The 72089-nt window shown below is 34.5% G+C and overlaps 4 protein-coding genes, 1 long non-coding RNA gene and 1 pseudogene across 7 annotated transcripts; 5 read left to right on the forward strand and 1 right to left on the reverse strand.

The window, feature by feature from the left end:
- Positions 1–7345: 7345 nt before the first annotated feature.
- Positions 7346–7974, reverse strand: LOC122294877. The gene is made up of 2 exons (XR_006237783.1): positions 7736–7974; positions 7346–7515 (listed from the first exon to the last, which is right to left on the reverse strand). It is a non-coding gene; the product is annotated as an uncharacterized LOC122294877 (long non-coding RNA).
- Positions 7975–10129: 2155 nt separating this feature from the next.
- LOC122294074 (PH, RCC1 and FYVE domains-containing protein 1-like) lies at positions 10130–24792 on the forward strand. 2 transcript variants are annotated; one of them, XM_043102529.1, is made up of 9 exons: positions 10146–10871; positions 14258–14344; positions 15777–15866; positions 17492–17572; positions 17811–18005; positions 18084–20222; positions 21885–22031; positions 23437–23819; positions 24243–24792. In XM_043102529.1, exons 1-9 carry the CDS (start codon positions 10803–10805, stop codon positions 24373–24375), a joined length of 3324 nt encoding a protein of 1107 aa, XP_042958463.1. In that variant the 5' UTR covers positions 10146–10802; the 3' UTR covers positions 24376–24792. The 2 variants fall into 2 exon arrangements, with proteins under 2 accessions (XP_042958464.1, XP_042958463.1); XM_043102530.1 differs by lacking the exons at positions 21885–22031; positions 23437–23819; positions 24243–24792 and adding an exon at positions 21309–21870 and having other exon boundaries at positions 10130–10871.
- A 4161-nt stretch (positions 24793–28953) lies between these two features.
- On the forward strand, positions 28954–32606 carry LOC122295083 (reactive oxygen species modulator 1). Its single transcript, XM_043104115.1, has 3 exons — positions 28954–29287; positions 30282–30319; positions 32325–32606. Exons 1-3 carry the CDS (start codon positions 29215–29217, stop codon positions 32436–32438), a joined length of 225 nt encoding a protein of 74 aa, XP_042960049.1. The 5' UTR covers positions 28954–29214; the 3' UTR covers positions 32439–32606.
- Positions 32607–34595: 1989 nt separating this feature from the next.
- Positions 34596–37038, forward strand: LOC122293329 (mitochondrial fission 1 protein A-like). 2 transcript variants are annotated; one of them, XM_043101876.1, is made up of 5 exons: positions 34596–34755; positions 35887–36025; positions 36221–36342; positions 36524–36587; positions 36686–37038. In XM_043101876.1, exons 1-5 carry the CDS (start codon positions 34663–34665, stop codon positions 36769–36771), a joined length of 504 nt encoding a protein of 167 aa, XP_042957810.1. In that variant the 5' UTR covers positions 34596–34662; the 3' UTR covers positions 36772–37038. The 2 variants fall into 2 exon arrangements, with proteins under 2 accessions (XP_042957810.1, XP_042957811.1); XM_043101877.1 differs by having other exon boundaries at positions 34660–34755; positions 35837–36025.
- Positions 37039–45569: 8531 nt separating this feature from the next.
- LOC122293786 lies at positions 45570–46744 on the forward strand (annotated as a pseudogene).
- A 19789-nt stretch (positions 46745–66533) lies between these two features.
- Positions 66534–68072, forward strand: LOC122295161 (mitochondrial fission 1 protein A-like). Its single transcript, XM_043104237.1, has 5 exons — positions 66534–66702; positions 66896–67034; positions 67227–67348; positions 67537–67597; positions 67695–68072. The coding sequence occupies exons 1-5, from the start codon at positions 66622–66624 to the stop codon at positions 67802–67804; spliced, it is 513 nt and encodes a 170-aa protein (XP_042960171.1). The 5' UTR covers positions 66534–66621; the 3' UTR covers positions 67805–68072.
- Positions 68073–72089: the final 4017 nt, after the last annotated feature.

Consider the following 72089-nt stretch of genomic DNA (forward strand, 5'->3'; position numbering starts at 1 on the left):
TAAACAAATGGGCTAGTTGTCTAGGCTAATCTAGACTTGTCTGTGGATAGGTCCTCCTCATCTGAATATCCTCCATCACCATAAGCATCTCCTGAACTAGAAGCAATCATGCCATTATCAATAAAGTCTGCTACATTTATGTTTTGACCTTCCGGACTAGTCTCTTCTCGTGCATCAATAACCAGAGGTTCTACATCGTTTAGATTTAATGGAGTTGACATTGGACGTACATCACAGTGCCTTATTTTCTTGATAGGCATCATCATCACTTGATGATCCATCAATATCTCCTAACACTCTCGGCACTGGTGGAATGTCATATGCATTTCTATTCGTGTACTTTTGTACCACAAACCATCTCCCTTTCGCCCTTATATCTCTAATGTAGAAACACTAGGAAGCCTGCATGCCAACACAAATGGTTCATCCTTATACTAAGTCCTATCCATGTTGATACTGATTATATGGTTATCAACTCGTACCCCTCGTCTTGTATCACTAACGTCAAACCAATCACACATGAACAAGTACACCTGATGCCAACCCATGTAATGTAACTCCACGATATCATTAATAACACCGTAGAAGTTAACATTATTAGTACTTTTGTCCCCAGTTACCAACACCCTTGAATTTTGTGTATGCCACCGAAATTCAAGTTGTTACGTATGGAACCTTTTGTCATTTATAATGCACGCAGCAAAAGATGCAACCCACCATTCAGGCCCGTAAGCTAACGCATACAAATCAGCAGTCACATCAAGTGGGTTGGTTTTATGCTGGTCCTGAACCTACAACAATATTGTAGAGAAGTCATTACTTATATTTTCTTCAACAAAGTAAAAAAGGCTTGAGTTCATCTAACTAGAGAGGGAGCAAGCTAACTTACACGTTTCTTCAACTAAGTTAGAAACTCAGTTTGATGTGTTTGATTGATACAATTTGGGTTATGCACTTTACATTTTTCATAGTGCTTCTTGCATTTGGCGTATGCAAAATCATGTAGCAATATACGTAAGATACTTCCTAGGGACATACAACATAAATGGGTTGCTCCCATAAAACCATAAAAGAAAGAGTTTGAACTTGAGAGATAATGGATGCTTACTCTAAGTAGGGTCCAATCTCAACGTAATTGTTAAGGACATACTAGGTTGCTTCCGCTAGGAGTTTATCTGATAATTGAAAGGTGGAAGCTATACCCATGGGACGAACTTTCTGGTTAAAAATTTTAAATACATCTATATTCTCGGCATCTCCACCATCAACGTTGCAGTCCGTTCGAGTAAACTTCGTCCCAATATGTTGGAGATACATTGAGCAAAAAGTTAGACATTAGATGTAAATGTAAGCTTTGCCTATTGAGCCTTCTGGGCGGGCTTTATTCTTAACATACCACTTGAACTTGCCGAGATACCTCTCAAATGGATACATCCACCTGTATTGTATTGGACCCCCAAGTATGGCCTCACGAGTAAGTGGACAGCTAGGTAGACCATAACATCGAAAAAATATGGAGAAAATATCATCTTCAATTTGCATAGAATTATGACAATATCAGTTTAGAGTTGGGATAGTCGGTTAACATCTAGGGTTTGGGCACACAACTCCTTGAAGAATGTGCTCAGTTCAGTTAAGGCTAAGGCAATATCAGTTTGTAAGAACCCTCAACGGCAATAGGAATTAGTATTTGCATGAAAACATGACAGTCATGGCTTTTCAACTTTGAAATTTTGCAATCATATACTGAAACACAATACGAGATGTTCGAAGCAAATCCATCTGGGAATTTCACATCGGCCAACCATTCACAAAATTTCTTCTTTTCATCACCGTGTAATGTGTACAGTGCATGTGGCATTATAACACGTTCACTTTCATGCTTCAAACGTAATTCTTTTCTGAAATCAAAAATCTCTAGGTCACGTTGAAAATTGATATTATCCTTAGTTTTACCAGGGATGTTTATTAAAGTACACAATATGTTATCGAATATATTCTTTTCAATATGCATGACATCTAGATTATGTCAAAAATGTAGGGTTACCCAATACGGTAGCTTGAAGAAAATGTTATACTTTGTTCATTTTAACTCTTCAGTAGTGAGCTTTCTCTTTCGACTAGATTTACCAAATTGCACATCCCCAAGCATCTGTAGTTAAGCTAGAATATCAGCTTCTTCTAAAACCCTTGGTGGTATGCGGTGATCTTCTTTACTATTGAACAAATGTTTTCTCAGTCTTCACATGTAATCTGGTGGCAAGAAACGACGATGTCCCATATAACAATATTTTCAGTCATACGTCAACCAATTGGAGTCTATGCCTTTGTTACAAGATGGACATGCCAATTTTTCTTTTGTTGACCAGCCAAAAAGACTCTCATATGCTGAAAAGTTATTGATTGTCCACGTTAAAGTAGCGTGCAACATGAATGTTTCCTTTGTGGATGCATCTTACGTAGATACCCCATATTCCCAAAATTCAAGCAGTTCATCAACTAACGGCTGCAAGTAAACATCAATATCATTACCTGCAGATTTTGGCCCTGGAATAATGAGGGTTGTTATGAAGAATTGGTCCTTCATGTACAACCACGATAGCAAGTTATACGAAACCAAGACTATTGGCCAAATGCTATATGGTTTAGCCATATTGTTGAAGGGATTGAAACCGTTACTTGTCATTCCAAGTCTTACATTGCGAGCATCCTGAGCGAACCAACTATGTTTGTCATCAAATCTCTTCCAAGGCTCTGAGTCTGCAGGATGTCTCATACTAGCCTCATCGGTTGGTCGATGCTCTTTATGCCATCTCATATCACCTGCTATCTGTGCAGACATGAAGAAAAGTTGCAATCTTGGCTTTAAGGAAAATGCCGCAACACCTTTTTAGGTATAAGACTTGCCTTGTGTGTATTAGGCATTTACCTTGAAGTCTTACAAATAAGACATTCATTAAGATTAGGATTTTCCTTTCAGAATAAGATGCAGTCATTGGGACATGCATGAATTTTGTAGTAATTGAAATCCAAACCCCTAACCAATGACCTTGACTCCTCATATGAATTATGCAAAAATCTATTCATATTTTATCATTTTCTTATCATTCTATAATGTATCATTAGATGATAGATTCATAATTAGTGAAATATAATAAATATTATCTAATCATCTAATGCCATATTATGTGATGATAAAAGAATGATCTAAATTAGGATGATGAGTACGTAGTATTACTCTTAAATTATATTTTCTATTGTACTTTTTCAAGTATGATCATATAATTTTTTTTTCCAAAATTTATGAAATATTTAGAAGAATGGTTGGTTAAAAGTCATTTTTATTTAAGGAAATCTAGAAATTTGGAAAAATATTAAGAAAATTTATTTAATCTGTTCAAGTTTATAAGTTATTAAAAGATATTGTTGATGGCGTGTTTCGTACGCCTCAAGGCCGAGTTCTCAGTGGGCTAGGTCACCAGTTTCTTGAGCCTACAATAACAAAGAGAGAGAGAGTAGGAAAGGGTGGCCCTAGGATGGCTTGGGAAGCCTACGATGCCTAAGTTAGCGATAGTTCTTTGGTGTTTTGAAAAGTAGGAAATTTAGTAAGTAAAAATGTTTAGTAGGGAGAATTCGATTACAGAAAAAGGCCAATCTCTTTACCTGAGAGTCAAGGGACTTTATATACTCAACCCCAAGGGCCAGGAGGCCATACCTTGCATCCTGGAGGAAGAAAAGTTCTCTTGGAGCTCATTCTATCATACTGCTTTTAATGCAGCGTGGCTCTTTGGGTTCAGTTATTAATACAGCGTGATTGTCTAGTGAACCTGTTTAATGCAGTGTGATCTTCTCGTGCTGCTTTGGAGTCTCGTTCTCTCTCTCTCTCTCTCTCTCTCTCTCTCTCTCTCTCTCTCTCTCTCTCTCTCTCTCTCTCTCTCTCTCGTGTGCTTCCTTCCCTTTCCTCTGGTTTGGTTTCATGCGCTCTTTGTGTAACTTCTCATCCTAACCTGGATAGGCACGCTCAACTTCTGTGGGTCGTGGGTCCCATTCGGGTCGTTGGGAGAACTTGCAAGCTTGAGCTAGGTTCCTCGGGTCTGCCTGATGTCTAGTCTGGGCTAATCCTCATGGGCCTGGGGCCCTGAGGAAAATCTCCCCAACGGATATGCTAAAAGGATATTTTCCTTAGTACTGATATTTCTTGTATGTAACTCCAACATTTTAAACGTTAACGAGTAATTTTAATTTTCAAAATCAAAGATATGGATAAACAAAAAAGAGAGAGAGAGAGAGAGAGAGAGAGAGAGAGAGAGAGAGAGATAAGAGTTTATAAAGATATTCCTATGAGTAATAGTAAATAAAGTTATAGGGTGTGCACGCATACTCATTTTAAAAAAATAAAAATTTTATGTGCAGTCAATTTTAAATATTATTATTAAAAAAATAAAAATTTTCAGATAAATATCAAATTTACCAACTCTTATTAAATGGAGTATATGAGGTTTTCGCAGGACAAGATTATAAATATAATTTCTCTACCAAAATTGGGTTGGATCCTTCAAAGTCAATGGTTCATGAACTGGGCCATGCACAAGCGAAGCAGAAGCTAAGCTAAGGAAAGATAGGCCCACTAAGGATTAGGCAATATGCCGCAGCAAGACCCAAAAATCACCCTCCAATGCCTTCATGGGCTAAGGTAAACCGGACCCAAATTCAAAACAATATTACCATCCCCGCCCTTTGCAAACATGAGTAGCAACGAGTTGTGTTCAAATAAACAGTAAGTTGAAAATTTTTCATTTCAATACTTGTTGAGCTTGAACTATCACAAGTTATATTTTATTTTCACGAATAAATAATTTATTTCATACCCAAATTTGAATTGTTCACTAGTTATTTCATTTTACCCAATTTTTTCAAAAATTATTTATATTATTTCTTAAAACTTTAGAGTTTTTCTATTCAGCAGCCCTATATCATATACTTGTTAAAATAAAAAGATAAAAATTGTTGACTTTTATATATAAATTTTGATAAATAAATTGTTGACTTTTATAAACATTTTTATATAGTTGAAATATACCTATATTATATTAAAAACTTATTTTCTTGAGTTTGATTGTTATTGTTGTAGGTCTCATCTGTCAAATTCACCAATTTTAAACAAACCCATCATTTTCTTTTAGTTTGAGAGACATGTGGTGGAGTGGTTAGAGTCTCACGTCAATGAAAAGTGAACAAAAAAAGGGCAAAGATAAGGTACATTGTTGGACTTATATAGTCTAATAATTTAAAAGATTTTTGGATAGGGATTCTTTTCCAACACACATAAACATACGGAAAAATATAGATACAAGCACAATTATGTACTAATCTATATATTAATATGATGTGATTAGTCTAAAAGTAGATTTTATTGAAAACAGTATTAATTTAAATTTTAAATATGAATAAATCAGTATTGATACACAAATTAGTGAACAACTATGTTTATATATAGCAAAATTCTAAACACACATATATTTTTATATTTATATTTATATATGAGTTTTGATATACGTAAATAGGTGTGTTAAACACCACTTGTGGTAGGACCCATTATAACTTCAGAAAAACTATAACATCAATAATTTTTTAACATATTGTGTCGGGTACTTAAAAAACAAGGTTTATAGATAAATTTAAATAATATATAAATATATATTTATATATTTATTGAGTATCTTATGTTGGGTTTCATCTTAGAATGTTCTCTCAACAAAGTGATTGCTGTGAGCTAAGCTTATATGCTTAACATTAGATAGATAGATGGTGGCATTGGCAGGTTCAGATAAAGTTTCTATGTATATTTTTGTATCAATTTTTTTTTTTTTTTTTTTTCTCAGCAAGTTAAGCTTTGCATAAATAAACTAAACGGTTACGAGGGCAATAATACAAGATTGTGAGTATCCAGCAATCATTCCAAAATAAGTAAAACTAGCACCTATAATAAAAATAAAAAAGTGGGTTATTAAGCCAAAAGATTGACTCTAACCCGTTCTCACAGGGGGAAACCGCTTTAAAACGGTTTTAACATAGTCTGATAAACAGACTATTAACATAGTTTGTATCAATTATTTGTTTATCTTTCGTTTCCATCCATGGGTAATTTCTATACTTAGGGCTTGTTTAGGATTGTAGTTAGAGGTCTAAAAAGTGCGATAATATGATCTAAAGTACTTAAGTGACAAAATTTGCATGTTTGGTAGTTTTACATCAAATTACTTCTAAACTAAGAAAAAACAGAAAACCACATTTCAATAAAAGCATCAAGGTGAAGCTTTTTGTTAGAAGCACTTTAGAAAAAATGATTCCTATTTTACTATGTTATGTAATGTACAAAATGACCTCATCATTTTAACATAATGATAATTTTGCTCATCGGTATTTTTCATTATTCTCATATCATGTACTGAAGATTTTGCCGATCAATATATTTCATTTCTTTTTTGTATCATCTTCTCTTTAGTATTGCAAGAAGTTCTCTTCTCGTATAATTGAAGAGATTTTCTTTTTCATTATAATTATTGAAAAGCCTATTAGACTATTTTCGTTATTATTTGATTATAATATTTAATTTCTATATAGGATATGTCATTTTATGTCATTTCATGTCATTTCTACCTTAAAAAAATATATTTTTTAATTTATTTATTTTCAAACAAATTTAATATGTTTGAAAGTATTTTAAATATACAGATACCAAACGGTATATAGGTTTTTAATAATAGAGTTTATTACGTTAAACTCAAAAATATAAGAGTAATATTTTCCACCCGAACCCCAAATATGCACTTAGTTGGCAATCAATGCTACACGTACGTGAAAGGCCTACATAATTAAGAAATGTAAAACAATACATATGAGAGTGAAATTATCAACCAAACCTAGTGTTACCGGCATCAACATTGAATTCCTATTTAATCCCTATTTAATGAACTCGGTAGAGTTCATAATACGCCGAATTTTACTACTTATAATAAAGGGATATTATGATTATTTGCATGTAGTTAATAAATATTATAAGATTTATTTTAGAATCCAAAGAGGAGGGGTCTCAATTAGAATGATATTAAAAATACAAATACTATCGATAATGTTGGTTGTGGACCTTAGGGGTGCACACCGACCAACCCGGCCTGTGCCTGGGCCCGATCCGCAGTGACCCGGCTTCCATTGTAGCAAAAACTGATCCGATCCGACATGAGTCGGGTCAACCCGTAATCTCCTGTACCTGAGCGCCCATTTCTCGGCAACCAAACATAAACTAGCGTGGAAAATCACAGCGTGAAAGAAAATAACAAGCCAATTGAACATCGAATCAACTATTTTTTATATCTGTTTGATGCCGTGACTGAAACAAAAGAACAAGCCAACGGAAAAATCACAGCGTCAAAAAGAAATTGACCAAGCCTCAGCTTCGTTTCACCTTTTGCATTCACTGTTCTCGAGGCTTCACATCATTCTCTCTCAAAAGGGCTACAGAACCAAACAAAAGTGAAAAGAAAGTAAGACTCGCATTGATATTTGAGAGAGAAGGATGGGATTGGAAAGAAGTTTCCTGGATTAACAAAATTAATTGCAGCTAGGATCCCGGTGAGGTTTGAGATAAGCCGGTTCTAGCATTAAGCACCCATGTAAGAGAAAACAAAGGAAAATAAAAGCATCCCATAAAGAAAAATAAGAGCATTACGAGTACCTATGCCTTTCAAACCTCCTGAATCGAGAAATGGGGGAATCGAGAAATGGGTAGAAGAAGAGAGAAATATCAGCAAGAAGGATCTGCTCCTTTTAAGACTTTCAAGTCTTTGCTTTGGGGGAATCAAGCATCCTGAATCCGTGAATGCCTTTCAAGACTTTCAAGTCTTTGCTTTAGTAGTGTCCCAAATCTAAGCTTTCATGAAGGGGAACGGACTTAACAAAGGCAATGGCTAGGTTTCATCTGCAAGGCATAAAACGTGGGATTGTTTTTAAGAGACAGGTTATCAGCGGGTTGTACGGGTCATATGGGTCGAATCCGTGAATCAATCCAAACCGTGTTTTTTGGGTCGGGTCGGGTTATGGTTCACGGACGGGTCGGATCAAACAGTTTCCTGCACAGGCCTAGTGGACCTTTTGATTGATACTATCCAAAAAGTTAGACATTGTGATTGGACCATATTTGAAGAAATTTCTATTACTTTCTGTTTTAAACATAATTGTAAAAAAGGAATTATTTTATTTTTAAATCGGTGTATAGAACACATTATTTATATCACTTAAATATTAAGATTTGATTTGTAAAATTCATATTTTAAAATTTATTTTCTAAATTAAATTATGCTATGTAAGCAATATATTGTATAAAAGATTTTGAATAGAATAACACTACATACAATCGTGAAGTATGTAAACGTCGTGCAATAGCTTGAAAAATGGTAAGATCCACTATTAAAAACTTAATTTTCATTTTATAGGGCCTATATTTATTTAATTTTTTAAAAGTGATCGTGCGACTTTTGTATATTTATAAATGTCAGGCTGATTTCTCTTTGGGGATAACAGTACTCTTTAAATATAACAAAATAACAAATACAATTTTATTATATTTAAAGCCGACTTTCGACCAAGAGTTTATTTCGAAACTTGAGTTGTTTAGTGAAATGGGCCCTTGGAGTTGCTTTATTTAAGAGCCTCCAAAGTTAGTAGCCACAAAACCAATGGCATTAGACATTTAAATAATGCTTGCCGGCATATGCTTGGCTCAAAGTTGGATCTTATGGTTAACTTCTTTTGCCGGTTTCAATTTTTGTCTCATTTTACTTTTTTTTTCTTGAGAAAATGTGTTTCCCTTTTGACAATCCTTTTTCTAAGTAAACGTGTTTTTTTACAAATTAAATTATGTCATGTGGATGGTATATAGTATAAATATTTTCAAATAGTATTACATTTTTTTTTTTCATTTGTTTTCTTTGGTTATGTTGATGCGATTTTCTTATGGCCGGATTGATAAGAAGTTCTTCTTACAAAATATAGAAAGAACTATTGGAGTCTATAGAATTAAACCCATTTCAAAACGTAGCAAAATGGTTTAAATAAAGAAGATTCATGGACTCTTCCTCAAGATAGATCGAGTTATAACTCGATCGCAACCTCACAAATGAAATAGGGGAAGATGTCGATGAACAGATAGATATAGTAAACCAAACAAGCAAACATGGTAGGCAGCTAGTGTTGATGGGCAGGGGAATGTGCTCCTTGAATTGCCAAGGATAGACACATGGGATTAGAGGTAGTTTGGTTGGGTTTGCATTGGTAGATGAAGGGTTAACTTCAATTTGATCTGTGACAGTGATTTTGTGGAGATTAAAGATTTTGGGTTGAGGCTTGGCCTCTCTCTCATGTGGTGGGGGGGCTAGAGGCTGTCGAGCTTCTATTGACAAGCAAAACACATCACCCCCACTAAGTGATTATCAAAAAGTATTAGGACCACTTGGGACAAAAAAAGGGTCCAGAATTCTGACTTGTGGCTAACCCACTGTTGTATAAAGTGCACCAGCATGGTGTTGGTCTCAATCAACAACGCGTGGATTGACAAGTGCCCTTGCTAAGGGCATCATGGACCTATCTTGTGGACTCCAGCCATTTCCATATGCTTTCTTACCTTTCTCGCCATTCATTTTTCTTCTGCCAATTACAAGAAAAAATGATGGATCTAAAAAGAATATTACTGAAAAATTAATTATAAATTAGGGATTTGCTCAAACGGTAAATTTATTGATTTTGATAATATGTTTTTTTAAGTCTAAGATTCGAATCTTTTTACTTCTCAAAGTGTATTAATAGAAAACTCTGCACCTCTAAGATTAGTATTATTATTATTTTAATTAGTAATATTATTTTATCCAATGTAATTTATGATTAATCTGTTGTTAATTTTTGAGAAAAATATTTTTGTATTATATATATATTTTTAATTACAGTCGTTTGATTATTGAGAGCATTTAACCCAAAGAAACACTTTAATAGTACATATATTTTTTCCATCCAACTCTTTCTTTCACATTTTCATACAATCCAAACATGGAAATAAAGATATTTTTTTTAAAAAAGGAACGATTTTCCGAGAAAAAGGGAAGTGTCAAGTTAGAAAATTTAGATCGGTATGATGGGCAGTATCCTAAGCACCTCCACTGTTCCCATTATCTTTTTCTTTCTTCTTCTGTTGCCACCAAAGCATTTTCCTAACTTCATAATTCCTCTCTCTCTCTTTCTCTCTTCGCAGTTAAAGCTCTCTCTCTCTCTCTTCTGCACCAGAGAGAATCAATCAGATCATAGTTTCCTAGATTTTCCCACTCTTTCCAGCACTCTCCGATTTTCTCTCTCTCAGAGACAAACACACACGCAGACGCACTTCGAGCTCTCGGACCTATCGGATCACCAGGTTCTTCGATCGATTTTCTTTCCACAATCTAGCCGCTACTCTTCTCGCACACTCCATTTTATTTCGCAGCCCTCCCTGCACGAACCGTACTCAGTTCGAAGTAGCGGTACGGTTAGTGCAGCTGGTTACGGAGACCTGACAGAACGAACTGGAGCGGAACTGAGTGTTTATGAATGCTTGATTCGAGGCTTGATGAAGTTTTAGGGCTGAGTGAGTGTGTGAATTTGGGGGGGAGTGGGGGAGGGAAGGTGCGGTTGGATGAAATTGATGAATGGAAAGCTTTGGTTTTGAGAATGGGTGAGTTAAAGACTGGCAGCGGTGTTTAGTTTTCGTTTTTAGGGTGATGTCGCAGACGGATAGGATGGCTTCGGATCTTAGCAGGACTGGTCCCGTCGAAAGGGACATCGAGCAGGTATTCATTTTCCTACGTTTCTTGGATGTTTTAGCTTACTCTTTTAGTCCAATTATTCAAATTCAAGAATTGGTTGATTTTTAGCCCATAGGGGCAGACATAAAAAGCACTGTGAGTTCTATTTTTTTTTTTTTTTTTTTTTTGTGTTTACTGTTAATTTACTCACTTTTATGTGTTCAAGTGGGTTTGTAATAATGATAGTGCAATTAATTGTAGAATTTGGTTATTAATGTTGAATCCTTTTAGGGGTGGGTTTTGATTAAGTTGTTTGAACATCCTTAACGGACTTCTTACCAATGAATTTTCAAGTTGTTGTAGTGAACTGAAAGATGAATGACTGACTTTCTACCTTGAATAGTTGGCAAACAATGTTCTTTTTCACCATTGGGGCCAACACCTAATGTTGGGATTGCGTTTGCCCTTTGTGATATGTATCTGAGATAGCGGAGGACTAGAGGAGATTTAAAAATAAATAAATAAGGCCCCAGGGACCTATGAGCTGCATGTTGGTTGGTTGACCTCTCTCATCCTTTTAGCTCTGCATTCCTTGATGTAGGTGGTATTTGATCCTAGGCCTCTTGGGTTACACCAAGAGACTTTAGTAATTAAGCTAGCATCAACTAGGAGATGAAACACTTGCTGCTGTTAGTTTAGGGCTAACCAAATTTTTTTGGAAATTTACTTAGAAGTCACATTTAACTTTTACTTTGAAAAATATGTCTAAAACTCTAAGTACATTGCATGAGGCAAGTCTCTTGGTATACTTAAATATATCTTGTTAAATGGCTAAGCCAGAGTATTGGTGAAGGTGAGAACAGATATTAACCCCTAGGGGTTGGCTTTAGTGGTAAAGGCCTTGGGCTTGGAGGTATGCTCTCCTAGGTCTAAGGTTCAAATTCCCTTGGGTGCAAACAATCTCTAGGGGCCATCGGATTGAGAGATTTTCCCCTTGAATTACCCGAGGTGCAGTTGCGGGAAACTCCTTACCGAGAGCCTATGCACCCATGGGATTAGTCGGGATGCTGTTCTTGGATATCCTGTCCCAATAAAAAAAAGAGAGGTGAGAACAGATATTGAAGGTTTCTAAACACAGTTGGCTTTAGAATTGTGTTGAACAACAAAGCTATGACCACTGACCCTAGGATAGAAACAGAGACAACTCTGTGACACAAGGTTAAATTTGCATAAGAAAAGGGGATTTTGGCCGTATGACTAGAATCCGTTTATTGGAAAGGGATCCATTTTCTAGTGTGACGATTCTTGTGTATTCCTTGAAGGATATTCTTCTTGAGGAAAATGATTTGAATCATCAGCACTTGTTAGCCTAAAGAAAATCTTTTGTGGAAACCTTCCCTTCTTTTCTAGATTGGTTCTGTCAGAAAGTTTTTGGCTGAACCTCATAATTCTTGATAAGAAGTAATTCTATTCTTTCATGTTGTACTTATGGGTTACTACTATAACTGATGTTTAATGTGTCAAATTACTATACTCTGGTGTTGCATCTCTGAAACATTCAGGAATTTGGGTTGTCACAGTTGATCAATAAATTCGATGCATCATCTTTATACATGATAAAATTCGTTAGGTTTGTATAGATATATTGTGTTATGATTATGGTGGTACCATGAGAAAGGGGAGTCATTATGGAGGGCTGTTATTTATTCCAAATATGGGACTGATTTTTTTTTTTTTTTTGGTTTTGGGGGGTGGGGGGAATTGGCGCTCTAATGAAGTGAGAGGTGCACATGGCGTTTGGTTGTGGAGAAATATTTGGAATGGTTGGAAGGGTTTTGCCAGTCACTTCGGATTTTTGGTTGGTGAGGGAACCAGGGTTAGGTTTTGGTGTGACATTTGGTGCAGCAATATGGCCCTCAAAATTGCATTTCCTTCCTTTTCCGGATTGCCTATAACCAGGAGGCTTCGGTAGCAGACCTTTTGGACATCTCTAGTGGCTCTTTATAGTGGAATGATCGTTTTCTTAGAGCTGCCCAGGATTGGGAATTGGGTGATATTTTCAAAGCTTTTAGCTTGATGTATGCTTCAAGTATTGGTAGTGGTTAGGTGGATAAGATGCTTTGGATTCATTTTGGTAACAAGAAGTTCATGGTCCGATCATTGTCGAAGGTCATGTCTTGTCAGAACCATAATCATTTTCCTTGGAAGGGCATTTGGAGGAGTAAAGTGCCTCCTAAAGTTGCTTTCTTTGGTTTGATTGCTACACATGGACAATCTGAGAAAGTGCAGACTTATTGTCGTGGATTGGTGCTACGTGTAAAAGATCGATGGATCATTTATTATTTCACAGTGACGGGGCAAGTTTTTTTTTTTTTTTTTTTTTTTTTAAATAAGAAAAAAAATTCAATTAATAGAATCTAGGAAAATCTGAGTACCCAGGAGTGAGGTGGCAAGGGTTTTATGGGACGAGAATGTTAATAGGATCGGAATTGCGAGTGATGCCTAGGAGGGTGGTGGATCTTCTTGCTTGTTGGATAGGGCTTAGGGTATCCCCCAAATTGCTACTGTGTGGAAAATGATTCATTTATGTCTCATGTGGTGTATTTGACTTAAATGGAATGGCTGGAGTTTTGAAGACCAGGAACGCTCTTTGGAAGAACTTAGATGCTTATTTTTCCATATTCCATACCTTATTTCTATGGGCCTACGCTATTGTATCCATTTGGCTAGTTATAACCAGGTATTTTTTTGTATACTTCAGTGTACTTGGACTACGTCTATTGACTTGATTGAATAAAACCTAATTTTACGTATAAAAAAAAGTGGTATGAAATGATCGAATTCCCTTTACCCCTGGGATTAGTCGGGACTTTGATCTGGACACTCAGTGCCAATGAAAAAAAAGTTCAATTCCCTTTAACAAACCAAAAGAAAAAAGGACATGTGATGATACTCTCTAGAATCCACACTGCCCAGCTGCCAATTTTTTGATTTGGTCTAAATAGAGAATCTTGGAGTAGGTAGTGGGGTCAACTAGTTAATCCATATTCAAGTGGTTTTGTGCTTTTTGTGATTGTAAAATGTTTGAGTCTAGTCTATTCTAGTCACTTAGATGTGGAGTGTGTAATTGGATGCTACCTTTCCGTTCATGGTAGGATAACTGAGTCGGATGGGCTCTCTTCAAAGGATACATACTGTGCCAGAATCTTGTCTGTGGGTATTACTAGGCATTACTTTTAGAGTTCTTGTAAACTTTACATAGTATGCATGCCAGTTTTTCTTAAAATATCCACAGGTTCTTTATGTTCTTCCGAGCTAGTTGAATATGCTGTTTAACTTTCTTTTTTAACTTGATACTCGAGTTGAGTTATTACCTTTTTTCAAATGTGCTGAATATGCTTAAGTAAGCTCTTGGGTGATATTTATGACAGGCCATTACTGCTCTCAAGAAAGGGGCATGCTTGCTGAAGTATGGAAGGAGGGGGAAGCCCAAGTTTTGTCCATTCCGGCTTTCCAATGTAAGCCCGATGCTGTATTTTAATCATGTGAATGCAATCTTCTACACTTTCCCGTGTATTCCTAGCCCCTTCCTCTGGTTTTATTGAACTTTTTTTAATCTAATCATTGGAATTCAACTTATCTGCCCAATCTTTCTGATTTGGAATTTGGGATCATTTTGAATCTTATCAAGCTTCTAGGCAGAAGCTTTTGTATTTCCTTTAAAAACGTTTTTTGAAGTCTTGTCATACGTCTTGCAATATGTTTTAGTCAAGTAAGAACTGATAAAAAAATGATTTAGTCAGTTAAGTGGTTTGCATAATTTCTTTTAGTATCTATATTATTCTTCAGGTATAGTTATATTATTTAACTGACCTATCAAAAAAAAGTTATGGTATTTAACTGGATCCAAAAATTTTTGTGGGTCTTTTTACTTTGGTGGGAAGGGGGTGGGAGAGAGAGTTCTTTTGCAAGGTCTGTGATAAGTTACCACATATCTATCCTGCAAATAAAAGCTCCAAAAATGGTATCTCTCTCAAATGTTTGGAATGCCAATCCAACAATTAACAATTGGAATAGGCAGTTCAGCCACCATCAAAGTGTAGCTATGTGTAAGATGGTCCAATTGTGCTTACCATGGTGTCTATGGAGGGAGAGGGACCAGTGTAGTTTTGAGGACTGCGAAAGATCAGTGTCGGAGTTAGTCTTTTGTTCTTGACACCTTGTATCCTTTGACAAAAACCCACTATGGTGCTACTTTTTCAGTCTAATTTTTAGAATTTGTAGCTTATACTTGTAAAAAAAAATGTTTGGAATTGTCAATCCAAACATCTATGACTGAGCTAACTTGGTGCATAACAGTCAAGTATTGGTGTTTCTTCATTTTACAGCAATATACTCACATAGCTCGCGATACACCAGGCACACACATGTTTTTAGAGAGAAATCATCCAGTTGACATGTCATCTGCTGTTTTGATTACTGTTAGATAACACTAACAGTTGATATTTTAGTTGTATGAACAAGTTTTGGTTTTCAATAGCAGGTATTCTAATGGATAAAAAAAGACATTGAGCAGGAAAGGATTGGAAAGATTGAATTGCATAAATACATACTAAGTGGGAGAATTGGAGCACCAGATACATAAGGAATCAAATTTACATATTTTGAGATTTTCACCATAGATACTAACATTATTGGTCCTATCATGTTTAGTGAAATGTTAGTCAATCGAACTGCATCATCCCCGGAATCAATTCATTAGATTCTTTTTAGTATTAACGATTGATTAATGCACAAGCAACTTATCAAAAAAATTTAAATACACAAGAATCTAATGTTTGTTATTGATTTGTTCTGGATATATAACAGAAGTTATTATGTTTCTTCTGTTAATTGCCACATGAGGGTTTTGCTAGTAAAAGTTGTCTTTGATTTTCTTATTGCTCTCAGGATGAGTCCGTCCTAATATGGATCTCGGGGAAAGAGGAGAAGCACCTGAAACTAAGCCATGTGTCTAGAATAATTTCTGGACAACGCACTGTAAGTGTCTTTAATGTGCCAGATGATATCGTGTATACAGCTATGCTGTAGTTTTAGGGGAAATGTTTTTAATGTGGTATATGTAATAAAATATTTTTTTTGATTAGTGGTATATGTGGTAAAATATTTTTTTGATAAGTATCAAAATTTATTAAAACCAAAGGGTGCACCAAGAACAGAAAAGTATATGAGAAAGACCAAGCTCACAAAACTCCCCCGCACTATTAATCAACCCTCTAACCAGCAAAAGTAAAACCACTGGAAGTCCCTCAAAAAAATACCACCAATCAGACTGTTCTAATGCACACAAAAACATCCACACAAACCAGACTTCTAGACATAACCACCTGCTTTGGCTTCATTAAGAATCGATATACCCTTTCCCTTGCCTCTTCCACGGCTTGAGCTTCTGCATTTGGAATAATAAGTAATAGAGCATGTCAATCTTTTTACTATTGCCTCTCTAGATTAGTTTGGAGTTGGAAGTTGAATCCTCTTACAAATGACACACTTTGATATTATTGATAGATAAAAAAATTTGTATTACTTATAAAAAAACAAAAAGACAAGAAGTGACTCGCTTTGATGGCTGTTATAAGAGCCATGCACTGCTCCTCGTAATCCTCACAAGAGATCCCCACCATTGGATGGATGTCATTTACACTGTTCAAAACCCAATCCAAAGACCCATCCCTGATAACACTACCTTAACATCCCCATCTCTAAAACTTTTGTTTGGAGGAGAATGAATCATGTCCACGACCTCAGTCCCTGTTTGGGACAAGAAGGCCATGATGGTGGGCTAGGCGGTGTCCTTTTCCTCTTCTCCTTCTACTACTTCTTTGAACTGTTGGCTGGTGGGTGAGCTTTTTAAAAAACAATAAAATTCAACTGCAAAATTGTGCCCAGAAAGAGAGAACTAAACTCCACACTGGTGGTAGAAGATAGATAAGCTTTTATCTAATAATCAACTAATACTTTTTCATTCCTTCTCTGGTGCCAGAAAAATCATTTGTGAGATTAAGGCAACTTACATTGTTTATTGTTTGACTAATACCTTATATTTTAATTGCTTTACATATTTATAGTGCTAAACATTGCCATTGTTTTCCTAGGCTTGCATTAGCTTTAATTGACTTCATCCAATTTAACAACCAATTTTTATTTAAGTTGGTCGTTTCGCCTTGTTCTATTTTTGGTTGAACTGTTTATTATCCACTCACTATCTCTTCTTACAATGAAAGTTTCTTTGCCTTGGATCTTGAATCTGTAAATTAATTGCAGTTTGCGTTGAATCTGCTGGCTTATGGCTACTTATAGGGTTCTGTCTCTTACCGAGACATACCTGAACAAGATTTTTGCTGTGTCTGGATGCTAAATTTGTTCGGCTGTAATATTGGTCGTCTTTTTTCCCTGTTCCATTTCTCAATAAAATTTTGGCCTTGGTGATAATGATGATTTCTTATGAGTGGTATGTCATTGATTTGTTTGTGTGCCCACACACCAGTTTGTACTGTCATCTATTCTTCAAATTCATGTCTCACCTGTAACCATCTGTGGTGGCTTCATACTTGCGTTAAGTTTTCCTGCTCTGTACTAATCATGCATGTTACAATTTTTTTCAGCCAATATTTCAAAGGTATCCGCAGCCTGAGAAGGAATGTCAATCATTTTCGCTCATATATAATGACAGATCACTGGATTTGGTAAAAACTTTCCTTGTATTTTTTTATCTCCTTCCATTATTTTGTTATAGGTAGAAATAAAAATCGTTTCATTATTATTATTCTAGGTTGCATTTTGTTGCCGTGGTTCATTAGCACAGCCTCTCTCTCTCTCTCTTAGCAATATCTGTCTGGTTTTAAGATTGTCTGTTGAAGTGTTTTGTAGTTTTAACTTATCAAGAAATGTTTTGCAATTTGATGATTTGACCTTATGAACCAGATTTGCAAGGATAAAGATGATGCTGAGGTATGGTTTAGGGGTTTAAAAGCATTAATCTCACGTTGCCATCACCGTAAATGGAGAACAGAATCAAGGAGTGATGGAGTTCCTTCCGAAGTAAATAGTCCTAGAACATACACGCAAAGAAGTTCTCCTCTGAACTCTCCATTTGGTAGTAATGAGAGCTTGCAGAAGGTATGGTTATTGTGTTTTGTACTTTTTCACTGTGTTTTGAAAATGTAACTTACGAGAATCTTCATATGCTTGATTCAGGATATTGGAGATCACCTTCGCCTTCATAGTCCATATGAAAGTCCCCCCAAGAATGGCTTTGATAAAGCATTATCAGATGTGATATTGTATACTGTTCCCCCCAAGGGTTTCTTCCCTTCAGATTCTGCTAGTGCTTCTGTCCATTCTGTGTCATCAGGAGGCTCAGATAGTGTACATGGTCACATGAAGGCAATGGGGATGGATGCTTTTAGAGTTAGTCTATCAAGTGCTGTTAGCTCATCAAGCCAAGGCTCTGGTCATGATGATGGTGATGCCCTGGGTGATGTTTTTATTTGGGGCGAAGGCATAGGGGATGGTTTTCTGGGTGGTGGAACTCATAGAGTTGGGAGTGGCTCTGGTGTCAAAATGGATTCTTTGTTGCCTAAAGCCTTAGAATCTGCAGTAGTCCTTGATGTCCAGAACATTGCCTGTGGTGGACGGCATGCTGCCTTAGTAACTAAGCAAGGAGAGGTTTTCTCCTGGGGGGAGGAATTTGGAGGTAGGCTTGGGCATGGAGTAGACTCTGATGTTTTGCAACCAAAGCTAATCGATGCCCTTAGCAGTACGAACATTGAGCTTGTAGCTTGCGGTGAGTACCATACATGTGCTGTAACACTTTCTGGTGATCTGTACACATGGGGTGATGGAACTTTCAATTTTGGTCTTCTTGGCCATGGAAATGAAGTGAGCCACTGGGTCCCAAAGAGAGTAACTGGGCCCTTGGAGGGCATACATGTCTCATCAATCTCTTGTGGACCCTGGCACACTGCTGTCGTAACCTCTGCAGGTCAATTGTTTACTTTCGGAGATGGCACATTTGGTGTTCTTGGCCATGGAGACCGGAAGAGTATTTCAATACCAAGGGAAGTGGAATCCCTTAAGGGGCTCCGCACAGTCCGAGCAGCTTGTGGTGTTTGGCATACTGCTGCAGTTGTAGAAGTTATGGTTGGGAATTCAAGTTCTAGCAACTGCTCTTCAGGAAAGCTGTTTACTTGGGGAGATGGAGATAAAGGTCGACTTGGGCATGGTGATAAGGAAGCCAAACTTGTGCCTACCTGTGTTGCTGCTCTTGTTGAGCCAAATTTTTGTCGAGTTGGGTGTGGACATGGTATAACTGTTGCCCTTACTACCTCTGGCCATGTCTATACAATGGGCAGTTCTGTTTATGGCCAGTTAGGGAATCCCCAAGCTGATGGGAAACTCCCTGCTCGTGTTGAGGGAAAGCTCTCCAAGAGTTTTGTGGAGGAGATAGCTTGTGGTGCTTACCATGTTGCGGTTTTAACTTCAAGAGCTGAAGTCTATACTTGGGGCAAGGGAGCAAATGGTCGGTTAGGTCATGGGGATATAGATGATAGAAATTCCCCAACATTAGTAGAAGCTCTGAGAGATAAGCAAGTCAAAGGTATTACCTGTGGTACTCATTTTACAGCAGCTATATGCCTTCACAAGTGGGTCTCCGGAGTTGACCAGTCTATGTGTTCTGGCTGTCGCCTGCCATTTAACTTTAAAAGAAAACGTCACAATTGTTACAATTGTGGACTTGTTTTTTGTCATTCATGCAGCAGCAAGAAGTCTCTCAAGGCTTCTATGGCACCAAATCCCAACAAACCCTATCGCGTTTGTGATAATTGTTTCAGTAAACTAAGGAAAGCTATTGAAAGTGATGGTTCTTCTCATTCTTCAGCGAGCAGAAGAGGAAGTATCAATCAAGGTTCACTCGAGTTCATTGAGAAAGATGAGAAATTGGATTCCAGATCTCGTGGACAACTTGCTAGATTGTCTTCAATGGAGTCCTTGAAGCAGGTGGAAAGCCGATCTTCTAAGAAAAACAAGAAACTAGAATTTAACAGCAGTCGTGTCTCGCCTATTCCAAATGGAGGTTCCCAGTGGGGAGCACTTAATATTTCTAAATCTTTTAATCCAGTGTTTGGGTCATCCAAAAAGTTTTTCTCAGCGTCTGTTCCTGGATCAAGAATTGTTTCTCGAGCAACATCCCCGATATCAAGGCGGCCCAGCCCACCTCGTTCAACAACACCAACCCCAACTCTGGGTGGACTTACCTCACCAAAGATAGTTGTGGATGACCCAAAAAGAATGAATGATAGCCTCAGCCAGGAGATTGTAAAATTAAGATCACAGGTATACAGTTCTTCCTCCTTAATCACATGATAATTTGGTCATATACTCACAGTATCTACCACTTTTTAGCCATGGAATTTTTTTTTTGTTGTGAAATGGGTATTGGACTGACGGGTGACAAATTAAAGAAAGCACTATGGCTAATTTTCAACATCTATTTGATTAGACACTTGTGTCGTCAAGTTGATTATATTCTATGATTGAGTTGTCATTCTTCATGTGAAAAAATTGAGCAAGCTGAAATGAAAGTTAGATGTAGGAAGCAAACTAGATTATTTGAACTATGGTCCAGTTGAAGGAGATAACTTTGACCTTCAAGATTTACAGTAACTGCATCCCTAATATATTCAAGTGTACTTTTTTTCATATTGCAATAATTAAATTGTTCGAATATAACTTCTAGGGCCAGGTAATAGATAGGGTTTAGGGTGGATTTGGGTCAAGGTTTTGTTCGAATTTGGAGACAACTCCAATTCGAGTAATAGCATGGTGTAGCAACGTTTATATATTGCATGCAAGTTTGATGGTTGATGTGACTCTCCCTTCCCTGTTCCTGCCAAGCAAGATGCATTGTGATTTCCTCTCTCCCTCCATCCCTCCCTCCCGCCATCTCATTCTTGTGGGTCACAGAATTAAATTGTAATGAAATGGTGGGATAAAATCAGAGGGCCAGTGAAATGCAGTTATCTAACAAAGTTGTTCATATATTTCTTTTGAAGTTCCTCTTCCAGAATGGAAGTGTATCATTGTTGTTGTTTCTCAAAGCGGATCTGCTCACTTGTCTGTTTATTATTAATAAATAGTAGAATTATCCAGGAATAGCTTTAGAACAATTTTAAAAAATAAAATAAAATAAAAGATCATATTATACAAGCATTTCGCTTATAAAAGTATTCTACAATCATTTCAATTCAAGCAGTAATTGAGGGGGAAAATTGAGGTTGGATTATTTAAGCTGTTGGCTTTATGGTTTTTTTTTTTATCGGTAAAAAATTGTTGGAGCGATAACTCACTGTTCTTAGGTATTAGCCCTAGAGATTGAAAGGGTAGGCAGGAGCCATATAACAGTAAATGTTCTTCATGCAGTGGGTGCATCTGTCACCAGCTGAAAGTCCCTCCCTCCCATGGGTTGAACAAAAGACCTACTCCATAATAAAGGTGTATCTCATGGCTAAAAGGCCATGTGTGTGGTGTGTGCCTATGTATAGGTGATGGTATATCTCCCTTTGTTTGAGCGTTTCCTTTCATGTAATTGGATAATGACTAGAATGAAGAGAATTACAAGTCTGTATAAATGTAACATTTTTAGTACCTTCAAATTTCATTGGTAATTGAATAAAATTTTTATTTACTGATAAAAATATGGTAATTGAATAAAAAATTTCATACAAGTAGTCAAATGAAATTACAGCGAATGGGTTTGTTTACTAGAGTTCATGACAGAATTCAAATTGTACAAATTGAAAGCACAAATTACTTTTTAAAATTGTGAATGAAGTGACCATTTGTTTAAAGACCTGATTTTGAGCTTTTACATAACCATAGTTCTAGTAGAGATGTCCAGCTTGCAATAACTTGTAGTTCCTCTTTTAATAATCTAACATATTATGTTTGCTCAGTTGTATGTTTGTCCATTAGTCCCAACCAGTTTTTATCTTTCAGGTGGAAAATCTCACTCGCAAAGCCCAACTTCAAGAAGTTGAGCTGGAAAGAACAACTAAACAACTAAAGGAAGCAATAGCATATGCAGGGGAGGAAACTGCAAAATGCAAAGCAGCAAAGGAAGTCATCAAGTCGCTTACTGCCCAGGTAAGATGGATGTTTATGTTAATTAGTATGATAATTTTTGGGTTGTTTTGGATTACCATGTTAATAAAATCTACCATATGTTTTGCATGGCAACAGGAAAGAGATGTTTTCCTTTCTATTCCAATGTGTTCTCATAACTTGGGATGATACTATCTTTCTTTGCGGTTACTTCATTTAAGTATTCTGTTTGTGGGTTCATAGGCCGCAGAGAAGAAAGTGACTGGCCTTTTGTTGTTTCTATGGAGGCCCCAAAAACCCCTTGTTACTGCGTGTATTTATTTTCTGTTACATGGATCCATAGAAGTGAAAAAGATGTATGCTAACAATGTGCCTGTTTGCCCAAATCTTTTATAAAAGTGTCAAATTGTGCATTTTGTTGGTTCTCATGAGGCTATTTTGAGGTGTATTTTAAGTTTCTTCGAACTTTGGCAAGAATGAAATGTTTGAACCTTTGAAGGCTGTGAAAGGACAATGACAGGGTTAAAAGCCAGTCTTCAACAATCATTTTTTTTTTTTTTTGCTAGTTGGATGTATCCTTTTTGTACTTCATGCATACTCAGGTTGAACCGCTCTGCACTTTTAATAAAGTATGCATTGCTTATATTTTAAGAAAATATTTACTTTGGCTATAGCTGTTCATGGACGTGGAAACAGAAAATTAGTCATTCGTCTCTTTACAATAACCTGTAAATTATATTGCTACTACCATTTTGTGATTTGTTTATGTTGTGATCCATTAATGCCTCCATTTTCTGTCTCTTAACAATTGGTGTAAGCTCAACAGCATATTGAGCTGTCAGTGGTCACACCATTCTCTTCAACATATTTTCATTAATGAGGTTAAAGTTATGGGAATTTCTGCTTGGTAATTGGTCTTTGCCGTGGCATCAATAGAAGTGTTTTGTGTTAAATGACTAGCCTTCCCTGAAAGTTGTGAGCTACCTTTGAAAAGTAGGCTTTAAATGTTTCTAGTGTACTCTACTATTAGCGATATTTTAATGATGAGCTGGTTTGTTTTGAAGTCATGTTTTCATAGGGCGCAGATGGAATCTTTAATGCTTTGTCATCCTTGATAAAGATTCAATTTTTACAATCCACACATGCATTTGCAAAAATAAAAATAAAAATTGGGGTTGGACATAAACTTTATTTGAGTTACTAAGCATGCATCAAAAAATTTTCCAAGCTGCATCTAGGACTCAAATCCTGTAAAGTGGTCAGACAGCTTATATTAATCTTCTAAAAGAACAGCTGATATTAACCTTATGGAGATTTTTTTATAAATAATAGGATAACCTTATGGAGTTACCGTTACCGTTATAAAAATTTTAAAAATAAACCTTATGTTTTTGCTATTAGTTGAGTTTTCTTGCTGAAACAAAGTTGTTTTTCTTATTCTGAACAGTTGAAGGACATGGCTGAAAGGCTGCCTGTGGGAGCTGCTCGGAGCATCAAATCACCTTCTCTTTCTTCCTTTGGTTCCAGTCCCGCTTCCAATGACATTTCTAATGCTTCTATTGACCGAATGAATGGTCAAGCAGCATTCCAAGAACAAGACTCGATTGGATCAAACATCCAGCTGCTTAATGGATCAAGTACCAACAGTAAATTTAGTTTAGGTCCCAACAAACAATCCCATCCAGACCCAACAGCTAGAAATGGAAGCAGAATGAAAGAAAGTGAATCTCGGCTTGACACTGAATGGGTCGAGCAAGATGAGGCTGGCGTGTATATTACACTTACATCCCTACCAGGAGGTGCCAAGGATCTTAAGCGTGTTCGCTTCAGGTATATTATCCTCAGTTTCCTTTGCATCTAAAAAATTATGCAATACTTCTGATAAACATGGATGTCAAACAAGTATTTACCAAGTCTTGACTAGAAATAAGAGGAAAAGGAAGGCTATATTTCATCTCTTACTAGTCTTGACAATTATATTCCTCTTCTCCTTTGGTAAAACAGTTCCATATGTAATGGGAGCTGCCAAAGAGTTATAAGAGATAGGAGCTGGCAAAGAGCTTTAAAAAACTTATTTTGGGTTTTTTTATTTTTTAGAACCCATACCTAGTTGTCCATTATGACCCCTTGAATATGCGGAGATTAATAATTTCTTATGAACCCCTAAGTGAGTTCTGAGAATTGCCATATCTTGATCTTTTCCACCTGCGACAAGTGTAAAACCTTTTTGTTTTTCCCTAATGGTGGATGCAGTCGGAAGCGGTTTAGTGAGAAACAAGCAGAACAATGGTGGGCAGAGAACAGGGCGAGAGTATATGACCAATACAACGTACGCATGATTGACAAGTCAAGTATTGGCGTGGGAAGTGAGGACTTGGCTCATTAACATTTGGTAATTGTCATCTGTAAATGAAATTATCTTTTCCACATTACAGCTTGACTGATTGAGAGGGTCATACTAATTGATTAGATTTGGTTACCATCTGCTTTTGAAGTTTGAGGGAAGCAAGGTTTGGTATAAGGAGAGAGTCAGAGGGGTTTGAAAATCTGTTTTTGGTATTTCTGCTTTTTTTTTTTCCCTTCTTCCTATGATATTTTTTCAACTTGATTTTTACCTTCCAATTTTTTCCCTATAAGTGCCTTGTGTGGGGGTTGAGAGTGAGAAATGTAAATTCGTAGTAGGTTGCGGGCTCTTGTGGCTACCATGTAAATTCCATAAACAAAATACCTGCAGGTATTTTTCTCTCAACATTTTTATATATTATTCGTTCGGGTCAATATTAAAGGCAGCAGTTATGTACCATTTCCAGGCAAATTCATCTTTTGATTCCCCTTCCATTTGTTGCTAATAGTGTAATCATCCATCTTAGCTCAAAATGAATTAGATGTCTGCTTCATTAGATATACATTTTGATATGTTGGTCCTTATATAAATCTAAAATCTGCCTTTGATGGCAACTTATTGTCATGCAAGTTGATGTTACACTGATGAATGGAGATTATACTTTATGGATTTCAGCTCCTTCCTCCCACTTACCATTTATTTTCCTTAATTCTCCTTACCTTTGGATGAATGCTCATTGTTTTACTATCAAAAGTACCAAACAAAAAAATGGTGGCCTTCCTGCTTTGTCTTTCTGTTGTTTAGTGATGAAACGAATGAGAGGCACTGACGCGCCCCCCCCCCCCCCCCCTCTCTCTCTCTCTCTCTCTCTCTCTCTCCCCCCCCCCCCCCCCCCCCCCAAAAAAAAAAAAAAAAAAAAGAAAAACAAAAACTTTGAAGAAGAAATTACCCAAAATAAGAACTGCTGTTACATCTATATATATATATATATATATATATATATTTGGTTTTGGTTTTTATGAATTGAAAATAAAAATTGTGCACCTGGTCATGTGCGAGAGCCGATGAAGGTCAGTCCTAGTATATTGGAAGGCCGGGATTCTGAGGATAAAGATGCATACTGGTTACCAAACACAAGGAAAAAAAAAAAAAAAAAAAAATTAAGAGAAAAAGATAGGGTAGAAAACTAAAGTTTTGAAGGTTTCTCCTTTTTTTTTTTTAAACTGTCTTTTTTCCAATTAAGCGTTGAACCCGTATAACGTGTCCATATAACAGAGAGCCAGTAAATGATCAGTTTTTTTTTTTATTCAATTGATGAGATGTGCCCCCAAAAATTGTCTACAGCCAAGATTGGAGCTACAAATCTGAGCGTATCATACCCCTTAGAATATTTGTGAATGGTAGTAAAATAATTTATGAATAGTAGTAAAATAGTTTGAGTTAAGATGTTTATGGGAAAGTCGAGATTATGAGAATAAAGATGACTAGAGAAAAAAAGAAACCTGAGAGAAGAGGAAAGAATGCAAAAAGTAGGAGAATTGTGAGGTAGAGAAGAGAAATAATATTTAGCGTAAGCGCAATATATATATATATATATATATATGTTTTTGAAAAAAATAAGTAAATATATGACCTACATGAAAAGATTAATTTTTTATAATAAATTTTACTCTTTTTTAAAAAGAGTGTGTGGGGTTTACACAACTCATAACTGTATCTAGTATTATTCACTAAAACTTTTACTACTTAAACTAATCCTTAGATATTGGATGAGTTTCTTCCTTTCACCGTTTTCTTCCCCTTATTGAGGGAGGGCTTTGGAGAGGGATGAAGATCATCCTATCCTCTTGCTTGCCTAAAAGTTTATTGGGGATTCATGACCTCTTTCTACAATTTTCAAACCTAAGTGCTAAATAGTCGAAGAAGTGTAAAAAGAAAATATAGGGTGGAATTGGGTCTAATGAAGTAGCTCATGTCTCATGCCCTCTTGACTGATAGACTACAATATGGTTCAAGAGAAGACCTATCATGAAAATGGTTTTTGTATGTAGATCCCGAAGAGGTTTACCCAAAATTTCACTGCACTCGTAAGAGATTGTCACAGTTAAAGTTGCACCAATTCTAAATCAATTGTTGCAATTGAAGAAGGTTTTCGTTTCGTACTCCACAAACTTGGATGAGAGAGTATGTTGACTCTAGGTCTTACGACCACTCCATCAACAATGGCGGAGCCAGAAATTTATTCTAGGGGGCCAAATAAAACTAAAACAATATACATAAAATATTTTTTGTTCTACTTTTATACAATATTTTTTTTATGATATATAATAATCTGATATGAAGATTTACAATAAAAAAATATGTTTAATACAATTTATATATTAAAAAAATATTTGATATGTCAAGAATAATATATTATTGAAATAATATAAAGACATTGATACAAATATATTAAACAAAAAATACAGAGTGCCTAAAATTGTGACTTGCGTTCTTTTAAACAAACAAAATCATCAAGTATTGAATCTAAATCAAAATTCTTAACTATTTCTCTTTCAATATAGACAATGGAAAGAAGTTAGAATTAATACTAGTTATAGTTAGATTTTTTTTTTTTTATTTATAATAAAAATTATGTATTTTATTTCATATGAGATGTGTTTTATTTATTTCATTTTTATATTAGATTAAATTTTATGGAGGGGCCAAAATAATCTTTAGAGGGGAGGCCAATACATGATAAATTAATATTATTTTATTAAATAAAAAAATTAACACTTATATATATATTTTTTTCAAATTTGTAAGAGGCCATCAGGCCATGGCCCCCTGCCCCAACGTGGCTCCGCCACTGCCCATCAAGGTGGCCAAGATAAACTCCTAGAGTTGCTAGTCACACCCCGAAATGGGGTAGCCAACTACCCGTTGAAGTGGATAACTATCCCTCTATTTGTTCTAATTTATATATTTACATATGTTATAGGTTAGAGTTTTGATTTATATTTTAAATATTTATTGGGAAGGAAATGTTTTGGTTGATAGTTTAATTACACATGGTGCTCTTGGCAATACTTTCTGTTGTCACTCTCCCTCTGCTATCTAAGTATAATTTGAGTATTTTTATACTAGATCGAGCTAGAATCCCTTGCTTTTGATAGTAGTTTTTATAGGTGTAATCGGTTAAATCTAGTTAGTCTTCGAGTTTTAGACTAGACCAATTTTTTCGGTCCACCAAAAGTCCAAACTAAACCGCTATGGTTCAGTCTGGTCGATCTTATTGGGTGTTTGGTCTGGGTCTTTTTAAATTTTTTTTTTCATGTTCAATTACATGAATGATTTAATCTAAGTTTTCTATTTAAGTATACACTTAACTAATCAAGTATTTTAATTAAATATAATAAATTAATAATGTAAATAGTATGTGTATTATCAATAAAATAAATGATATTTACAGTTGTGAAGTGTGCAAGTGCTGCGCACTCCACGACTGCTTCATTCTTCCGATTGGTTTGTTTTGGTCAGGACTGAAATTTTTACAACTCCAGTAGTCCTTATTCTTTATGTTGATAAGTAGGGGTGTCAAATCGTGTTAACAGGTCGTGTTCGTGTCGTGTCAAATCGTGTTAACGGGTCATATAGGTCAATCCTAACCCGATCCGTTAAGCTTATCGTGTCAAAATCTCAAACCCTAACACGACCCATTAATATAACGGGTCGTATCGTGTCAACCCGTTTTGACCCATTAATAAATATTATGAAATATGTTTTTTTTATAAGTAAACAAATAAATTAAGAAAATATTACGAAATAGGTTAATACGACACAATACAACTCATTTTAAACTATTTATGTAAATGGGTTGAATAGGCCCGAAATTAACCTTTTTAACCTGATTAAATTTAGCATAATTTTATATAAATGTTAAAATTACAATATCTATAAAAATTATAAAACTAATTATAAGTCCAAAACTACAATCCAAATAATAAAAATATCGAAATTAAAATTCTAACAATTTTATTTTTAGATATAAGGGAATAATTGTAATTTTAACTTTCTTAACGTGTTATAACGGGTTATAACGGGTCAAAACGGGTTAACCTGTTATCAACCCGTTAAGCAATCGTGTCTTAACGGGTCAACCCGTTTTGACCCGAACCCATTAAGGCTAAACCCTAACCCGCCATTATCGTGTCGTGTTTGTGTTGGGTTAACGAGTCGTGTGACATATTGCCTCCCCTATTGATAAGTAGCTTTAGTGGTAGTTTGGAACTAGTATAATTTTATAGGTTATAGTTTTAAAGTTTGGTTTTGCGCTTCTAGTTAAAGGTTTTCTTAAAGTCGAGCTGTTCTTGATAAAATTTGCAGTATAGGCCTCTTATAATATTTTTTAATATTATATATATATATTTATATTTATTGAATAATGTTACATGTACTTACATTTTTTTTATAAGATTTATTTTATTATTTTTTTCAAATTTAAATTTCATATTATCGGTATATTAATAATTGATAAGTAAATAAATAAATTTTTTATAAATTCTTTCAATTACATTTGCTTTTCCTTAACGAATGTAAAATACCTAATCCAGTCTTCGTCAATATTGAAAGATTAGTCATAATCCAAAGGCTATATATATATATTGGAAGATTGTGAAGTTTCTCTATTAGATAATCCCTTTCTTCGCAAGCAGTCACCCTAGCATTCTTGACAGACTCCCTCCTCCAATTTCTCAACACTTTAGCATTCTTGACAGACACGACAGAACACGGTACACAGCACAGCGGACGAGACCCATTACTGAGATAGACAAGAACCGAAACCCACAAACTAGACAGCGCGACTGAGATTTCATTTCAATTCATTTCAACTATCGGATGGCAAGGGATAGCTGCTTGGCTCGTGTGACCGCCGGCGTTGCAGTAGGCGGTGCTGTCGGTGGCGCCGTCGGTAATTTCCCCTACTCCTCAAAAACCCTAATCTGTTTCTTTTTTTCTTTTCTTTTTTTTTCTTTTTTTTTTTTTTTTTTGTCTTCCAATTCTGAAGTTCCGTAACAACCTTATTGTTCACTGTTCGTCTTGGGGTATTTTTGCTTCTTTTCTTGGATTGCATACTTGTTCTCCAATTTTACTCTTGGTTTTCCTGGGTTTTTAGCAGTGCTTTTTGGCGTTGCAAGTAGCCAAGTATTAAAGTCTTGATCTTTAGGGGAGTATTTCTAGGCGAGCACTGTTGTCTAAACAATATCCACTTCACTACTTCTATAATTGTGGGACTTGTTTTTTTTTGGTGCATTCATTGCTGTTCCTAATGTTGATGCATAATGGATTTTACGACTGACTATAAGTTTTATTGAAATAAAGAGTTAAAAAAAGAGGAAAATTTAGCCTTGAATTCATTTATTGCATTTTAAAGCATGCCCCCTTGTGGTAAACCGCATGGACTAACGCTATCTTTCTTGGGAATATCGTTTGTCAAGCTATTTACGTTAAGACTTTCTTGGATATGTGCTTATTTCTTCGATTTAGTTCATGAAAGCTTGAATATAAATCGTTGATTGCTGGAAATTGCTAATTAGGAATAAGTTTCCATTTTTTTTTTTTATTGGCACCGGGTGTCTAGGAACATCATCGCGAGTAATCTCAGGGATGGACAAGCCCTCGGCAAGGAGTTTTCCGCAAGTGCACATTTGGTAATTCAAGGAAAAATCCTCTAATGGCTCTAAGAGATTATTTGCACCCAATGAGATTTTAACCTTAGACCTAAGAGGAGCATACTCCCAAGTCGAAGGCCTTTACCACTTGAGCCAACCCCTAAGGGTTGGAATAAGTTTCCAACCTTGATGGAAATAGTTTCATTTTTTCTCAATTTGACCTCTAGCAAGTCTACATTTGTTATTCTTGTATTTTTTTTTTTTTTTTAATCTAATCATATGTGATATATACAGGTGCTGTGTATGGCACGTATGAAGCTATTAGGTATAAGGTACTTGTCTTGAACTTCAACTCGTGAGATTGTGTAGACTTCGCTTTTGACTACTCTTTCTTCTTCCTTCTTTTTTCTCTTTTCACCACATTGAATATGATCTTCCCAAACGACCTTTTTCATGTCACTATGCATAGTTCTTGCACACTTTGTATGAGTAGGAGATGCATAATATGTACATGCAGAAAATTGGATGCTCATCATAAGATAGCTTGTTAGCATACCATGAAATATAGATTCAATTTCTGTGTAAAATTTCTGGAGCTGTTATACGAAAGTCTGATGGCTTGGTTATTGCCCCTTGTGAATCGTTTGTTCTGCTTGGAAACAAATAACTGGCATTAGAAAGAACCTGCTTGCAGCACAAAAGCCTCAGCTAAGTGTTTTGAACCTTATCATGGATGATTAATAGATTGTGGGAAATAATGGCTTGTATGGTGGCATTGGTGTGGCTGAGATCACACACAAAGCCCACTAATTGGAAACGAGATATGGAAAATATGAAAAAATTTGAACTATTATAGTGATTAAAATTGTGTTGTAAGCAAAAGGCAGTCTCGCGCAAGGTTCAAAAGGTGGAAATATTAAATATTGATATAAAGTCTAAAATTCATATATGTATATTGAAGTTCAGCATATTGAAGTGCTGATTTAAAACTTATTCTACAGATTTGTATAGCAGCTGTTCTAAGTCTAGTAAAATCCATTTGTTGCCAAATAAAGATATTAATTACCATAGCATGTTGAATAGTGAGATGCATGGAGAAGTTTATTATTTTATAAGATTAAGAGTAAAACTAAGAGCCAAACCCAAGAGTTGGCTTAAGTGGTAAAGAAAGGCCTTGGTCTTGGTGGTATGCTTCCTCTAAGTCTAAAGTTCAAATCCTTTTGAGTGCAAACATCGGACTGGGGAACTTCTCTTTGAATTACCTGAGGTGTACTTGTGGGAAATTCCTTGTTAAGGACCTGTGCACCCCAAATATTAGTTGGGACTTTGTTCTCGTACACCCCATGCCAATAAAAAAAGAACTGAGTGAAACTAAGAGCCACGGGCCCATTAGATCTTCATCGGACTGCACCTTCGTGGCCTTATGAATATTGGGTGACTTTCTTTTGTTTTCTTCATGTCTTTTTCCCTCTCTTCTCCAGCTTTGGGTTGGCTGCCTTAGGCCCCGTTTGGAAGTTGGATTGAACTGAGATTAACTCAGTTTAGTCTAATTTTAAGGTGAGTCTAACATCCAAACACACAACTCTCAAATCACTGAACTCACATATCAATTCAAAACCTCTTTACATGTAGGACCCACAACCTTTTTCAACTCAACACATCTTCACACTCGGGACCTACAATCTTTTTTAACTTCCCATAAATACATCTAAACTCATCTTAGGTGGGCCCCACAAAACTCACTCCATCTCAACTTACTACTATTCATAACGAACTCAACTCATCTCAACATTCAAACAGGGCCAACATTGCATATCTTAAGGGTCGTGTAATAACCAAAACCCAAGTTAGGAAGTACTATGTATATAATTCTGGTAAAACACTGACTGAATCAATGAATTGAGGCAGCTGTTACTTTCTGGATGAGATATCCTCATTGGTAGCCGCTCTTCTTCCTGGCAACCCATTGCCTATTATAGATTTTTCAACGTGAATCAATATTTTAGCTAATTGCCCTAGGAAATATATTGATTTGTGTTACTGTGTAGCCAGATGAGTTTAGAGCTAAGAAGGAAAGTAATCTTTTATCAATATATATATACATATCTCTGTGTGTGTATGTGTGTGTGTGTAGAAGATACTTTAGGATTCATACCTGAAATCACCTTCACTTGTAAAAAAAAAAAACTTTGTAATCACCTTGTCTACAGCTTAGATCTTCTGCCTACAGAAAACATATTTATATTACCCATGATTGTTAATTGATCAACTAATTAACTTTGATTATCAATTTTAGCAATTGCTTTTATAATTATATTTCCTGATTTGGATAAGCAGGTACCAGGACTGATGAAGATCCGGTACATTGGACAAACAACACTAGGCAGTGCCGCCATTTTCGGTCTTTTCTTGGGCGCTGGAAGCCTGATACATTGTGGGAAGTCATATTAAGGACTTTTTGATGGATTAATTGTCTGTGCTTTGAGCTTTGATGTGATCAGTTGCCCTTTGGCCTTGGACAGTATGTGAAGAGTGCATAATTATTTCTTAAAATGCTAAACTTTTGTTGTGGTGTTATGTTCATGGGTGATAGGAAATTCATGGAAATTATCTTTCAAATCATTGTCAAATTTCCTATATAATTTCTATCTAACACTGGCTGTACATTATGGTCAAGTGAGTCGAACTATCTAGTACGGCCTTTTCTTTGTATGCGGCACTTCTTTCCTGCCTTCCAGGAAAAGAGTTCTCCCCTTCCGGGACTCTCCGCATGTATTTGACCTGTTTGTGTCGCAGACATGTAAGATTGCATTCAAAACAAAGGGAGAGAACCAAGAAAATGTGCCAAAAAAGGGTCACCTTATTATTAATGCAGTGTTTACAAAAGGCATCACTGTTAGCAGAAAGGCCCCATTCCACAATGCCTTGAATCCCTTCAAAATATATGGACATCGAAGCAATCGGAAGAGAAAATTCAAAAGCTCATGCACAACAGACGCCGCCACATTCCCCTGTTATCGGAAGCTGAAATATAACAGCCAACATACATCAACGGTCGGAACATTTGGACCTGCAGAATCGTTCTTGGAATGATTCTTAATGGCGGCAATAATATGCCAGTTATCTGCCAGCTAACCAAGCCCAAACAAAGCCAAAGGCCCATTACTAAGGCCGGGCCCAAATTTTATCCATCCTCAGAAGGGTCTCGATGATGGTTTAGCTAGCGGCACCTCACATTCCCCGTACAAAAGCTCAAGGTATACTATTTGTTTTGAGTTTTGTTACATATAAGTAAAATTTTGTATTAATTTACTTACTAATACTGATTTTTTTATATTTAAAATTTAAATTAACATTATTTTTAATAAAATCTACTTTTTGACCAATCACATTATATTAGTGCACATATTAGTGTACAATTATGCTTGCAACTAGATTTTTTTTATTTTTTTTTTCAAGTATCATGAATTCAGGGAACGAAAAATTCTATGTCTTTTACGAGAAGTGATATAAATATAAATGGATTACATAAAAAAAACATGAATTGATTTAATTTTATGTGATCTGAGTAATAGTACATACAATCGTAAAGTGGGTAAGTATCGTGTAATTATTTCGAAAAAAAATAGAATTTACTATTAAAAAATTAAACTTTTTTTTGCATGTAAGTCTAATATTTCTTCATTTTTTTTAAAAAGATTGTGCGGCGCTTGCGTATTTTATGGCTGCAAATATCGTTTTTCTAAACTTTTTAATTACAAATGACTTCTTTGACCCTAAAATATAAAAGGCAAAACTGTTCTGACTTCTACCACCCCAAGCTAAGCAAACAAGCCAACTAAATAATTGAACAAAAAAAATCAGGTGAAGCAATGCTATCCACGATTAGAGCTCCCTCCCTCCCTTCTCTCCCATCGAGGCTATAATGCTTGCCTATCTTTATCATCGATTGATGGGTATTAGATGGACCCCATTCACATACATGTTTGTGGTTGTGTTAATTAGACTTCTCCATTGATTAATACAATTTTTTTAGTTGCATCCCTAAATTCTAATTGCTTTTTATTTTGCTACTTCCCTTCATCATAATTAATATTTATTTTAATTTCTTTTTATTGATGAGATTTTGTTCTATAATTTATAGGATTTCTTTTCACATTACAGAAAAGACTAAGGAATATATATATATATATATATTTTAATTCGATGTATAAAGCATATATAATAAAATATTTATTTGATATAATTTAATTAAAAAATAAATTTTAAAATTTTAATTTAAGAAATTAAATCTTATTATTTAAATAATATAAATTATGTATCTACGTACCGATTTGATAAAATAACTATAAGAATTATGTTACACATTATTTTATGATGTGATATTAAATAATTAGATATTATTTATTATATTTTATTTATAAATGTATAATTTAATACTACAATATGAGACGACAAAAAATGATAAAAAAAAAAAGTAAATGATTAATTGATTTTTTCTAATTACAAATATAAAGCGAAATGACTTGGCCCTTAAGTAATTGAATTTTTGATTCGGGTCCCTCAGAAAAAAAATTAAATTAAATTGATTCGAGTCCATCGCTCTCTATTTATCTCCCTTCGCTCACGTCATTCGCTATCCTCCTCCAGCAGTGTTGTGGTTTTCAAAGCTGAAATGGAAGCTAAGATCGGGAAGTTCTTCGACTCCGTCTCTAATTTCTTCTCCGGCGGCGATCACATCCCCTGGTGCGACAACGACGTCGTCATTGTAAGCTCTATTTTCCTTTTTATTCTTCCTTTAACCGCAGTTCCCTCTCCATAGAAAGATTTCAACTTTAACTGACTTTCATTGCGGGATTCCATCGAACGCTTTGCAATAGCTGAAGATTTAGATGAGTGGAGATCTGGATCCAATATAATAGCTGCCTCTGTTTTATGCTTTAATTGAATGGCCAAATATCTACCGGGAAATTTGCATCCTGAAATTGACGTGAGATGGTTTAGCTAAGGGTTTGGATATTCCTAGTCATTTTTAGTCATTTTATCCGATTTTAGGTCAAAATGTCTGTAAATTGTTTGTAATTTCTTAGGATTTCTGATGAGACTTTTTTCTCAGGAGTCGCAAAACTATTGGGGTTGATTATCAATCTTTGGTCACTTGTTTAAAGTCATCAACCCAACTTAAATAAGCATTGATTGAGGTCTTAGGAATTATGGAACTATGACTATGGTGTATTTGTCACAGAAATAGACTTGTCTGTAGGTAGTCATTATTGGGGTAGGAATGATTGCTAGGCTCGTAATACATTTTTTTCCCTTTCCTACTTTTTTTTTTTTTTTGTGCACACTTGTTGAAAATCAATCTATTCGATCAGATTTGTGTCCATTTCTTTTTCACACTGACATACTGCTCTCCTGTTTTGTTTAGAGAATTAATTCTTGAAGTCTGTTCTTCCTTTTATAACAGATTTTGGATGTTAGATCTGTGGGAAGTGCCCCAGTGTTCCCTATAATATTTGGAACTCTAATTCTTGTGTGAGTTGTGGAAGTTTTCTGTGTCACTTATTATATAATTGAGATATGTTCGTGGCAGATCCTTGTTGATTCTTACTGTTTGAATTTGTTTCTGGAAGGAGCCGCTTGATGGTTATATTTGTAATGCTTAATAGATAAACCAAAAGTTAACTACTGACTATTATACAGAAAAAAATCGTTTGGTGCATCGTATAATAGTGTTAAGAACTTCTCGACATTTTGATGCATAATTCAGCCCTTTCCTTTGGAATGTATCATGTACAGTATTCAACTTTTAGCAGTCATATTGTCTCTTACATGATCTTTTTTTTAAGTTGGGCCCTTTCCTATGTTTGTCTTCTGTTCTGAACTCTTGAATCTGCAGAGCTGTGAGAGAGAGGTTGCTGAGGCTGAAGAAGGTTCCTCTGATGAGTTTTTCAAAGAATGTATCATGCGTTTATCATGGGCTCTTGTTCACTCTAGACGACCTGAAGATGTACAACGTGGGATAGCAATGCTTGAAGGTGGACATATATATAGAACCATGCTCTTCTCTATCTGTCTCTTTGTGTGTGGGTGCGTGTGTCCCTCACCTTCCTTTGAGCCTCTTAGTCAAGAAATGCAACTTGCCTGAATGGCCTTGAATATTTGATGTTAGAGTTTCTGCTATGTGCTAAACTTAGTTTGTATGATAACTTCTGCAAAACTTGTCTTGGCAGCTTCTTTGGCAGGTACTAACAGCCCTCTGCAAAAAAGAGAGAAGCTTTATCTTCTTGCTGTTGGGCATTACAGAAGTGGTGACTACTCGAGAAGTAGGGAGCTTGTGGAGCAATGTTTAATGGTCTGATCACTGCTCTCCTGATTTGATCTTCCAACTGGCAAACCTATGCTAATGACCATTTTGCTTCATTTACCTCGAGTTATTTCATCTTCGATGCATGACAACTTCAAATCTAAGATTGTTAAAACGTCTCCCAATAGAATAACTCCTGAACTTGATTGTTGCATGTTTCTTTTGGTAGATTGCACCTGATTGGAGACAGGCACAGACCCTTAAGAAAACAATTGAAGACCGGATCAAAAAAGGTAACAATCAATCTTACTTTCCTCTTCTCCATTACTATTTTGACTTGAAGCATAACAAAATGCTAAGTTGCTTGCCCCCTTGTCTGGTGCGAATTTAGATGGTGCTATTGGCATAGGCATTGCTGCAGCTGGTGTCGGACTGGTTGCTGGTGGGATTGCTGCAGCACTGAGCAGGAAGAAGTGATCCAATTCTATTTGAGTTCACCTCTTTGCGATGAGATCGCTTATATAAACATATTTAATCCTCCAATCCTGCTGCCTTGCTATCATGTTTTATTATTAAGTTGAAAAATTGAAAAGGTCTTTAATCAAAAAACTTACCAGCGAGATGTAGAAACTGCACAAGTCTTTGTCTGACTTGGTTTGTTGTACAATATGTTGATGTACATGGAAGATGTAATGTTATGAGTAAGTCGGTTTAACTTGTTCATTAATGAATATTTTTTATAGAGCTCTCTGTTGTACTGTGGATTTCCAGCCTCTTTCCCTCCTATTCATAATCAAAGAATCCCATAAAACGGCTTCAAAGAAAGCCAAGCCTTCTCACTCCTATGGCTTTAATTCGGAATTCTTTATTTTCATTTTGGTAAACCTAGTTTCTTTCCTTCTTTCTATTCAATTATATCATGAACTTTTAACTCTCATCAACTTACAGTTACCGAAATCGACTCTATAAACATTAGGAAGCTCGTCTTGAACAACTTGAAAACAAAATGTCGACTTTACTAAGCATAATCTCGCTAGATGGATCATGGGTCGCGTAATCCGCTTAGAATGATGCCACTAGAAGTATTTTCACTCTAAATTATTTTCCTTTTCGAGTACTGCCAAATATATTTCTAGTGTACAATTTCGTGCAATCATTTTTAAAAAGTGAGTTCCATGATAAAAAAAAAAAAAAAAAGATTTTTTATATAGGTTCTTAATTTCTCATACTTAAAAAAAAAAAAAAAAATTACATGGACCTTACATAATTTATAATTATATAAATTATTTTTCTTTTCGATTTCCTTAAATTATTTTTCTTTTCGATTTCCTTTCTAATCTATTTAGACTAAAAAAGATGACGTGAAACTGTCAATGCCAAAAAGTGGGTTGAACATTGCATCCTCAATTTACAACCGATGTTACCATTTGTATCCCAAATCCTTTTAAAATTACATATTACACTCTTCAATTATTTTCAAAAAAATTATAACATGCATCTTCTGTTCATATTCTAAATTTTGAAAAATTTAAGTGGTACAATTTAGCAACTTTTAATTGTCAAATATAGAATAGAGAAATGATATTTACAAATATAGAGTGTACAACCACCGCACAATTCTTTTGAAAAAAAGTAAGTACGAAACTCACATGAAAAATATTAACTTTTTAATAATAAGTCTCTCTTTTTTCAAAATGATTGCGTAGTATTTGCCATTTACACATGCACAAATGTCTTAAAAATCAATCGAGTAATGCTACATACAGTCGTAGAATGCACAAGCGCCATATAGTTACTTTGAAAAAGAGTGGTTCAACTATTAAAAAATTAATTTCTTTCATGTGGGTCCCGTATATTTTCACTTTTTTTAAATGATTACACGGTACTTGCACATTAACGATTGCAACTATCATTTCTCAAATATTAAGGTCAACAAAGGCCCCTTTGGAGCTGGTCCAAAGATTTTGGGTCGATTCCTGTCAAATCGGCCCTAGTACATAATATTTGTATTTTCCATCATGTCTCAGTGTTTAGCTGTACTCTGGTATGGGCAATTCCAGTGTAAGAGACAAGGAGTTTAATGCACCAAAGCCTAGTTTCCCGTTCCTACTGGGCCACCTTACTCCCCTAGTTAGGGATGAAAGTTTAAATTGGAAAACCAAAGAACTGGCCTGAACTAGACTAGACCGGACCGATTGACTCGATTTTTAATCGGTCCAGTTCGGAATCGGTTTCTACATTTTCAAAACCAGTTAAATCTGGTCTGGAATCGGTTCTTGACTTTTTGACACTGGATTGGACTAGTTTATAAAATATATATAATTAATTTTTAACATTATATAAAGATTTTATATATTTATAGATAATTTATATATATAATATATATAATTATATATGAAGTTTTTATATGTACTATATATAATTATATATGAAATAATTTTATATTATAATTTATAACATAAAATTTTAATATTAAATATATATTATTTTTTATATACAATTGCATTGACGCTTGATTAAAACCGAAAAACCGGACCGGAATTGATAAAACTGAAAGTACCGGTTTAGGAGAGTAATCGGTCCGGGATCGGTTCTTGAAAATGCAAAACCGGTGTATACCAGTTTGGTCTCAAAATTTATACAAAACTGGATCAAACTGGACCGGTAACACCCTTACCCCTAGTATTTTAAGCGTCAAACAAAATTGTACTTTTTGTGTCACGAAAGTTTTTACCGAATTGTATTTTATTTTTTTAATTTTTTTTAACTTAATGATGAAAGAATTTTTTTAAAATAAATTTGTGATATTTTTTTTTTTATTTTTAAAAAATATTTAAGTACTTTAAAAAAATGTTAAAATAAAGTAAAATAAATAAATAAATAAGCCTCATCAGTGAGGATTCTTATCCTTTGTGGACATAGCATTGTCTGTTCAGTAATATAAACAAAATTGCATAATAGAATACCTTCTATGGAATTTTAAGTTTCACCATATGAATTATGAAAATGCAGAAAATAAAATTTGGAATACCTAAGGGTATGGGGCTGTTTAGCCTTTTATAGAATTCCAGACTCAAAAAGAACAAAATTAGGTCCAAAGGTTATCAAAAGTGTTTTAATAGGATATGCTGAGAATCCAAAAGTATATAGACTTTGAGATTTGAATTTTAATGCTAAAGTATAATCAAAGGATGTGGGATTTATTGAAGATAAATTCTATAATGATTTTAAAGTAGTATCAGATCCTATTCAAACACTAGAAACATACTTGAGTCAGAAAAGGAATTCTATAATTCCTGACACATTGACTGAACCCAGAAGAAATCAAAGAGTCAAAAAAGAGAATAACTTGGATCCAGATTTTGTATCGTCTCAGACTATTGTTTTCCTTTTGGAAGGAAATAAAGATGATGTTTTAAATAAGATACCCATTTTGTTAAATATAGAAGAAGACCCGAAAACATTTAAAGAAGTTATGACTTTTAGGGATGTTGCATTTTGGAAAGAGGCAATAAATGATGAAATGGACTCAATATTTTCAAACAATACATGGATTTTAGTAGATTTGCCTCCTGAATCGAAACTTATTAGTTGTAAATGGGTATTTAGGAGAAAATACAATACAGATGGATCTCTTCAAACTTTTAAGGCCAGATTAGCAACCAAAGGTTTTAAACAAAAAGAAGGCATAGACTATTTTGATACGTATGCCCCAATGGCTAGATTTACATCCATTAGAGTGCTTATGGCACTAGCTTCAAAAAGTAACTTATTTGTACACCAAATAGATATTAAAACTGCTTTCCTGAATGGTGAACTGGATGAAGATGTGTACATAGAACAACTAGAAGGATTTGTTATGCATGGTCAAGAAAAGAGAGTTTGTAAATTAATTAAGTCATTGCATGGATTAAAGTATAAAGTAAGCACCAAAACAATGGTATGAGAAATTTGATTTGGTAATAATATCTCATGGATTTAGACATAATAATGCTGATAAATGTATTTATTCTAAATTTAAGGATTGTTATGGTGTTATAATATGTCTTTTGGATGACTTATATTTGAAACAAATATGGAAGGAATATCTAAAACAAAGAAGTATTTATCTTCAAATTTTAAAATGAAAGATGTTAATAAAGTTGACACTATTTTGGGTGTCAAAGTAGGGCTTATAGTAAAGTTTATAATCGAAAATCTAGACATATTAGTTTGAGACATGAATATGTCAAACAATTAATTAATGATGGTATTATCACTATTGTATATGTGCAGTCAAGTAAAAACTTGGTGGATCCTTTCACAAAGAGACTCTTGAGAGATTTAGTGAATAGTACATATAGTGCAATGAGTTTGAAAACTTTCTTTTAAAAAGTCACCTATAATAGGAATTCAACGTTACACTATTAATAAATAGTGTAAATTTTATGGGTAATAACAAGTTATAGTTATGTGGATGGGATAACACTGACATTTAATTTAATGTGAGAAACCCTTACAGGATGGTTAGTGCTGGCTGTTATGCTAAATATAGGATGGGTATGATACTATTAATAAAGTTCAATAGTTATATAAGTGTCTGAAGTAATAGAGACATAAAAGGAACTTTACCTATGTGAATATAAGAGGTGGGGACAACTTCTCGCAAAATTTTAAGGTTTACTTTGGTAAATGTTCATAATGCCAGGATAGAGCATGTGAATTAGTTCAAATAATTGGTGAGTTATCTTGTTAAAATTGGATGGAATCATATGTGTGGCATTTTTGTTCTTAACATATAGAGTCTAAGTTTAAGCCTAGGCCACCATTAACTTTGTTAGGAATTTGAAATGCTTACACTAATTAAATGTTTAAGTCGAGAGATACCTTCTTGCATGCATGAGAATATTAGTATTTGATTGAAAATTTAATATCACAATCTAAGTGGGGGACTGTTATATTTAATTCTATAAATTATGATGTTAAATATGTGAATTTATTGAATATAGGTTATTATTTATTTTCCTAAAGTACCATCTTGAAGAGGTGCATTGGTACAATGGTATTGGTACAATGGTAAAGGTGCGTTGTTTCAAATGAGGGCATGGGTTCAAACGATATGGCTACACTTTAAAACTTTAATTTTACTAAGGCTTGGAATAGCCCAAGGGACGCGTGGGCCAAGTCCGAAGAGGCACAATGCTTGGGCCGAATAGTCATGATGTTTGGGTTGAAGAGGCACCGTGTGAAGACCCACTTGAATGGGTGCAATGCTTCAAAAATTAATTTAATTTGGAAAGGCATCCGGTAGCAAACTCTTTTTGAGTGTGAGTAATTATTAGTTTAAAGATAGTGTTCTACATGCCTCAAAGTCGCATTTATTTTCAGATTCTTGTATCCGCACAACTTTCTTCAACAGTTGAGATGAGATAAGTTGAGATGAAAGTTAAAAATTAAATAAAATATTTTTAAATTTTAATTTTAACATTATTTTAGAATTTGAAAAAGTTGAATTGTTTATTATATTTTGTGTGAGAATTTAGAAAAATTATAATGATAATATGAGATGAAATGAAACACTTTTATTATCCAAATGATGTGTTAGAATAGCGATAAACTTTTTAATTGCACAAGACTCTCATTTGACGATAAAATATAAGATAAATTCTGCGTGCAATCCTTATTTGGGATTGGTTACGTACGAAAATGAAACGAACCATTTCATCTAAATAAACAACTCGTTTCATCCACAAATTCCCCTCCCCCCTCCCCTTTCCTTCGAAAACCCTCCAACCCCAAAATCTCTCTCCTTCTCTCTCTCTCTCTCTCTCTCTCTCTCTCTCCAAACTTCTTCTTCATCAGGATTTAAGGTCACTTTGGTTCTTATAGAAAATAAAATTCACTTTCTACAGGATTTCTTCTTTGTTAGGATTTCTTCTTCATCAGCATCAATCTATCGATATTAAAGATGACTCAAGGGGGAGACCCATCCAAAAAGCAAATGTAAAGTTACTGGAAATAATGTGGGTGATGAAATGTTTTGACCCATCCAAGGTAAGGAAAGGCTCCAGAACATGACTCTTCACAAATTAAAATCACAACCAAAATGAAAGCTCCCAAATTATTTAAGAAAGCTCCATAACACTTTCAGTAGAAAAGTCAAGGCAATAGCACTCTTTTTTCGAGGTTGAAAAATTTCAGAACACTTTCAATAGGTGAAAAATTCCTTTTTCAATAGAAAGCTCTAAAATAGTTTCAGTAGATGGAAAATTCAGGGTGCAAACTGTTATTACACTCTTTTTTCAAAGTTGAAGACTACTTCATAGAGAACAAATATCATAGTTTAATCACAATGGTGTGGGAAGGGAAGTAAAAAGAAATCTAAAAAAAAGTTGATTAAAAAATCTTAGTTTGTTCATAGGGTTTATGTTGTTGGCGGCCTAACGTGGTGGAGGAGAAGCTGATGCTGATTGTGGTGGACGGAGCTCGAAGAGTGGCCGACAGCGTTGGAGTTCCACACGGCGTTGGCTCTGTCGCTGGAGGGACCTAAGAATTCTATCTGGAGGGAGGGATAATTGCTAGAAGGAGGAAAATATGCTAGTGGTAATTTTGACATTTGACCACAATTTGAAGAGCAAATAACCAAACGCTCCATTCGTTAGCAGACAATCCCTCAATAGGGACTGTACGTAGCAGTGCTCAAAATATAAAAGATAAAAGCTGTTCTACCCCAAGCTAAGTAAACAAGCAACTAAATAATTGAAAAAAAAAATCAGGAAAAGTAATGCTATCTCCCATTAGAGCTCCCCCAACCCTTCTTTCCCATTGAGGCTATAATGCCACCTATCTTTATCATCGTGATTGATGGGTATTGGATGGAACCCATTGACACCGATTGACATGTACGTGATTATAATAATTGAATGTATAAAAAATACGTAAAAGTAATTACAAATAAAATTTTTAATGCGAGTAACCGGTTAATTATACTTCTCTATTGATTAGTACAATTTTGTTAGTTGCATCCTTGAATTATAATTTCTTTTTATTTTGCCACTCGGCTTCATCATAATTAATATTGATTTTAATTTATTTTTATTGACAGAATTTTGTTCTATAATTTATAAGCTTTTTTACGCGTTATAGAAAATATTATAAATATAAAAAGCTTATATTTTTAATTTGATGTATGGAGCATATTTAATATAGTATTTATATAATATAATATAATTTAAAAAATTAATTTTAAAATTAATTTTAATTTAATAAATTAAACCGTACTATTTAAATAATATAAATAATGTAATTTAGCCACTGATTTAACAACAAAATAACTTGGCGCTTAAGTAAAGGGAAATTTAAAAAAATAAAAATTGATTACGATCCTTGGCCCTTAAGTAATTAAATTTTTTACTTGGTCCGGCCCTCAGGTAAAAAATTACTAGTCCCACCGTTGGTAGCTCCCGCTATTGTTGAGAATTTTTTTATTTTATTTATTATTATTATTTTACTTCGTGATTAAGGAAGAGTAATGCTAGGGGTCTCGTTGGGGATCCCGTTGCCCAATTTCGCTAGTCTATTTTTTTGTTGTCTTTTGTTTTTTATTTTTTTTTAAAATTCTTTTTAAAAAAATTATAATATTATTAGATAAAACTTACTTAATCACTAAATAAAAATATAACAAATAAAGCAGAACTGGACAACGGGATCCCTATCTTTTTTCAAAAAATTAAAAAAAATAAAAATTGATCAGGTCCCTTGGCCCTTTTAAGTAACTGAATTTGTTATTCGGGTCCTCAGGAAAAAGAAAAAAATTGATTTGAGTCCGTCGCTCTCTCTATTAATCTCCCTTCTTCGCTTTAGGGTCCGGTAGGTCAGTTAATACTCTTAAGTTGCCTTAAGGGTGTGTTTGGGTGTTGAAGTCTCTTCAACACTTCTCAACACTTCTCACTACTAGTCATTACTTTATTATTACTTTTCACCTACTTTTTTTACTATTCATTACTTTTTACCTACTTTTTATTACTATTCATTACTTTATTATTACTTTTCACCTACTTTTTATTACTATTTATAACTCTCCTCAACACTTCTCAACACCCAAATCTCTTCCTTATCTGTCGCTGTAGCTGCCTTCCTCGCTTTGTCCTCAGCTTTCAGGGTTGTGAACTAACCTCTTCCTTTTGCATCGAGCCTTACGCAATAGGGGGAAATTCCTTGATTTGGATCGCTAGAGGAAAGGATCCGAGTATGGGCTTAGCTTAGTGCAAGGCCTTATAGAAAAGTGAATCTTAATCTCAATGATGTCATTTTTTCTTTCTAGTCGTGCTGTGACATATAATTGTTATGGCGTTAGGGCATCTGGTCTTCAACATACTTTGAACTGAGTTTTTCTACTCCTTTGGGCGACCAGCCGCAGCAAGGGAAGAGAGACTTGTTCCGTGTTAACTTAGCAGCTCGTCCTTTTTCTATTGGGACAGTCTACAGGGAGCCGGCGGGCTCTAGCGTAGGAAAGGATCGACAGGCCCAATACAAAAAGTCAGAGTTTTGGGTGGTCTAGTGGAACTTGTCTAAGGGAGTGACTTATGGGCATAACAAGACCCTATTGAATACAAACACAATCCAGAAAGAAATATCATCACTTCGCTACTGAAAAAAAGAAAGTCCCCAGGGCGGCATAGCTACTGAGAAATTGGGAGGCTGGGTCTCGACTAGCATTGAATACGAATATGACAACCCCATTTTAAGGAAAATTGATAGAGCCTTGGTTAACACTGAGTGGGAGGCTCGCTTCCCAGGATCTGAAGCTCTTTTTTTACTTGGGGGAGTGTCTGACCATTCCCCTAACCATGTCATTCTCGAAGTATGGCACAACACTGTCGAAAACATGAGGCGGGAGTGCGTCGAAGCAGGAATTGACCTAGCGACGTGAACCTTGGGTGAGGTGCACTAGCGAGCGACACATCTATGTATTTTATAATAAAGATTTCTTTCTGACTTGACCGCTCGAGTTCTTTGGAGTCTGTGGCAGCTTGTCTCGGGTGAGGTCTGAGGTCAAGGTATTGCCTGGTTGGTGTACTAGGGCGAGGCGCGAATAAAAAGACGATGTCCTAACACTGGACGAAAGGGACATAACACTTCTTCCTATTACTTAACTCAAACAAGCGAGTGAAAGGAGACCAAAAAGTTTATAACCATTTCAAGTCCTACGACCTTTTCGATGTGAAAACAGCCTTTCTCAACAGAAAGGTTATACGCTATCCTCCTCCTGTAGTGTTGTAGTTTTCAAAGCTGAAATGGAAGCTAATTTCTTTGACTTCGTCCCTAATTTATCCTCCGGCGGCGATTACGACATGCCCTGGTGCGACAACGACTTCGTCCTTGTAAGCTCTATCTTTTGGTGCATCGTATGATAGTGTTAAGAACTGCTCAACATTTTGATGCATAATTCTGCCCTTCCTTTGGAATGTATCATGCACAGTATTCAACTTTTAGCAGTCATATTCACTTACATGATTGTATTTTGGTTGGGCCCTTTCCTATGTTTGTCTTCTGAACTCTTGAATCTGCAGAGCTATCAGAGAGCGGTTGCTGAGGCTGAAAAAGGTTCCTCTGATGATTTTTTGCAAGTATGTATCCTGCTTTTATTATGGGCTCGTTCACTCCAGACGACTTGAAGATGTACAACGTGGGATAGCAATGCTTGAAGGTGGACATATATATAGAACCATGCTCCTCTATATCTGCCTCTTTGTGTGTGGGTGCGTGTGTCCCTCTCCTTCCTTTGAGCCTCTTAGCCAAGAAATACAACTTGCCTGAATGGCCTTGAATATTTGATTTTAGAGTTTCTGCTGTGTGTTGAGCTTAGTTTGTTTGATAACTTCTGCAAAACTTGTCTTGGCAGCTTCTTTGGCCGGTACCAACAGCCGTCTGCTAAAAAGAGAGAAGCTTTATCTTCTTGCTGTTGGGCATTACAGAAGTGTTAACTACATGATGAGTCGGTACTTCATGGATGAATGTTTAATATTGGTCTGATCACTGCTCTCCTGATATGATCTTCTAACTGGCAAACCTATGCTAATGACCATTTGCTTCATTTACCTTGAGTTATTTCATCTTCAATGCATGACAACTTCAAATATAATATTGTCGAAACGTCTCCTGATTTACCAATAGAATAAGTCCTGAACTTGGTTGTTGCATGTTTCTTTTGGTAGATTGCACCCAATTGGAGACAGGCGCAGATCCTTAAGAAAATAGTTGAAGATCAGATCAAAGGTAACAATCAATCATACTTTCCTCTTCTCCATCACTATTTTGACTTGGAGCATAACAAAATGCTAACTTGCTTGCCCCCGTGTTTGGTGTGAATTTAGATCTTCAAAGTGACGACACTGGCATAGGCACTGTTGCAGCTGGTGTCGCACTGGTTGCTGGTTGGATTGTTGCAGCACTGACCAGGAGGAATTGATCCAATTCTATTTGAGTTCACCTCTTTGCAATAAGTTTATATGAACATGTCTAATCCTCCAATCCTGCTACCAGCTTGCTATCATGTTTTATTTATAAGTTGAAAAATTGAAAAGGTCTTTATTCAAAAAACTTACCAGAGAGATGAAGAAACTGCACAAGTCTTTACCGGACTTGGTTTGTTATACAATATGTTGATGTACATGGAAAATGTAATGTTATGGGTAAGTCGGTTTAACTTGTTCATGAATGGATATTTCTGAAAGAGTTATCAATTTTACTGTGGATTTCCTCCCCCTTCATGCTCTCCTCCTATTCATAGTCAAAGAATCCCATAAAGTGGTTTCAAAGAAAGCCAAGCCTTCTCACTCCTAGGGCTTGAATTTGGATTTGTCTATTTTCATTTTAATAAGAGAAATTCCATTTGCAGTCTCCGATGTATGACCTTTTATTAAATGAGAAAAAGTATCATCTTATGAGGGATATTTTTATAATTTTAAAAATAAAATTGCCTAGACGTGCATTACCATCTCTAAATAGAGACTATACGTAGCATTGCTCACTAAATCTATAAACATTAGGAAGCTAGTCCTCATGAACAACTAAAGTACAAAATGTCAACTTTATTAAGCTTAATCTTGCTAGATAGGTCGGATAATACACTAAGAATGATGCCACTAGAAGTATTTCCACTCCAAATTATTTCCCTTTTCAAATATTGTTAGATATAGTTTTAGAATAATTTTACTTTGCCCCTCTATTTTATCCTCTCATTTTGACCCCTCATGCATTTAATTTGTTTTTAAAATTTTTTTCTTTTACTTATTAATTAAGATAGTGATTATTAGTGAATTGATATTTTTTAAAAATATTTAAAAATGTTAAAAAATAATGAATAAGAAAAATAAAAAAATGAAAAAAAGAAAATTTGGCCTAGGGGCACACCCAGCGCTCACTACTAGGTGGCACCCTAGCATCACATAATTTTAAAATATGCAAGTCTTGCACAATTATCTTGAAAAAAGTAAATTCTAAAATAAAATACAAAATTGATTTTTCATATAGGCTCTAGATTTCTCATACTTAAAAAAAAAAGAAAAAAGAAAAAACGAGGATACGAAACTTATATATAGTCTATAATTATATGAATAATTTGTCTTCTCTATTTCCTTTTTAATCTACTTATGACGTGTAATTGTCAATGCCAAAAAAGTGGGATGAACACATTGTGCATCCTCAATTTACAACCAATGTTACTATTTGTATCCCAAATTCTTTTAAAACAACATATTACACTCTTCAATTATAAAAAATATTCTAAAATGCATCTTCTGTTCATATACCAACAATTAAAAATTTAAGTGGTACAATTTATGAGCTTTTAATTGTCAACTATAAAATTGAAAAATGATATTTAGAGTCATGGAGTGTGCAAACACTGAGCAATCCTTGTAAAAGATGTAGTGAGTAAGAATAGAATTTACACAAAAAAATTAATTTTTCAATGGTAACCTTATTTTTTTTAAAATGATTATGCGGTACTTATGCATTCCATGATTGTATTTAATATTACTCTATAAAATATATCAATTTAAAAAATTTTGAATGCAAGGGACAAATGTCCTAAAAATCTTAAGGTGAACAAAGGCCACTTTGGAGTTGGTCTAGAGATTCTAGGATCGATCCTCGTGAAATCGGCCCTAGTACATAATATTTTGTATTTTCCATCATGTTTCAGTGTTCAGCTGTACCTTGGTATGGGCAATTCCAATGTAACAGACAAGGAGTTTTATCCACCAAAGCCTAGTTTCCCATTCCCACCTTACTCTCCTAGCAATGAAGCGTCAAGCAAAATTGTACTTGAGGGATATTCCCCACCAGGCCCATGCTAGTTAAGCTTGGGCAAAACAATGAGCCCATGTCAACCTAGGCCTTAACCTCTTGTGGCCCCCAAAACGCCAAAATGGCTCGGCTCTCTAGTTGCATCAGGTGAAGAAGGGTGTATTGCAGGGAAAACCAGACAGATGGGACACTTTGACTACCCCTATAACACCAAGCATTAAAGGGCCTATGCTGACAAGTGAATGAACAGAGGTGCGGACTACCCTTCATTCTCTGATGAAAGGGATCAGAAATGAACGTAGCACTCACCTACCGCCAGGACGCCCTTTGGGAGCCACGCTACATTAAAAGCCTTACCTTAGACACAACGTCGCATTAAATATCCAGATTAAGACAACTATGGATAGGATGTTCAAGCCCTGACATAGGGTACATAATATCCCCTCTGTAATCTCGTATAAATGCTACGCATTAAATACAAAGAACTCTCTCTGAACTTAATTATTAATAAACTACGACTCCCTAAATAAGAGACTGACTTAAACATCAAATGTTCCTCGAACCACCCGAGCCCTCCTTCGTCATTGTGTTTGCAGGTGAAGTTGAAAAACTGAAAAGGTCTTTAATCAAAAAACTTAGCAGCGTGATGTAGAAACTTTACAAGTCTTTGCCTGACTTGATTTGTTGTACAAATATGTTGATGTACATGGAAGATGTAATGTTATGGGTAAGTCGGTTTAACTTGTTCATGAATGAATATTTTTGAAAGAGCTCTCAATTGTACTATGGATTTCCTCCCCCTTCATGCTCTCCTCCTATTCATAATCAAAGAATCCCATAAAACGGCTTCACAGAAAGCCAGGCCTTCTCACTCCTATGGCTTTAATTTGGAATTGTTTATTTTCATTTTGACAAACCTTGTTTCCTTCTATTCAAATATATCATGAAATTTTAACTCTAATCACTTACAGTTACCGAAACAAACTCTATAAACATTAGGAAGCTCGTTTTGAACAACTTAAATACAAAATGTCACCTTTATTAATTAGCACATTCTGGCTAGATAGGTCGGATAATCCTCTTAGAAATATGCCACTATAATTATTCTACTCTAAATTATTTCCCTTTTTGAATACTGTTAGATATAATTTTAGAGTGTATAAATTTGGTGCAATCATATTGAAAAAAGTGAATTCCACAATAAAAAAAAAAAAAGATTTGTAATATATATAGTTTCTAAATTTCTCTTACTTTTTTTTTTTAAAAAAAAATTACACGAAACTTACATAATCTATAATTATATAAGTTATTTTTCTTTTCGATTTCCTTTCTAAATTTCTAATCTATTTAGACTAAAAAGTGACGTGAAACTGTCCATGCCAAAAAAGTGGTATGAACACTGCATCCTCAATTTACAACCGATGTACTATTTATATCTCAAATTCTTTTAAAACTACACATTACACTCTTCAATTATTAAGAAAAAAATTATAACATGCATCTTCTGTTCATATTCCAACTATTAAAAATTGAAGTGGTACAATTTAGCAATTTTTAATTTTCAAGTATACAATAGAGAAATTATATTTGCAATCATAAAATATGCAATTGCAGCACATTCTTATTGGAAAAGAGTAAGTACAAAACTCACATGAAAAAATTTAACTATTAATAACAAGTCTTAGTGCATGTTTGGGTTGCGATATGAAATATAGCTTATAACTGTAGAACTTATAACTTATAACTTAAGTAATAAATTCTACTATTAAAAATTTATTTACTGTTTGGTAACCATATGTTTAAAGCACTTTCAAACATATTATATTTGTTTGGAAACAAATTAAAAAAATGCTTTTTGAGTTAGAAATGATGATTATTTGAATTTTTAAAACTTATGATCGTATATTTGAAAGTTTGAAAGTTATAATTATCTTAAAGTTTTATGGGTATTTTCATCCATTGACAGTCTTTTTAAAATTCAAATTATTTTCCGTATTATCCGAAAAAGCACGTTTGAGGAAAAGCATCACTTACTTTTTAGCTTATTTGAAGTTAAGAGTGCTTTAATATGTAACACCCAAACGATATAATTTTGTCATTAAAGAGCTTGTAAGACTATTTAAGCACTTTTTAAGACTCGTATTGCAACCCCTGCAACCCCAAACAGACCCTTACTCTTTTTTTAAAATGATTGCATAGCACTTGCGCACTTACACAGGCACAAATGTCTTAAAATTTTTTAAAAAGAGTAAGGTCTATTATTAAAAAATTAATTTCTTTTCATGTGAATCCTGTATTTATTTATATTTTTTTAAATAATTATACGGTACTTATACATTCACGATTGCAATTATTATTTCTCAAATCTTAAGGTGAACAAAGGCCCCTTTGGAGTTGGACTAGAGATTTTGGGATCGATCCCCATGAATTCGGCCCTAGTATATAATATTTTGTATTTTCCATCATCAGCTCTTCTAGGTACAGGCAATTCCGTGTAACAATTGCGCACTAAAGATGACATGGCAGGGGCATATATGTAATCGTCATAGAACAGAAAATACAAACCGAATAAGAAGAAGAAAGAAAGAAACCTGCAGTTTTCATCTTCCCTCCATCTCCCTTCCCCCAAATTCCATCATATTTTCGCCATTTTCATCTCCACTAAAGATTGACCGATGAACTTCGCGACCCACATCCTAAGGAAGCCTGACTCAAGATTTTTCCTTTATTCTATCTCCGTCAATAGAGTTAACACAAGAAAGCAGAAAGAAGAATTAGAGGATTACGGAATCCCCATTTCAACCCAATCCATCTTCCCGTTCGTTGCCTCCGAAGTTTCATCACCCATTTTTGCACTCCATTTTGTGGATCTCTCACTGCTCTAAGCCTCTCTCACGTTTCTTCACATCTCTCTCTCATTTTGTAAATCGAGTACTATCCTCCGTCACTCAACTTAGTCTCTCTCAAACCCTACCACTTTCTTCGACAAATCATGTGAACTCTGTCGTTGTCGTTTTTGATTGGTAAGTTCTTGTAAATCTTAAACATTTCTATCACAAATCTAGATTGCACCTTAACTTTGCACTGCACTGATTAACTTTGCACCGCACTAAATTTTTGGTCTAGATTATAAAGTTTTTTTTTTTAATTTTCTTGGGTTCATTTGTTGACATTGTTGATTCTGCATTTTGTACATTGAAGTTGGTTATGGGTTTTGTACGTCAAATTTGGTTATGGTTGCATATGTGTCATTTGTTGACATTGTGAATATCTGATAGATCTATGATTTTGAATGAACTAATATGCTTGTCTTGAATGAATGTGCTTGTATAATCTCTTGCTTTTTCACAGTTTTATTCAATATGCTTGTCTTGAATGAATGCTTAAAAGTAGGTGAATCAACAGATTGTGCTTGTCTTGAATGAATGTGCTTGTCTAATCTATCAAATATTCACAGTTTCCATTCAACATGCTTGTCCTGAATGAATGCTTAAAAGTATGTTTTTCCACTGGGTTGTTGCATTCATACTAGATTTATTGTCTATCCATATAGAAATGGATTTTTTTTGTAAGAGTAGATTTATGGTAGAATGGGTTGCTGCATTCATTGGACTAGATTTTTTGCAACACTGGATTTTTTACAAGACTAGATGTTTTGTGTATGAATTGATGCAAAATGGGTCTTTGGAAATTCAATTGCATGCTAATAGGTTTGACCATCTGAAGATGGAAGTTTACAAATGTTTTTTAATTAAATAATGCTAATTTCTTTATTTTCCAAATTTACTTGATATGAATAGGATCTTCTCTTGCGTGGCTCAGCATTAACTTGGCAGAGGTGGATGATTGTTGTGTTTGCAGCAAGGTGAGCTTGTTTACTATAGTTTTTTTTTTCTTTAATAAATCATTGTATTAAGACTTCTATGTTAACATGTTGGAAAATATTACAGTAAGGTGAGCTTGTTTACTATAGATTTGTTTTTAATAAATTATAAATCATTGTAAGTACTTCTATGTTAACATGTTGGAAAATATTGACCAGATTACAACTCGGTAAAGGAAAGGAAAGAGGTGTCTCTTGAGCGTGGAAATTCTTTGTGTAAGGCTTTTGAGATTTAGATTGGATAACATAGGGGACCATAGCTGTGTCTCTCATGCCCCAAGTATCCCATCAATATTGTCTGATTTTCAGCTTACTTGTATTGACTTTGTTTTACTTCGCATGATATTATTTAATGTTTTAGCTCTTATTTTATGTTCTACCATGATCATAGAAGCAACTTGACCTGGATGGGACACAACCGGAGGGTGCGGATGGTACAGAACTGGAACGCTTATTGTAGTTCCAGACTTGGTGTTACAGTCTCGTTGTTGAAGTACCTTGAGAAGCTTTATTGTAATGCTTGAACTTTGTTAGTAAAGTGATTTGGTATTGGGGACTTTATTAAATTGGGTTTATTAATGTTGGTGTTGTTTAATTATTGAAGTTCTAGATTTGGTGTTATTAGGTATTTTTGTTGTTATTTTCTGTAAGATTTGGTGTATTTTTGTTGTTATTGAAGTTCCAGATTTGTTATTATAGACTTTGTTATTGACCTTTGAGAGGTTGTGGTGACAAATATTTTGGTTATTGAAGTTACAATGTTTGTGTTGTTAGTGACTTTGGCACTAATGGATTTGGTCCTACCCATTTAGTTCTAGATTTGGTCTGCTCGATTACAATATGTTTTCGTCAGTGATGTCTTTTAATACATATTTCAAAAGACTGAATCTAACGGTATGCATCTCACGTGTCCCTCCCATGTATGTCCCCTTGTTGTGTTTTTAGTTGTAGCTCGTAGATTAGGTAATATGGGAACAAACAAAGTAATGAGAAATGCACAATATTTGCTTAGATAATGTCTAACAATTTCAATTGACCAAAATAAGGTTTATCCTTATCCCCGAACCCTTCATCTGACATCTATACATGAGAGTGAAACCAACATCAAACACCAACACAAAAATAAAACACCAAAACCCATCAGCAAGAGGTATTGACATGACCCAAAAGTCCATTAGATTCCCAACAGCATACTTACATAACCTAACAGTTACTTTAGGTAATCTAACCTGTCCATTACATAACATGTCAAGTTAAAAGAGTTTTTTTTTTTTTTTTGTTTTTTTTTTTAATTTTTTACAAAAGCAAACCAATAAATAAGGAACCCACTTAGATTCTATCAAATAAGTTGAGATAACTATTTGTTGCTTTAAAAGCTCGACTTGATCATTTTGGAGGACCAACTGATCCCTCTTCTCAATCTCATCATTCTCTTGTGAACCACCATCTCCCTAATCTTGATCTCATCAATTCTCTTGTGGACCTAGCAATCAAATGACCTAAAGTAATAACTTGAAACAAAGCACAATGCTAGAAGCTCGAAACATAATTTTTTAAAGAAATGAACAAATACATATATTAATAAAATTCAAAGAATAATTCTTGCAAATCTAACATTGATATCAAAATTGATATGGACTAGGAATTAAACCAAATTAAGAAGAAAAAATAGCACTAAACAAAAACCCATCCACATCGCACTTCGGGCAAGGCTAGATCAGTTGCAAAGACTAAAGTATGTCTGATTATATTGAAAACAAAGCAAGTTAGGAGACTTTAATATGAATTTCCCAACATAAACAATGGGCACCTGCAAAATGGACAGTCGACGAATCAATAAAAAGGATAAATTTCAAGAAGCCATGATGCAGCTCATAGATTGAACCTTTATCCACCTCGCTAAATGCCAAATTAATATACTTTGAATATTTGTTAAAAAAAATAGAGAGTTAAAGTAAATGTAAAGGTGTTTGAAAAATTAGTTGAACAAAAAAAATGCAGCAAATTTTATTGAAATGCTTCCCCTGTGATTGGGAGCTAGAAAAATAAGAGAAAATTTACCCAAGTTACAGTTCAGAATGGAGATTCGATCATTGAAGGTAAAATATTTGAGGAGAAATCATGAGAGAAAATTAGAGCTTATGAAATTTAAAGCAGAGGCAACGAATCCAAGTGCAGGGTGAGAGAGAGATCGAGTTCAAGGGCGGGTCGAGAGGGAACCATTGTATTGACAGGGAAGGGGAACCTAGTGACGACAACGGGGAGGGGGAAGGGGAAGGGGAAGGGGAGATAGGGGAAGGGGAAGGCTTGTTGCTATGGGGGAATGGAGCAGGTGAAATTTGGCTGGTTTCAGCTAGAGTTAGGATTCAAAAGACTTAGAGAAGAGAAGATGGGACTTGAAGAAGACTTTGAGAAAGAGAAGATGATTTCGCTATTTTATCTCCTTTCCATTCCTCCCGCTCGACTCAGTAGCCTTTCATTTTTCTTCAATAAAACGTTTCGTCTCATTTTCCACATCAGCATTCGGTGTGCGATTTGGTACATGAGTAACCTGTAAGAAGAGTTTTCCAAATACTATTTCCGCATAGAGTTTGTAAATCAAAGTTTTTATCGAATTGTAGTATTGTATTTAATTTTAATTTTTTTTTACTTAACGATGAAGGAATTGTTTTTAAATAAATTTGTGATTTTTTATTTTAAAAAATATTTAAATACTTTGAAAAAATGCTAGAAAAAAAGTAAAATAAACAAGTCTCATCTGTGAGGATTCTCATCCTCTGTGGACATAGCATTATCCATTCAGTAATATAAACAAACTTGCATAATAGAATACCTTCTATGAAATTTAAAGTTTCACCATATGAATTATGAAAATGCAGGAAATCAAACCTGGAATACTTAAGGGTATGGACTGTTTAGCCTTTTATAGAATTCCAGACTAAAAAAGAACAAAATTAGGTCTAAAGACAATTATAAGTGTTTTTGTAGGATATGCTGAGAATTCAAAAGCATATAGACTTTTAGATTTGGATTCTAACGTTATAGTAGAATCAAAATATGTGGGATTTATTGAAGATAAATTCTATAATGATTATAATGTTGTATCATATTCTACTCAAACACTAGAAACAGACTTGAGTCCAGAAAGGAATTGTATAATTCCTAATACATTGACTGAGCCCAGGAGAAGTCAAAGAGTCAAAAAAGAGAAAAATTTGGATCCAAATTTTGTATCATCTCAGGCTATTGTTTTCATTTTGGAAGGAAATAAAGATGATGTTTTAAATAAGATACTCATTCTATTAAATATAGAAGAAGATCCAAAAATAGTTAAAACTATGACTTCTAGGGATGTTGCATTTTGAAAAGAGACAATAAATGATGAAATGGACTCAATATTTTCAAACAATACATGGAATTTAGTAGATTTGCCTCCTGGATTGAAAACTATTAGTTGTAAATGGATATTTAGGAGAAAATACAAATAGGTCTCTTCAAACTTTTAAGGCCAAATTAGTAGGCAAAGGTTTTAAACAAAAATAAGGTATTGACTATTTTGATACGTATGTTCCAGTTGCTAGATTTACATCCATTAGAGTGCTTATAACATTAGTTTCAAAAACTAACTTATTTGTACACCAAATGGATGTTAAAACTATTTTCCTAAATGGTGAACAGGAAGAATAGGTGTACGGGAAGAATAGGTGTACATGGAATAACCATAAGGATTTATTATGCATGGTCAAGAAAAGAGAGTTTGCAAATTAATTAAGTCATTGTATGGATTAAAGCAAGCACCAAAGCAATGGTATGAGAAATTTGATTTAGTAATAATATCATATGGATTTATTCATAATAATGCTGATAAATGTGTTTATTCTAAATTTACCGATTGTTATGGTGTTATAATATGTCTTTATGTGGATGACTTGCTTACATTTGGAACAAATATGGAAGGAATATCTTAAACAAAGAAGTATTTATCTTCAAAGCTTAAAATGAAGGATCTTAATGAAGTTGCACCCAAAATAATGAAGTTGCACTATTTTGGGTGTCAAAGTAGGGCTTATAGTAAAATTTATAGTGGAAAATCTAGACATATTAGCTTGAGACATAAATATGTCAAACAATTAATTAGTAATGGTATTATCACTATTATATATGTGTGGTCAAGTAAAAACTTGACTGATCCTTTCACAAAGGGACTCTCAAGAGATTTGGTGAATATCACATATAGTGGAATGGGTTTGGAAACTTTCTTTTAAAAAGTCACCTGTAATAGGAATTCAACCTCACTCTATTAATAAATAGTCTAAGGTTTAATGGGTAATAACAAATTACAATTATGTGGCTGGGATAGTACTGAAATTTAATTTAATGTGAGAAACCCTTCCAAGATGGTCAGTGTTGGCTGTTAGGCTAAATGTATGATGGCTATTATACTCTTAATAAAGTTTAATAGATATATAAGTATCTGAAGTAACATAGACACAAAATGAACTTGACCTATGTGAACATAAGATGTGAGGACAACTTTTACCAAAAGTAAGGTTTATTTTGATAAATGTTCATGAATGCCATGATGGAGCACGTGGATTGGTGCAAATAATTCGTGAGCTATCTCATTAAAGTTGGATGGAATCATGCGTGTTGCATTTCCATTCTTAGCGTATAGTGTTTGAGTTTAAGCCTAGGCTACCATTGACTTTGTTAGGAATTTGAAATATTTACAGTAATTAAAGGCTTAAGTTGAGAGATACATTCTTGCATGCATGAGAATATCAGTATTTGATTGAAAATTTAATATCACAATCTAAGTGGGGGACTATTATAGTTAATTCAATAGATTGTGATATTAAATATGTGAATTTATTTAGTATGTGTTATTATTTATTTTCCTGAAGCATCATCTCAAGGAGGACATTGGTTTAATGGTAAAGGTGTGATGTTTCAAATGAAGGCATGGGTTCTAACCACATGACTAAACTTTAAAGTTTTAATTTTAATAAGACTTGGAATAGCACAAGGGACGCGTGGGCAAGCCTGAAGGGGCACAATGCTTGGTCCAAATAACCATGATGTTTGGGCCAAAAAACTTTAAAGTTTTAATTTTAATAAGGCTTGGAATAGCACAAGGGACGTGTGGGCAAGCCCGAAGGGGCACAATGCTTGGTCTGAATAATCATGATGTTTGGGCCGAAGAGGCATCGTGTAAAGATCCACTTGAATGGGTGCAATGTTTCAAAAATTAATTTAATTTGAAAATGCATTTCTAGGACCTCCCTTGGGGAAAGGAGGCGCCTAACCACTAGGCTAGGCACCCTTTGGTCCCTAAGTGAAACACCATGAGCTTTAAACCAATAATTGCTAATTGAGAAGTCACAAGTTAAGAATAGTGATCTTTAACATGGTGTCACTTCGTTTTCTATAAATAGAGGATGAGACCCACGAATTTTACATTTTATTGCTTCCATTTTTTTAGGCACTTACATAATTTTGTAGAGAAATTCTGAAGGAAAAACTTCAGAATTGCTATATGCAATTGGTGACTTTGTTGTATCCTAGAAGTGAATTGTTTGTAATCCGGTAGCAAACTCTTTTCGAGTGGGAGTAATTATCACTTTAAAGATAGTGCTCTACACGCCTCAAAGTCGCATTTATTTTTCAGATTTTTGTATCCACACAATTTTTTTCAACAATTGAGATGAGATAAGTTGAGATGAAAATTAAAAGTTAAATAAAATCTTATTAAAATTTTATTTTTAATATTATTTTGGGATTTGAAAAAAGTTAAATTGCTTATTATATTCCGTGTGAGAATTTGAAAAAGCTATAATAATAATACGAGATAAGATAAAATGAGACATTCTCACTATCCAAATAGTGCGTTAAAATAGAGATAAACTTTTTAATTGCAAATGACTCTCCTTTGACTATAAAATATAAAAGGCAAAACTGTTCTACCCCAAGCTAAGCAAACAAGCAACTAAATAATTGAATCAAAAAATCAGGAAAAGCAATGGTATCTCCCATTAGAGCTCCCCCAACCCTTCTTTCCCATCGAGGCTATAATGCCGCCCATCTTCATCATCGCGATTGATGGGTATTGGATGGATCGTATCGACATGCATGCGGCACACTGGCATTGGGTTAATTAATTATACTTCTCCGTTTGATTAATACAATTTTGTTAATTGCATCTCTAAATTCTAATTGCTTTTTATTTTGCCACTTGGCTTCATCATAATTAATATTGATTTTAATTTCTTTTTATTGATGGAATTTTTTTCTATAATTTATAAGATTTTTTTTGCGTTATAGAAAATATTATAAATATAAAAAACTTTTATTTTTAATTTGATGTATGGAGCATATTTAATAAAGTATTTATATAATATAATCTAATTTTAAAATTTTAATTTAATAAATTAAATAGTACTATTTAAATATTATTTTTATTTTTATTTTTTTTTGTCTTTTGTTTATTTTTTATATTATTTTTATATATTTTAAAAAAAATTTATAATATTATTAAATAATATTTTCTTAATCATTAAATAAAAATATAAGAAATAGAGTGGTACAGGATAACGGCAACCCGCAGCAGAATCTCTATCTTTTTCCAAAAATAAAAAATTGATTAGAGTCCCTTCGCCCTTAAGTAATTGAATTTTTTATTTGAGTCCTCAGGGAAAAGAAAAAAATTGATTCGAGTCCATCGCTCTCTCTATTTGTCTCCCTTCGCTTACGTTATATGCTATCCTCCTCCTGCAGTGTCGTAGTTTTCAAAGCTGAAATGGAAGCTAATTTCTTCGACTCCGTCCCTAATTTATCCTCAGGCGGCGACGACAACATGCCCTGGTACGACAACATCCTTCTGCAAAATAGAGAGAAGCTTTATCTTCTCGCTGTTGGGCATTACAGAAGTGTTGACTACATGGTGAGTCGGTACTTCATGGACAAATGTTTAAGGGTCTGATCATCACTACTCTCCTGATATGATCTTCTAACTGGCAAACCTATGCTAATGCCCATTTGCTTCATTTACCTTGAGTTATTTCATCTTCAATGCATGACAACTTCAAATCTAAGATTGTCAAAACTTCTCCTGATTTACCAATAGATCAATAACTCCTGAACTTGGTTGTTGCATGTTTCTTTTGGTAGATTGCACCCGATTGGAGACCGGCGCAGATCCTTAAGAAAAAAGTTGAAGATCGGATCAAACGTAACAATCAATCTTACTTTCCTCTTCTCCATTACTATTTTGACTTGGAGCATAACAAAATGCTAACTTGCTTGCTCCCGTTTTTGGTGTGAATTTAGATATTCAAAGTGATGACAATGGCATAGGCACTGTTGCAGCTGGCATTGCTGCAGTTGTTGTCGCCCTGGTTGCAGCTGGTTGGATTGTTGCAACACTGACGAAGTGATCCAATTCTATTTGAGTTCACCTCTATGCGATAAGTTTATATGAACATGTTTAATCCTCCAATCCTTCTACCTGGCTGTCATGTTTTATTTATAAGTTGAAAAATTGAAAAGGTCTTTAATAAAAAAACTTACCAGAGAGATGTAGAAACTGCACAAGTCTTTACCTGACTTGGTTTGTTATACAATATGTTGACGTACATGCAAGATGTAATGTTATAGGTAAGTCGGTTTAACTTGTTCATGAATGAATATTTTTGAAGAATAATGTATGCAAATGACGCGCAATCGCTTTAAAAAAGAGTGAGGTCTTCGATTAAAAAAGTTAGTTTTTTTTCATGTGGGTTCCGTATTAATTCACTTTTTTTTAAAGAGACTGTGCAGTGTTTGCACAACCACGAATACAAATATCATTTCTTATTTTTGAAAAAGCTCTAAATTGTACTATGGATTTCCTCCCCCTTCATGCTTTCCTCCTATTCATAATCAAAGAAGCCCATAAAACGGCTTCACCAGAAGCCGAGCCTTTTGACCCCTATGGCTTTAATTAGGAATTGTTTATTTTCATTTTGGTAAACCTAGTTTCTTTCCTTCTTTCTATTCAAATATATCATGAACTTTTAACTTTAATCAACTTATAGTTACCGAAACTAACTCTATAAACATTAGGAAGCTCGTCTTGAACAAAGAGTTTTGGGTTTTGAGCCCTAAAAGTTGTTTTGGATAGGGTTATTTGATCACAACTATAGCATGTTTTAATGTAATGTAAGATTTCCATTGTTTTTACAGTGAAACCATGTTCATGTTCATGTGATGTGACTACCAATAATAGAGATACTTTCTCCATTATGCTTTGGTTTATGGCCTACGAAGGTATGGAATCCAAGGAGAGATTTCCTAAACATTTTGTCTATGTGATTTTTTATTGGATCGCATATCTTTCTGAAATTCCCTCTTACTTTAAAGCCTGTGGTGACGATCATGAAGATCTTTAAAAAAGAAAAAAGAAAAAAGAAAAAAAAAAGGTCCTGAATAAGTTGTGCCTAAAAATTAGAGTTTTGCTACATACAAGTATAGTTGCGTACTAATCTGTGTACCAATACTGATTTATTCATACTTAAAATTTAAATTAACACTTTTTTCAATAAGATTTACTTTTTGACCAATCACATCACATTGGTGCACAATTGTGCTTGCAACTATATTTTTCCTAAAAATTATGAGCTTGTTCAACTTGCCATTATCTTCGTTCATAAAAGAATACATAAACCTATGAGTTGCATGAAATTCTTGGCACAAAACTTCATTTTGTATGGTCTTTTTATGAAATTACTATTGTCAAAGTTGTGATAACAATCATATGCATAATACATACACATTATTCTCGTTCCCTTTAGTTTTGAAGAGATAAGGGCGCTACATGATCAAGTTTAAGTTTGGCTTAGCAACAACTTGATAATCGGTAAAGTTCACATAATTTATGTGATGCCCCCAAATTCCGTTTGGGATTGGACGGACATTTGAAGCGCCGAGACATGTAACACAAGGTTACCTGCCCCCGTTCATGACATATAAGATGCAATGTTCCTAACATGCATCTAACATTATGCAATATTCGCAGCGGATAAATTATTTCTTTAGCAATACTATGCACCAAATTAAAACTATCCCAAATACTTAAAACATACTTCATGTATAAAGATCCATTGAATAACTAAGATCACAGCACTAGTCCAAAATGGTTATGATCCAAAAGTACTGGAGATGCAACTCCATCATACAAGTAGTAATTTAACTACTATATTAACATTTAACGACGCACCGTCGTTCAGTCGACTGTGTCTAATTGGTCAGCTCCTGATCCTCCTTCAGGTCCTGTAACAAGATCTACCATTCGGGGGGAATGGTAGTTGGGACTACCACAGTGAGATTTGATTACAAATCTCAGCAAGTTAACAAAAACTTTCACACAGGCTAATGATGCATGGATGACAGTAAAAGCATAAATGCATAATCAAATTCATAAGTAATTAAAGCATAACTTGGCGTACAACATAACATAATTGACATAACTTAAATTGAAACATGAACTGAACTTGACTTGACATGAACTTGATCTGAAACTTGACTTAGCATGAACTTGCTCTGAAACTTGAATTAACATGAAAAATACATACTCCACAGTTGTTGTGGCCCCATGTATTCTACACATTACAATGCAGTTAAATACATACTCCACAGTTGTTGTGGCCCCATGTATTCTACATAAACTTGACTTAACATGAAAAATACATACTCCACAGTTGTTGTGACCCCATGTATTCTATGTGTAAATACATACTCCACAGTTGTTGTGGCCCCATGTATTTTACACATCACAATGCAGTTAAATACATACTCCACAGTTGTTGTGGCCCCATGTATTCTACATAAACTTGACTTAACATGAAAAATACATACTCCACAGTTGTTGTGGCCCCATGTATTCTACGTGTAAATACATACTCCACAGTTTTTGTGGCCCCATGTATTTTATGTGTAAATACATACTCCACAGTTGTTGTGGCCCCATGTATTTTACACAAACTTGACTTGAACATAACTTGAAATACATGACCAACTTGAGATAGAAACATTTCGTAACATGGCATAACATATAACAGACAACATATTTAACATGACATACTTGTAATGTATAATAATACATGACATAATATATTATGTAACAGATAAAAAATGATGACAGAATAAATTCTGTATAATAGACAATTACGTGATAACTTGGCATGTCATGACATATATGATAACATACATACATACATTGTAGTTCTTTTACTTAGTACACATACACAGTAGACTGCTAGTAAGTTAAAAGCTAACTTACCTCGATCTCCGCGTTTCTTATAAAACCTCAAGCGCGATCGCGAGGAACTGTAATTAGTGATTCTAAAAGTTAGCACTAAATCACTAATAAATTGAAATATGGAAAATACTAACTTAAATAGTAAAATTTCCATTTTACTCTCTACATGTGGGAAAATGACCGTTTAATCCATAATTTAAGGATTTTGCATACTAACTCCAAAAGTTTCCAAAATTTACATTCCTCATGTAAATTTTGTCCTAAACTTAAATATCAACTCAGAAAAATTTAAAACTAATCACAACTATTAAAACTCCATAGAGCCGAAATTCCCATATGCTATTTCCATTGATTTTTGTTTCCAACTTGTTTTGATCAACCTTTTGATCTATGACTTATAAATATGTGATCTTCAAACCAAACCATCTCATGGTTTAAAAAGATATCCTAAAACATATATAAGCTTCTAATTCAAGATCACATGGTTAAAAATTAATCAAAACATAAATTTAGCCAAGAACATCCACACTTTGGCTTATTTGAATATCTCTTTGCATAAAATTTCATATCTTTGAAACTAACATCAAATATCTTTAAAATAATAATATAACATGTATATAAGATGCTTAGGATTCTCCAATAAAATTATCAAAGTCATTGGAATAGATTTAGACCACCAAAGAGTTAAACTTTCTCAAAACAGAAACTGTTTTTCCTCTTCCAGTTTCTGAGTTTCTAAATCTAAAAAAATCTTTCATCAAAACCTTTAATCATGCAAAAATCCTCAACCAATAGTCATATATACATGTTAACGATACTCCATAAAAATTTCGGACCAATATCTATCCATTAGCTTGGTCAAAAACTCCAAACTATAACATATTCTCCAGTTTATCTCCCAGAATGACCTTTTTATAGTTTACATAATATTTGACTGACCAAATGATTTTCAAATGGGACAAATAAGATATCCATGTAAACTAGACTAAAAAAGGAACAACTTATATGAATGAGACTTTATAATAAAACACTTACAAAAGCTTCGAAATGGGCGTGCAAAAGAACTCCTAAAAGCTGTCCGAGAGAAAGTGTTTGATATTCTTTTAAAGGAACGTGTAAATGAAGATAAGTTCGTGGGTGATGGCTGGAGATGCTTATGGACGAGATAAGGGAGATGATAAGGCTGGATTTGAGAGTTGAGTGTGGTTTTCTCCTACCTAAAATATCTATAAAAGATTATCTCAAAATATTCTATCCAATAATATCTATAAAAATCAGCTCAATATATTTTCCAAATGTGGAGTAGACTTGGAAGAGTAAGGTGGCTAAAATCTTTCCATGTGTATTTTAAATCTCTATTCTTAAGATATTTTCCAAATGTGTATTTTGCTTAGGTGTCATGATCTCACACCTTGATTTCCTTCACAATTCCATCTAATGGTTTCTCTTTGTGCCAAGTATTTAATACTATTCATTATGTGTGGTTAAGATCTTTCCAAGTGTCCAAATAAAATATCGCTAACCTAATTTGGACATTTCACATTGTGATTTTGAAAACACTGCACTTAGTACATTTACCAAGGTTACTATTCATTTCAAAAATAAACGTAATAAAATTAATACTGAAAAATCCTAAATATTCAATTAAGCCTAGTGGTGTAGACTATAATGTATTCTGACACTTTTAACTATCTCAAATAATTAAAATTGCATTTCTGGCACCATAGTGAGTGATAACACTAACTATGTTGACAGGCTAAAATTTATGCGATTAGTCGATTCGTGTAAATTTACAGAGTTTTCACGAGGTTCCTAAAGTCAATAGAAATTCCTTAATTGAATTTCTAGCGGGCTGTTACAATTTATGTAGATTTAGACCGTTCATATCAAGTTTTAAATCGTAGAGTGTGAGAGAGATAGATACAAAAATAAATCTTATAAATATATAATTGTCCGACTGAATTGTTCAGACAATATTTAATACTCAATAAATAATATACAGTCTATTTTATATGAGTAATGTTATATACAGTCGTGAAATGTGCAAACGTCGTGTAATCGCTTTAAAAAATAGCGGGGTCCACGATTAAAAAATTTAATTTTTTTCATGTGGGTTCCGTATTAATTCACTTTTTTCAAAGAGACTGTGCAGCGCTTACACAACCACGACTGCAAATATCATTTCTTATTTTATATATCTATATTTCTACCATTTTAGGTCCTAAAAACTCTAGAGGATTTGAATTCTCTCGTGACACTAAACACGAGAGAATTTTCTAAGATTGTCTCAAGGTTGATTCTAAGATTGCCTCAAGGTTGATTCTAAGATTGTGATCATCACACGAGAGAATTTTCTAAGAATTTTCTAAACACTAAACAGTACAAGCATGTGATCATCAAACTCTAAACAATATTGTCTCAAGGTTGATTCTAAGATTGTAGTTAATGTCATCCTACTTCAACATTATCAAAGGCTTTGTTTTTGTTTATGACAACGAAATACATATATATATATCTTCTATATATAAAAAATGTGTATCAAACAGAATTTCTTGTTTTAACGGAAAATGTTGTTTTTACCGTTAGTTTTATTCTTCCCGTTAAGCAACTGTTAAGCCACCGTTTGTGGCTATTTTTGTAATTCCACAAAAATCCCACCGCATTCCATATCTCCCTTCTCATCGCTGTGAAAACCTCCTTCGTCTTCGAAGTCTTCCATTCCGCAAGTTGCTGGAGCTAATTGAGTCGACAGCAAGCGTGGCGGCGTCGGTGCAGGTTAAGAGATCGAAGTGGTAGCCGACGGCATCAGAGCAGCCACGCTCGCGCCACGACTCCAGGCGGCCCCACGGGTTCCAGGCGTCGTCCTCGGGACTTCAATGGCTGCTTGAACGACCCCATAGCCTTTGGACTTTAGTGGCTGCTTGAAGGACGCAGACTGGGAAGTTGGAACCTCATGGGTAAGGATAGGTAGGAATAAAAGAAAACAGAGGAAGAAGAAGAAGAAGAAGAAGAAAGAGGAAGCAACGGCGCCAGAAGAAAGAAAGAAAGAAGAAACAAAGCCCTAAGGCTAGAGAGCAAACGGCGTCGTTTTGGGGGATAAAGGGGGCTGGGCTTAAGGCACACGGGTTGGGCCCGAAAACTGAATAAATTTGGCCCAAAAAAAAAATAAAATCCACTAGAATAAAGCCCACCCGAAATTAAAAATCCAACATGATAAAAAGGCACAATAAAAATCAAGAAAAATCAAATAAAAACATTAAAATTAAATATTAATAAAATAAAATAATATAAAATCCCTAACAATAAAATAATTTAAACTAGAGTGTAATTCAGATGTAAAAATAATTATTAATATCAAGAAAGTACATTATTTAAATTTTACAATTTAAAAATTACAAAATAATAATATGAAAATCATGTTTGATCTAACTAAATAAACGTGCTTTGCACGTTGATTTAACCTAGTATATATATATGTCTTGTCAAATGAATACTAGAGTGAATTTTCAGATAAGTTTTTGGAACTACCGTGGAGTCCCTCAGGCTTTTTTTTTTCTTTTGTTTATTTTTTATATTATTTTTATATATTTTAAAAAAATATAATATTATTAAATAATATTTTCTTAATCTAACAAATAGAGCGGTACTGGACAACGGCATCCCGCAGTGGAATCCTATCTTTTTCCAAAAATAAAAAATTGATCAGGGTCCCTTAGCCCTTAAGTAATTGATTCGAGTCCTCAGGAAAAAGAAAAAAATTGATTCGAGTCCATCGCTCTCTTTATTTATCTCCCTTCGCTTACGTTATACGGTATCCTCCTCCTGCAGTGTTGTAGTTTTCAGAGCTGAAAACTACAGCATGCCCGTCGGCGCCGACTCCGTCCCTAATTTCTCCTCCGACGGCGACGACATACCCTGGTGCGACCACGACTTCGTCATTGTAAGCTCTATCTTTTGGTGCATCGTATGATAGTGTTAAGAACTGCTCAACACTTAGATGCATAATTCAACCCTTCCTTTGGAATGTATCATGTACAGTGTTCAACTTTTAGCAGTCATATTGACTCACTTACATGATTGTATTTTGGTTGGGCCCTTTCCTTTGTTTGTCTTCTGAACTCGTGAATCTGCAGAGCTGTGAGAGAGAAGTTGCTGAGGCTAAAGAAGGTTCCTCTGATGATTTTTTGCAAGAATGTATCCTGCGTTTATTATCGGCTCTTGTTCACTCTAGACGACTTAAAGATGTAAAACGTGGGATAGAAATTCTTGAAGGTGGACATATATATAGAACCATGCTCCTCTATATCTGTCTGTGTGTGTGGGTGCGTGTGTCCCTCTCCTTCCTTTGAGCCTCTAAACCAAGAAATACAACTTGCCTGAATGGCCTTGAATATTTGATGTTGAGTTTCTGCTGTGTGCTGAGCTTAGTTTGGTAGATAACTTCTGCAAAACTTGTCTTGGCAGCTTCTTTGGCCCGTACCAACAGCTCTCTGCCAAAAGGAGACGAGCTTTATCTTCTCGCTGTTGGGTATTACAGAAGTGTTGGCTACTCGAGAAGTAGGGAGCTTGTGGATGAATGTTTAAGGGTCTGATCACTGCTCTCCTGATATGATCTTCTAACTGGCAAACCTATGCTAATGCCCATTTGCATCATTTACCTCGAGTTATTTCATCTTCAATGCATGACAACTTCAAATCTAAGATTGTCAAAACTTCTCCTGATTTACCAATTGAATAACTCCGGAACTTGGTTGTTGCATGTTTCTTTTGGTAGATTGCACCCGATTGGAGATCGGCGCAGATCCTTAAGAAAAAAGTTGAAGATCGGATCAAAGGTAACAATCAATCTTACTTTCCTCCTCTCCATTGCTATTTTGACTTGGAGCATAACAAAATGCTAACTTGCTTGCCCTCGTGTTGGGTTGAATTTAGATCTTCAAGGTGACGACACTGGGATAGGCATTGTTGCAGTTGGCATTGCTGCAGCTGCTGTCGCACTGGTTGGTTGGATTCATGTTGCAGCACTGACCAGGAGGAATTGATCCAATTCTATTTGAGTTACCTCTTTGCGATAAGTTTATATGAACACGTTTAATCCTCCAATCCTGCTACCGTTTTATTTTAAGTTGAAAAATTGAAAAGGTCTTTATTCAAAAAACTTACCTGAGAGATGAAGAGACTGCGCGCACAAGTCTTTACCTGACTTGGTTTGTTATACAATATGTTGATGTACATGGAAGATGTAATGTTATGGATAAGTCGGTTTAACTTGTTCATGAATTGATATTTTTGAAAGAGCTCTCAATTTTACTGTGGATTTCCTCCCCCTTTCATGCTCTCCTCCTATTGATCATAATCAAAGAATCCCATAAAATGGTTTCAAAGAAAGCCAAGCCTTCTCACTCCTAGGGCTTGAATTTGGAATTGTTTATTTTCATTTTGATAAGAGAAACTCTGACGCATGACCATTTATTAAATGAGAAAAACTATCAATATCTTATGAGGGATATTTTTATAATTTTAAAAAATTTTAAAGATAAAATTGCCTAGACGTGCATTACAATCTCTAAATAAAGACTATACATAGCATTGGTCACTAACTCTATAAACATTAGGAAGCTAGTCTTCATGAACAACTAAAGTACAAAATGTCCACTTTATTAAGCACAATCTCGCTAGATAGGTCGGATAATACGCTAAGAATGATGCCACTAGAAGTATTTCCGCTCCAAATTATTTCCCTTTTCAAATATTGTTAGATAGAGTTTTAGAATAATGTTACTTTTCCCATCTATTTTATCCTCTCATTTTGACCCCTCATGCATTTAATTTTATTTTTAAAATTTTTTCTTTTACTTATTAATTAAGGAAATGATTATTAGTGAATTGATTTTTTAAAAATATTTAAAAATGTTAAAAAATAATGAACAAGAAAAATGAAAAAATGAAAATAGAAAATTTGGCCTAGGGGGCACACGCAACGGTCACTACTAGGTGGCACTCTAGCATTATATAGTTTTAAAATATGCAAGTTTTGCACAATTATCTTGAAAAAAGTAAATTCCAAAATAAAATAAAAAATTGATTTTTCATATAGGCTCCAGATTTCTCATACTTAAAAAAAAAAAAAAAAAACGAGGATATGAAACTTATATATAGTCTATAATTATATAAATAATTTTTCTTCTCTATTTCCTTTCTAATCTACTTATGACCTGTAACTGTCAATGCCAAAAAAGTGGGATGAACACATTGTGCATCCACAATTTACAACCAATGTTACTATTTGTATCCCAAATTCTTTTAAAACTACATATTACTCTCTTCAATTATAAAAAAATATTATAAAATGCATCTTCTGTTCATATTCCAACTATTAAAAATTTTAGTGATACAATTTATGAGCTTTTAATTATCAAATGTAGAATTGAAAAATGATATTTGGAGTCATGGAGTGTGCAAGCACTGCGCAATCCATGTGAAAGAGTGAGTAAATATAGAATTTATATGAAAAAAATTAATTTTTTTAATGGTAAACCCCACTTTTTTTTAAATGATTATGCGGTGCTTACGTATTCCATGATTGTATTTAACATTACTGTATAAAATATTTCAATTTTAAAAATTTGGAATGCAAGGCACAAATGTCCTAAAAATCTTAAGGTGAACAAATGCCGCTTTGGAGTTGGTCTAGAGATTCTAGGATCGATCCCCGTGAAATTGGCCCTAGTACATAATATTTTGTATTTTCCATCATGTTTCAGTGTTCAGTTGTACCTTGGTATAGGCAATTCCAATGTCCGAGACAAGGAGTTTTATCCACCAAAGCCTAGTTTCCCATTCCCACCTTACTCCCCTAGTGTTGAAGCATCAAGCAAAATTATACTTGAGGGATATTCCCCACCAGGCCCATGCTAGTTAAGCTTGGGCAAAACAATGAGCCCATGTCAACCTAGGCCTTAACCTCTTGTGGCCCCCAAAACGCCAAAATGGCTCGGCCCTCTAGTTGCATCAGGTGAAAATTGCAGGGGAAACCAGATAGATGGGATGCATTGACTTTGACTACCCTTATAACACCAAGCATTAAAGGGCCTATGCTAACAAGTGAATGAACAAAGGTGCAGACTACCCTCCATTCTCTAACGAAAGGGATTAGAAATGAATGTGCCGCTCACCTACCACCAGGACGCCCTCTGGGAGACATGCTGCATTAAAAGTAGGGCTAAGCATCTACTTTTCGGAGTCGGATTTAGCCTCCTCCGACTCCGACTTCAACTTTGTTGGAGGCCGAATCCGACTTCCGACTCCGGTTGCATCTCACTCCACTCCGACTCTGACTCCTACTTGTCGGAGAGGAGTTGGAGTTGGGCTTTTTTGTTGGGTTTTTTTTTTATACTTTTTTCCTTGACCTAATTAACATTTCAATTTTACAATTTGCAACTCTAATCGGATTTGGGCTTCTATATCAATTTTTTTTAAGAATATAATTTGAGATTTCTAATTTATCTAACCAAAATTATCACACTAGAAAATAAAACTAAATTCAAAATCAATCACTATAAAAAATAAAACTAAATTCAAATGTGCAACCAAAATTAAAAACTAAATTAAAACTAAATACACACATTAAAATTACATAACTAAAATTACAACCTAATTAAAAATACATAACCAAAATTAAAACCTAAAATTAAAAATACATAACCAAAATTACAACCTAAAATTAAAAATACATAACCAAAATTACAACCCAAAATCATTCATTCATGAAGTAATGTAAACATTACTCAAGTAACTTATATGATATACATATATAGTAGTAATGAGAAAAGATGTCCTATGAATCTATAAATGTGGTTGTTCAGAAGGTCTTAACCAAAGGTCAACAAGCAATGAAAATTGAAAAAAAAAAAAACGCTAATAGCATTTTATAGACCAGCTCTTATCCATTTAGCACAGCCTCACTTCATTATAGATATTCCAAAGCATCCAATACATAACATTTTATTTTCACAAAATGTATACTAATTATCTCTAGAACTATTTCACAAAATATATGCCATTGAAGTGGATCTCACCACGATGAAAAATATTAGTATTTTTAACTTCTTTTTTTAATTATAATACATAATATATAGCTCACAACAAGTGGTGTGTTGATACATGACCATAGACTTGCAAATAAGCATAAAACTCAAAAGAAAATAATAAAATATACCATAGAACAGAGTTAGGGACCTCTAGGAGGAATGTTAAGATAAAAAATAAATGATTAAATCTATATTTTCTTATGTGTTTAAATTTTTAGGACAATTGAGAATTTTATATTATTATCGCTAACTTTGGACTATCCATATAAAATAAATTGCATTAAACACAACAATAATATCTATAATATCAAAATATGAACTTAGGCCTATTCACAATAAAAAACAATATAATTGTTGCAACATTGAGGGCCAAAGTCTTTCATTTGCATGATCATGCACAAAGATTAAGAGACAATTCAAACTTCATTAGCATTATCATGAACAATGAAAAATCTGATACATCAACAAACAAACAAACAAATCAACAACCAAAACCATAACAGATAAAAGAGAAATCAAAACAACTAAAATAGATCAAATGATCAAAAATAATATTTTCCGTTTTACGATGTGTATATATATCTGCTAGCTACCAATGCTCTCTCTCTCTCTCTCTCTAGATACACATATCTATATAGCTAGACAGTTCAGTACTAGTTACTACCATTCCAGTACTAAGCTTCTAGTGATTCTTATTTGTAAAATATTTATAAAACAATCTATAAAATGCCTCTAACAGACATATCCTAACAACATTTAGTGTATTTCATAGTAGATTATAAATAGCAATTAAGATCGTGGCATCGGAGAACGAAGAGAATATGTGGGGCTGGAGAACGATTTCAAACCTAAGAACGATTTCTGTTAGAGAGAGAGAGAGAGAGAGAGAGAGAGAGAGAGAGAGAGAGAGAGAGAGAGAGAGAGAGAGAGAGAGAGAGAGAGAGATACCGGAGAAGCAACGACGCCGTCGAAGGTTGGGGCTGGGCTACGACTGAGATCGTGGCGCCGTTTCGTGGGGACTGAGCTAGGGTTTGAATCTGTTGAGTTCCGAATGAGTGACTGAAGTAAACCCTAAATCAAAGCTGAGGGACAGTGTCGGGGGGTGGGGGAAAATTAAAGCTGTCTTGACTGTAGTAAACGGCGCCGTTTTACTATAATGAACTCTGTTTTTGTGACCAAAACAGAGTCCAACGACGCCGTTTGGGCTCTGTTTTGGTCATTTTTAGGCCCCCTTTTT

The sequence above is a fragment of the Carya illinoinensis genome, chromosome 14 (genome assembly GCF_018687715.1).
Source record: "Carya illinoinensis cultivar Pawnee chromosome 14, C.illinoinensisPawnee_v1, whole genome shotgun sequence".
Classification (NCBI taxonomy): Eukaryota; Viridiplantae; Streptophyta; class Magnoliopsida; order Fagales; family Juglandaceae; genus Carya; species Carya illinoinensis.

Bases quoted from the DNA above. Each gene is read 5' to 3' on its own strand.
- LOC122294074 (XM_043102529.1), top strand. From the start codon at position 10,803: ATGTCGCAGACGGATAGGATGGCTTCGGATCTTAGCAGGACTGGTCCC. The intron at 15,867-17,491 runs GTAAGTGTCTTT...AATTTTTTTCAG, and splicing joins TAATTTCTGGACAACGCACT to CCAATATTTCAAAGGTATCC. The intron at 23,820-24,242 runs GTATATTATCCT...TGGTGGATGCAG, and splicing joins CTTAAGCGTGTTCGCTTCAG to TCGGAAGCGGTTTAGTGAGA.
- LOC122295083 (XM_043104115.1), top strand. From the start codon at position 29,215: ATGGCAAGGGATAGCTGCTTGGCTCGTGTGACCGCCGGCGTTGCAGTA. The intron at 29,288-30,281 runs GTAATTTCCCCT...TGATATATACAG, and splicing joins TGCTGTCGGTGGCGCCGTCG to GTGCTGTGTATGGCACGTAT. The intron at 30,320-32,324 runs GTACTTGTCTTG...TTGGATAAGCAG, and splicing joins ATGAAGCTATTAGGTATAAG to GTACCAGGACTGATGAAGAT.
- LOC122293329 (XM_043101876.1), top strand. From the start codon at position 34,663: ATGGAAGCTAAGATCGGGAAGTTCTTCGACTCCGTCTCTAATTTCTTC. The intron at 34,756-35,886 runs GTAAGCTCTATT...TTGAATCTGCAG, and splicing joins GCGACAACGACGTCGTCATT to AGCTGTGAGAGAGAGGTTGC. The intron at 36,343-36,523 runs GTCTGATCACTG...TTCTTTTGGTAG, and splicing joins TTGTGGAGCAATGTTTAATG to ATTGCACCTGATTGGAGACA.
- LOC122295161 (XM_043104237.1), top strand. From the start codon at position 66,622: ATGCCCGTCGGCGCCGACTCCGTCCCTAATTTCTCCTCCGACGGCGAC. The intron at 67,035-67,226 runs GTGGACATATAT...TTGTCTTGGCAG, and splicing joins TGGGATAGAAATTCTTGAAG to CTTCTTTGGCCCGTACCAAC. The intron at 67,598-67,694 runs GTAACAATCAAT...GGTTGAATTTAG, and splicing joins AGTTGAAGATCGGATCAAAG to ATCTTCAAGGTGACGACACT.